This window comes from Ranitomeya variabilis, chromosome 5, assembly GCF_051348905.1.
Source record: "Ranitomeya variabilis isolate aRanVar5 chromosome 5, aRanVar5.hap1, whole genome shotgun sequence".
Classification (NCBI taxonomy): Eukaryota; Metazoa; Chordata; class Amphibia; order Anura; family Dendrobatidae; genus Ranitomeya; species Ranitomeya variabilis.
Genome location: NC_135236.1, coordinates 43181369 through 43253457, shown reverse-complemented (window position 1 = coordinate 43253457; position 72089 = coordinate 43181369). Strand labels below are relative to the sequence as shown.

At 47.6% G+C, this 72089-nt stretch overlaps 2 protein-coding genes across 2 annotated transcripts; both read left to right on the top strand.

The window, feature by feature from the left end:
• The first annotated feature begins 18743 nt into the window (after positions 1-18743).
• On the top strand, positions 18744-23992 carry SERPINE1 (serpin family E member 1). Its single transcript, XM_077260761.1, has 9 exons — positions 18744-18858; positions 19577-19821; positions 20207-20443; positions 20557-20751; positions 20842-21040; positions 21605-21705; positions 21795-21881; positions 22205-22288; positions 23674-23992. Exons 1-9 carry the CDS (start codon positions 18842-18844, stop codon positions 23709-23711), a joined length of 1203 nt encoding a protein of 400 aa, XP_077116876.1. The 5' UTR covers positions 18744-18841; the 3' UTR covers positions 23712-23992.
• Positions 23993-34163: 10171 nt separating this feature from the next.
• AP1S1 (adaptor related protein complex 1 subunit sigma 1) lies at positions 34164-65711 on the top strand. The gene is made up of 5 exons (XM_077261752.1): positions 34164-34402; positions 52568-52746; positions 55744-55852; positions 58298-58435; positions 65093-65711. Exons 1-5 carry the CDS (start codon positions 34400-34402, stop codon positions 65138-65140), a joined length of 477 nt encoding a protein of 158 aa, XP_077117867.1. The 5' UTR covers positions 34164-34399; the 3' UTR covers positions 65141-65711.
• The last annotated feature ends 6378 nt before the right edge of the window (positions 65712-72089 follow it).

Genomic DNA, 72089 nt, shown 5'->3' with positions numbered 1-72089 from the left:
CATTATCCTGTACCCCAGTGTCAGTGTCATTATCCTGTACCCCGAGTGTCAGGGTCATTAACCGGTACCCCGAGTGTCAGTGTCATTATCCTGTACCCCCAGTGTCAGTGTCATTATCCTGTACCCCCAGTGTCAGTGTCATTATCCTGTACCCCCAGTGTCAGTGTCATTATCCTGTACCCCCAGTGTCAGCGTCATTATCCTGTACCCCGAGTGTCAGTGTCATTATCCTGTACCCTGAGTGTCAGTGTCATTATCCTGTACCCCCAGTGTCAGTGTCATTATCCTGTACCCCCAGTGTCAGGGTCATTATCCTGTACCCCCAGTGTCAGGGTCATTATCCTGTACCCCGAGTGTCAGGGTCATTATCCTGTACCCCGAGCGTCAGTGTCATTATCCTGTACCCCGAGTGTCAGTGTCATTATCCTGTACCCTGAGTGTCAGTGTCATTATCCTGTACCCCCAGTGTCAGCGTCATTATCCTGTACCCCCAGTGTCAGGGTCATTATCCTGTACCCCGAGAGTCAGTGTCATTATCCTGTACCCCCAGTGTCAGGGTCATTATCCTGTACCCCGAGTGTCAGGGTCATTATCCTGTACCCCGAGTGTCAGTGTCATTATCCTGTACCCCGAGTGTCAGTGTCATTATCCTGTACCCCCAGTGTCAGCGTCATTATCCTGTACCCCAGTGTCAGTGTCATTATCCTGTACCCCGAGTGTCAGTGTCATTATCCTGTACCCCGAGTGTCAGTGTCATTATCCTGTACCCCCAGTGTCAGTGTCATTATCCTGTACCCCCAGTGTCAGTGTCATTATCCTGTACCCCCAGTGTCAGGGTCATTATCCTGTACCCCAAGTGTCAGGGTCATTATCCTGTACCCCGAGTGTCAGGGTCATTATCCTGTACCCCGAGTGTCAGTGTCATTATCCTGTACCCCCAGTGTCAGTGTCATTATCCTGTACCCGAGTGTCAGTGTCATTATCCTGTACCCCGAGTGTCAGTGTCATTATCCTGTACCCCCAGTGTCATTATCCTGTACCCCCAGTGTTAGGGTCATTATCCTGTACCCCCAATGTCAGCGTCATTATCCTGTACCCCCAGTGTCAGGGTCATTATCCTGTACCCCGAGTGTCAGTGTCATTATCCTGCACCCCTTTGTGTGGCGTCTGAGTCACCCCCGTCATACAGACATGGCCGCTGGATTCCCGGGAGGTGAGAAGTTCAGGTCGGTTACACAACAGCCATTTGTCAATGTTCCCCTTCTGCGACTACAGTTCTGTGACACTTTCAGTCCTTTTATTCTCGTTGATGACACATTGACAATATTTGTGCGGCTCCGGACTGACACTGAACAGTGATCGGATACTTGCTCCTAACTCCTCAGCTGCAGGCACAATCTGTAATACGATGGTCCATCCATATTATTGTCGTCCACACCTACGCAGAACTGGAACATACACTGTAGCGCAGTACACTTAGGCTACGTTCACATTTGCGTTGTGCGCCGCAGCGTGGGCGCCGCAACGCACAACGCAAACAAAAACGCAGCAAAACGCATGCACAACGCTGCGTTTTGCGCCGCATGCGTCCTTTTTTTCATTGATTTTGGACGCAGCAAAAATGCAACTTGCTGCGTCCTCTGCGCCCGGACGCGGGCGCCGCAGGGACGCATGCGGCGCAAAACGCAAGTGCGACGCATGTCCATGCGCCCCCATGTTAAATATAGGGGCGCATGACGCATGCGGCGACGCTGCGGCGCCCGACGATGCGGCGCAGACCGCAAATGTGAACGTAGCCTTAGTCTCTAATCCTACATTATTATTATTATTATTATTATTATTATTTATTGTTATAGCGCCATATATTCCATGGCGCTTTACAAGTGAGGAGGGGTATACATAATAAAAACAAGTACAATAATCTTGAACAATACAAGTCAAACTGGTACAGTAGGAGAGAGGACCCTGCCCATGAAGGCTCACAATCTACAAGGGATGGGTGAGAATACAGTAGGTGAGGATAGAGCTGGTCATGCAGCGGTTTGGTCGATCGGTGGTTACTGCAGGTTGTAGGCTTGTTGGAAGAGGTGGGTCTTCAGATTCTTTTTGAAGGTTTCGATGGTGGGCGAGAGTCTGATGTGTTGTGGTAGAGGGTTCCAGAGTAGGGGTGATACGCGAGAGAAATCTTGTATACGATTGTGGGAAGAGGAGATAAGAGGGGAGTAGAGAAGGAGATCTTGTGAGGATCGGAGGTTGCGTGTAGGAAAGTACCGGGAGATGAGGTCACAGATGTAAGGAGGAGACAGGTTGTGGATGGCTTTGTACGTCATGGTTAGGGTTTTGTACTGGAGTCTCTGGGCAATGGGGAGCCAGTGAAGGGATTGACAGAGGGGAGAGGCCGGAGAATAGCGGGGGGACAGGTGGATTAGTCGGGCAGCAGAGTTTAGAATAGATTGGAGGGGTGCGAGGGTGTTTGAGGGGAGGCCACAGAGCAGGAGGTTGCAGTAGTCAAGGCGAGAGATGATGAGGGCATGGACTAGGGTTTTTGCAGATTCTTGGTTGAGGAATGAACGGATTCGTGCAATATTTTTGAGTTGAAGTCGGCAGGAAGTGGAAAGGGCTTGGATATGTGGTTTGAAGGAGAGATCAGCGTCAAGGATAACCCCGAGGCAGCGAGCTTGTGGGATTGGGGAGAGTGGGCAGCCATTTACTGTAATGGATAGGTTCGTTGGGGGGGTCGCGTGAGATGGGGGAAAGATGATGAATTCTGTTTTGTCCATGTTAAGTTTGAGAAATCTAGCGGAGAAGAAGGATGAAATAGTGGACAGACATTGAGGGATTCTGGTTAGTAGGGAGGTGATATCTGGTCCAGAGATGTAGATCTGTGTGTCATCAGCATAGAGGTGATACTGAAAGCCATGAGATTCTATGAGCTGTCCCAGGCCAAAGGTGTAAATGGAGAAGAGCAGGGGCCCAAGGACTGAACCTTGTGGGACTCCGACAGATAGGGGGCGAGGTGAGGAGGTGGTGTGTGAGTGGGAGACGCTGAATGTCCGGTCTGTTAGGTATGATGAGATCCAGGATAGGGCCAAGTCTGTGATGCCAAGGGATGAGAGGGTCTGTAATAATAGGGAATGGTCCACTGTGTCAAAGGCAGCCGACAGGTCGAGGAGGAGGAGAACAGAGTAGTGTCGCTTGCTCTTGGCGGTTAAGAGGTCATTGGTGACCTTAGTTAGGGCAGTTTCAGTGGAATGGTGTGACCGGAAGCCAGATTGTAAGCGGTCAAAGAGGGAGCAAGAAGAGAGATGGGAGGACAGTTCAAGGTAGACGTGTTGTTCCAGTAGTTTTGAGGCATAGGGGAGAAGTGATATAGGGCGATAGCTAGATACAGAGGATGGGTCAAGAGAGGGCTTTTTGAGGATAGGTGTGATGGAGGCATGTTTAAAGCTTGAGGGGAAAACACCAGTTGTTAGTGATAGGTTGAAGAGATGGGTTAGGGTTGGGATGAAGATTGTGGTGAGGTTTGGGATGAGGTGGGATGGGAGCGGGTCAAGTGCACAGGTGGTGAGATGCGATCTTGAGAGTAGAGTGGCGAGTTGATCTTCTGTAATGGTGGAGTAGTTGGTTTTGGAGGTGGAGGGTAGGGAAGTTGGGAGGAAGAGCTCTGGGGCTTGTTGACCAAAACTGTCTCTGATGTTATCAATCTTCTGCTTGAAGAATGAGGCAAAGTCTTCAGCAGAGATAAGTGGGGAGGGAGGAGGTGCTGGGGGATGGAGGAGAGAATTGAAGGTGTTGAATAACTGTTTAGGGTTGTGAGACAGGGAGGATATGAGAGATGAGAAGTAGGTTTGTTTAGCTGTGGCGAGTGCGGTCTTGAAAGTAGTGAGGGACTGTTTGAATGTGATTAAGTGTTCGTTGGAGTGGGATCTTTTCCATCTGCGCTCAGCAGCCCTGGAAGCTCGCCTCAGTTCTTTGGTCAGGCTGGAGTGCCAGGGCTGTCTGTTGATTTTGCGAGCTTTGGTATGTGTAAGTGGGGCAGCAGATTCCAAAGCTACAGCTATTGTGGTGTTATATAGAGCGGCAGCGTCATCTGCATTGTGTATGGAACTTATGTCTGTGAGAGGGAGGAGGGATTCAGAGAATGAATGTAGGTCAAGATGTTTAAGATTTCTGCGAGGGTGTGAAAGTTTGTGGGGTGGGGACTCTAGACATGGAGTGGAGAGAGATGAGAATGTGAGAAGGTTGTGGTCAGAGAGAGGAAGAGTTGAGTTAGAGAGGTTAGATAGGGAGCAGAGGCGGGTGAAGATGAGGTCCAGTGTGTGACCATCTTTGTGAGTGGCTGCAGAAGACCATTGAGTGAGGCCGAAGGAGGAAGAGAGAGATAGAAGTTTAGTGGCAGCTGAGAGGGAAGTGTCAATGGGGATGTTGAAGTCGCCCATGATGATAGTGGGGATGTCTGCAGAAAGGAAATGAAGTAGCCAGGTGGTGAAGTGGTCAAAGAAGATGGTGGCTGGCCCTGGGGGGCGGTAAATGACAGCCAGTTGGAGGTTGGAGGGGGAGTAGATGCGCACAGAGTGCACCTCAAAGGAAGGGAGGGTAACAGAGGGTGGCAGTGGGAATGGGGTGAAGGAGCAGTTATCTGACAGGAGAAAACCAACTCCTCCACCATGCTTGCTGCTGGGGCGGGGTGTGTGAGAAAGGTGGAAGCCACCGTAAGAGAGTGCAGCAGGAGAGGCTGTGTCAGAAGGGGTGAGCCAGGTTTCGGTGATGGCGAGGAAGGAAAGTTTGGTAGTAACAAAAAGATCATGGATGTAGGAAAGCTTGTTACAGACAGAGCGAGCGTTCCACAGAGCTCCTGTTAGTGGGACTGGGGAAGCGGGGGCTGGGCGAATGGGTATAAGGTTAGAGAGGTTACGGAAGTTTGTGATGGAGCGTGGATGGGAGGTAGAAATGACTGTGGGAATGTGGTGAGGAGGACCAGGATTTGGAGAGATATCACCAGCAGTGAGAAGGAGCAGAGATAGTGTTAGCAGGTGGGAGCAGGAGAGGGCATGAGGGGGCTGCCTGTGTTTTGAGACAGAGGATTGTATGTTAAGGAACAGTTCTGAGGAGGAGGTGAGATGGATGGGGAGGATTGAAGAGGAGATGAACAGTTCCTTTCTTGGTGTGGGGATTGGGGGAGGTAGCAGAAAGTGAAAGATTATAGGGGTAAAAGTGACAACAAACAGAAACATTGTTTACAGTGACTGGCCAGTTACCTTCAGTTCCCTTCAGGTTCAATTCAGGTTTTAATTCTAATGTAATCCACACTTTTAGAACACACTTCTAGAAATCACACTGCAGACTGAAGTCTTTTCCACGAGAAAAGTATCTGGCAGCTTGGAATGAATTTTCCCAAGCATCAATTTACATGGCTACTTTAGCCAAAATAGAATCACAACTTTGGATGAAGCAAAGGTTACTCGGCGATAGCAGAGCTGGGTTTGTCACAGGGTCCGATGCTGAGCTGGCAGTGGTACGGAAGACTTGATCCAGTGATAGCAGAACTGAATTTATAGTAAGGTCCAATGCAGAGCAGGCAGTGGTAAAGCAGAGGTGAATCAGAGATTGGCAGTGCTGAGTTTGTCATAGAGTCAGTTGCAGAGCTGGCAGTGGTATGGTAGATTTATTCAGATGCAGAGCTGAGTTTGCCACAGAGTCCAATTCAAAACTTCTATTGGAAAAACAGTGTCGACACGGTGATAGCAGAGCTAAGTTTGTCATATAATCCAATGAAGAGCTTGCAGTGTTGCAATGGAGTTTGCTATCACTGTGTTTGTCACAGAGTGCAATACAGGGCTGGCTGCAATGTAGCAGAGTTAACTTGTGATAGCAACAACTGAGTTTTTGACAGGTTTCTAATGTAGAACTGGCAGCTGTACAGCAGAGCAGAGTTGACTGAATGTGACATGACAGAGCTGAGATTGTCACAGAGTCCAATACAAAGCCTGCAGTAGTAAAGCAGATAGCAGAGCTGAGTTTGTCACAGGATCCAATACATACCTGTAAGCAGTGCCCAGTAGTGGCGTGGATGCCAAATACCTGAATACTAAGGTGTCGTCCAGCGACCTTAGGCCAGGGAATGTGATGTGACAGGAGCATGCGGAAGAGCAAATAGATGATAGCAGGAGGAAGACGGCACTATATCCAGGAGAGGAGAGTAATTTGGGGTCACCAGGGGTAGAAATACCATTGGTGCAGCCAAAGGGGGGGCCCAAGAGGGACAGAGGCCACTACTATCTCCAAAGCAGTTAGAATTGAGCATTATGAGGAGCTATTAGACTACAAATATACTGCTCTGACACAGGGGCCTCTTCTGTCTGTGTCCACCACAGGTTGTCAACATGGGAAAATGAGGCCGGACACAGATTTTCCTGCAGTGGACAATATAATGGCTCTCCGTACTGCAATTAGAGAGGGGTCCCCTCTATATCGTTCATGTGCCTCAACTAACAGCTCATTTACCATCTGACGAATAATTCACGCTGAGGCCAAAATTACATTTCCAAAATTTTTCAGAAATATGTAGAAATGATCAATTCTGAAAGAGGCACAGGAGTGATGGAAGGGATGGCAATAATCCCATTCTGATGAGTGGCATTCTTCCCAGCTGGTGACTTAGCACAGATATCAGTATCGAAGGTAGATATCAGCAAGGACGGCAGCAGAAAAACACAGACTTCGGTATATACATCACATAGGAGACAACGAGACTGCTGTGTATACATCACATAGGAGACACTGAGACTGCTGTGTATACATCACATAGGAGACACTGAGACTGCTGTGTATACATCACATGGGAGACACTGAGACTGCTGTGTATACATCACATAGGAGACACCGAGACTTCCGTAAACATCATATAGGAGATACTGAGACTGCTGTCAATACATCACATAAGATACATTAAAACTGAGGTATATACATCGCATAGGAGACACCAAGACTGTGGTATATACATCACATAGGAGACACCAAGACTGTGGTATATACATCACATAGGAGACACAGAGACTGTGGTATATACATCACATAGGAGACACCGAGACTGCTGTAAATACATGACATATGAGACAGTGAGATTTCTGTAATTACATTACATAGGAGACAACACGACTGCAGTATATATGGAGACATTGGGGCTGCAGCATATGAATCACAAGAGACACTGTGGCACGTGCATCATAAGAGACGAAGGGGGCATATACATCATAGGAGACGCTGGGGCACATAAAACACAGGAGATGCCGCATATGCATTACAGGATGGGCTGGAGCACATGCATCACTTCACATGCTGAGGGCAGATACATCACAAGAGACGCTGTGGGGGCACATACATCACAGGAGACGCTATGGGGGCACGTAGATCACATGAGATGACGGGAGCACATACATCCCAGGAGACTCCCAGAGGCAGATACATCACAGGAGACGCTGAAGACATGCATACATTACAGGAAGGGCTGGGGCATATACATGACAGGAGGGACTGGGGGCATATATACACTCACCGGCCACTTTATTAGGTACACCATGCTAGTAACGGGTTGGACCCCTTTTGCCTTCAGAACTGCCTCAATTCTTCGTGGCATAGATTCAACAAGGTGCTGGAAGCATTCCTCAGAGATTTTGGTCCATATTGACATGATGGCATCACACAGTTGCCGCAGATTTGTCGGCTGCACATCCCAAAGATGCTCCATACAAGGCAGGATGGATCCATGCTTTCATGTTGTTTACGCCAAATTCTGACCCTACCATCCGAATGTCGCAGCAGAAATCGAGACTCATCAGACCAAGCAACGTTTTTCCAATCTTCTACTGTCCAATTTCGATGAGCTTGTGCAAATTGTAGCCTCAGTTTCCTGTTCTTAGCTGAAAGGAGTGGTACCCGGTGTGGTCTTCTGCTGCTGTAGCCCATCTGCCTCAAAGTTCGACGCACTGTGCGTTCAGAGATGCTCTTAGGCCTACCTTGGTTGTAACGGGTGGCGATTTGAGTCACTGTTGCCTTTCTATCAGCTCGAACCAGTCTGCCCATTCTCCTCTGACCTCTGGCATCAACAAGGCATTTCCGCCCACAGAACTGCCGCTCACTGGATTTTTTTTCTTTTTCGGGCCATTCTCTGTAAACCCTAGAGATGGTTGTGCGTGAAAATCCCAGTAGATCAGCAGTTTCTGAAATACTCAGACCAGCCCTTCTGGCACCAACAACCATGCCACGTTCAAAGGCACTCAAATCACCTTTCTTCCCCATACTGATGCTCGGTTTGAACTGCAGGAGATTGTCTTGACCATGTCTACATGCCTAAATGCACTGAGTTGCCGCCATGTGATTGGCTGATTAGAAATTAAGTGTTAACAAGAAGTTGGACAGGTGTACCTAATAAAGTGGCCAGTGAGTGTACATCACAGGAGGGGAAGGGGCTGCCATGGATGTTGTCGTCAGTAGAACTGAAGCACAGAGCGCACTGACTCCATCCATCAAGAACATCCTGATGCAGTGCTCAGTAGTGTCAGTGGCAGTTAAAGGGCTGATGGCCGGCATTTCGCCAGCTGATGGTCAGAGCACTGTGGTCCCTGGGAATTTGCCAAGGGGACAGGGAAAAGAATATAGCCACCCTGGTCTACGGGATAATTGAAAACACGACAGTAGGTTGGGGGATCGCGGCAGTTCTGGTGGTGGTGAGGTGTTAGCGGGGTAATTTCAGGGTGTACACTTTCCTGTAGAGATGAGTTTTCAGGTTCCGTCTGAAGGTTTTGAATGTGGCTGATAATCGGATGTGTTGAGTCACAGAATTCCAGAGGATGGGGGATATTCGGGACAAGTCTTGGAGGAGCCTGGGTTAGGAACATACAAGTATGGAGGAAAGAAGGAGGTCTTGTGAAGACTAGAGATTATGTATCGAGAGATTAGCTCAGAGGTATACAGAGGAGACAGATTATGGACGGCTTTGTAGGTCAATATTAGTAGTGTGAACTGGATTAATTGTGGATTGGGAGCCGATAAAGGGATTGGCAGAGGGGAGATGCAGAAGATGTGTTTGGGAAAGCTGTAAAAATGTTGGTAACTAAGAAATAACTTAGTCATTACTGTAGATCTGTACAACACATGACAATCCTTGTGAGACCATGGTGACTGGTGACGCACACATAGAAATATCCAAAACATAAAAGTGAGGGCGGCCTCTTATTCACAGAGTGACTGTGGGAACGAGATGATTCGGAGGATTCCCCTCTATGAACTTTCATCATTGTATGGTGACTCAAAACCTCAGCACTGTCCACACTTTCCAGTGAACCCTCTGAGATGAGACTAAACTTCTGCATTCCCAGAATTCTCCTGTCCTCATCCAAAGCCTGAGTCCCATCAACCACAGAGAACCTGACCATAGAAGTATCCAGCACTAATGGCTGCCGGCTATTTGTAGAGCCGGACTAATTATCACCCAGGACACATTTACTGACTGCACTTCCTGACACATTGCTGAGATATGAAGACTTTCCATTGACAGATCCTTGATGATGAGGTGGAAAATACCGGAACATTGTACAACACAGCCTGCATGTCCCATACGACCACTGGGGTCTATGCACTGAAGAAATAATCATTGCCCGGGGGTCCATAAGCAAAGGCCCCCCTGTGTAGTGCTAGAACAAAGGGGCGGCCACTCTAAGTTGCTAAATATGTATAAGCTGATGGCAGAAGTAAGACCTGTCCATCCATTATCACATTCAAATAAGCTTTATTGGCCAAAGAGTACAATAGGGACTGTGGGAACAATGGATGGGGCACTGTCTATCTATCTATGTATCTATCTATCTATCTATCTATCTATTGTCTATCATCTATCTATTATGTATCTATTATCTATCTCTATTATCTATCATCTATCTATTATCTACTATCTATTTTCTATCATCTATTAGTTATCTATCTATCTATCTATCTATCTATCTATCTATCTATCTATTTCTACAAGGATTGACCAGTAATTCCTAATAGAATTGACCAAATGTGCAGAGGTACAAGCTGCTGTGACTGCAGTAAATACCAAAATGCAGAATCCACTGCAAACATCACATTGATGAAATATACACTCCATTCCTGCCATACAGACTGTACTGATAGAGCTCAGCGCTCCGTACCCTCTACAGACTGTACTGATAGAGCTCAGCGCTCCGTACCCTCTACAGACTGTACTGATAGAGCTCAGCGCTCGGTACCCTCTACAGACTGTACTGATAGAGCTCAGCGCTCGGTACCCTCTACAGAATGTACTGATAGAGCTCAGCGCTCGGTACCCTCTACAGACTGTACTGATAGAGCTCAGCGCTCGGTGCCCTCTACAGACTGTACTGATAGAGCTCAGTGCTTGGTACCCTCTACAGACTGTACTTATATGGCTCAGCGCTCGGTACCCTCTACAGACTGTACTGATAGAGCTCAGCGCCCGGTACCCTCTACAGACTGTACTGATAGAGCTCAGTGCTTGGTACCCTCTACAGACTGTACTTATAGAGCTCAGTGCTCGGTACCCTCTACAGACTGTACTGATAGAGCTCAGTGCTCGGTACCCTCTACAGACTGTACTTATAGAGCTCAGTGCTCGGTACCCTCTACAGACTGTACTGATAGAGCTCAGCGATCGGTACCCTCTACAGACTGTACTGATAGAGCTCAGCGATCGGTACCCTCTACAGACTGTACTGATAGAGCTCAGCGATCGGTACCCTCTACAGACTGTACTGATAGAGCTCAGCACTCGGTACCCTCTACAGACTGTACTGATAGAGCTCAGCACTCAGTATCCTCTACAGACTGTACTGATAGAGCTCAGCGCTCAGTACCCTCTACAGACTGTACTGATAGAGCTCAGCGCTCGGTACCCTCTACAGACTGTACTTATAGAGCTCAGCGCTCTGTACCCTCTACAGACTGTACTAATAGAGCTCAGCGCTCGGTACCCTCTACAGAATGTACTGATAGAGCTCAGCGCTCAGTACCCTCTACAGAATGTACTGATAGAGCTCAGCGCTCTGTACCCTCTACAGAATGTACTGATAGAGCTCAGCGCTCTATACCCTCTACAGACTGCACTTATATGGCTCAGCGCTTGGTACCCTCTACAGACTGTACTTATAGAGCTCAGCGCTCGGTACCCTCTACAGACTGTACTGATAGAGCTCAGCGCTCGGTACCCTCTACAGACTGTACTTATGGAGCTCAGCGCTCGGTACCCTCTACAGACTGCACTTATATGGCTCAGCGCTCGGTACCCTCTACAGACTGCACTTATATGGCTCAGCGCTCGGTACCCTCTACAGACTGTACTTATAGAGCTCAGCGCTCGGTACCCTCTACAGACTGCACTTATATGGCTCAGCGCTCGGTACCCTCTACAGACTGTACTTATAGAGCTCAGCGCTCGGTACCCTCTACAGACTGTACTTATAGAGCTCAGCGCTCGGTACCCTCTACAGTCTGTACTGATAGAGCTCAGCGCTCGGTGCCCTCTACAGACTGTACTGATAGAGCTCAGCACTTGGTACCCTCTACAGACAGTACTTATAGAGCTTAGCGCTCGGTACCCTCTACAGACTGTACTTATAGAGCTCAGCGCTCGGTACCCTCTACAGACTGTACTGATAGAGCTCAGCGCTCGGTACCCTCTACAGACTGTACTGATAGAGCTCAGCGCTCGGTACCCTCTACAGACTGTACTGATAGAGCTCAGCGCTCGGTACCCTCTACAGACTGTACTGATAGAGCTCAGCGCTCGGTACCCTCTACAGACTGTACTGATAGAGCTCAGTGCTCAGTACCCTCTACAGACAGTACTGATAGAGCTCAGCGCTCGGTACCCTCTACAGACAGTACTTATAGAGCTCAGCACTCAGTTGCAGCACTTCAGTCTATATGGCAATAATGCAGATTGCACTTCACATATTCGGTGCTTGTACCCATTGTTTTTGCTATGTACTGGAGCCAGATATATCTCTGTTTCTATCTCTCTTATTTGTTGTTTGCTGTTCAGGAGACGCTGCAGACTATCCGGATATATCTCCGCAGCCAGTGACAATACAATGTCTGTTCCTCTGTATACCAGTGAGTATACATCTCCTGTGTTTACTTGTCGTGCGGTGATGTAATGTCTGCCGTGGACAGTATACACACTGCAGGGGCGTGATGTCACTTGTTTGACATGAGTCATGGAGAAAGCGCTCCATGCTGGAATGTATGGCTGTCAGTAATGTATCGCACATGTGGAGATGAGGAGCGTCTGCTAAGGATTATATTACCAAGGGGTGCACTGCAGCAGGGCTTGTGTATGGGTTGGCAATCTAGGCAACTGCCCAGGGACACCATTACCTCGGGGCCCCAACGGATAAAAACTAAAACCATCCGGTATCATTTACTGGTTTACTGTGGCATTATTAAAAATATTGTTTCAGGATCTTAGTATTATTTGGAGGCTGCATATTATGGTATTATTATATAGGCTTCTTAAAGGGATTTCTCATCTTATTAAATGAATAAGAATGTAAAGCGCTTGTAAAAATAACTATCTTTACAATTTATCTGTTATTAAAAATCTCTTCTGTTCTCAAGAATAGAGGAACTAATGTTCTATAGTTCATTGCCCATTGGTAACGTTACCGGCCACCGCTGCTGTCTCTCAGAGGTGGCCGGTCTCCTAGGCAAAGGAGCGCAGCGCTTACAAGCTCTGTTCTATAGAGCTTGTAAGCATAGCTCATCCAATGCTGTGGAGGCAAAGCTGAGGCTGATAGCAGAATGGGAAAGGGCACTGTTCAGACCAACGGAATGGAAACTATGGAAACTGTGAATATTAATCCGGGCAGCCAAGATGTAGCCTGAAGGAAGGAGAGGTAATATTTTCAAAGAAGAAACATTAGATGTCTAAACTAGCCACAAAAATGTGCATATAATACTAAAATATAAAATAATCTAATATATTCTAATCTAAAAAATAATAAAGAAAAAAAAATTAAAAATACAATAACAGGAGTATTGATAACCAATAATCAAATCTAATATGTTCTAATACAATCAATAGCAAAAAATAACATTAAAAATAACAGGAATAATGTTAATAAATATGCTATAATCTAATATATTCTAATATAAATAATAATATTAATTAATAATACTAATAATCATAAAATAACAGTAGTAATGCTAATAAATGTACCAGAATCTAATATATTCCAATATAATTATTCATGATATTAATAATAATAATAATAATAATAATAATAATAATATTATTATTATTATTATTATTATTATTATTATTATTAACAGGAGTAATACTAATTAATATACGGTACTAGAATCTAATATATTATAATTACTATAATAATAATAATAATAATAATAATAATAATAATAAAACAGGAGTAATGCTAATAAATATACTAAAATGTAATCTAATATATTAGAAAATAATCAACAATAAAAAAGAAAAATAACAGAAGTAATTATAATGCAAATAACAGCGGAATATATTAGAATATACTGTATTAAAACGTTACATTCTATAATAATAATTTACGCTTATATTATATAAAATAAAATGATCAATAATAATAAAAATATAGTAATAAATATAAAAAATGTGAAAATATAATTAACAACACTCAGAATATAGTGTGGTATACTGTACTAAAATATAAGATTGTATACAATTATCAATAATAAAAAAATATAAAAAAAAAAAAAACCTAGTAATAATAATAGAAAAAAAGTGGAATGTACTGTACTAGAATATTAATTTGTATAATTTATTAAAATATATTTCAATATACGCAATAAGAGAGCATAAAATAATCAATAATAATAATAAAAATATAGCAGTAATTATAAAAAATATATAGATAATGTGGTATACTATACTAGGATATACTATGGTGTCAAATTTTCGGTAATGAAAAAAATGTATAAAAAAATAACAATAGTAATGGTAATAACAATATCATACCAAAATATAATGTACTAGAATGTTAAATTGTACAATATTAATAAACTAATACAATATAATAGAAAATAGCATAAAATATTCAATAATAAAAAAATATATAGTAATAATTATGTAAAAGAATAACAGTTGAATATACACTGTACTAGAATGTATAACTGTGTAATCATTTACTAAAATGTACTGGAATATACACAAATATAATAATAAAATATAAAACAACTAATAACAAAAATATAGTAGTAATTATAAAAAAGAAACATATAATGTGGTATAATATACTAGGAAAATAGTTAACGATTTTGTAATAAACACTGATTTTATCTACTCTCGTGTGCTGGATCCACTACTACCCTGTATAAGAAAATATAAAATAATCAATAATAAAAAATAGCAATAATGAAAAATAATAATAATAATAATAATAATAATAATAATAATAATAATAATAAAAATGACACTTCGGAATATACTGTAAGATATTCTTACTAGAAGATCACTTGACATGCAATCAAATAATAATAACAACGGTATATTAAAATGAATCCTAAAAAAGTCAATCGTCACAATATGAAAAAAAAAAGAAAAATTAGTAATAAAAATGATACGTCAGACTATACTGGAATTAACTATTATTAGAAGATAAACTATCATACACACGGTAAGTACAATAATAACCACAATATAGTAAAATGTATTATAATATAAAATAGACAATAATAAAAAAAACAACTTACATTAGTAATTATAATAAAAAAAAGGTTCATGATAATATACTGTATTATTCCAAACTAGAAAATAAAATAGTATAATGGTAACAAAATATTCTCTATTGTACTGGAATATAAAATAGTATAAAATGAGCAATAGAAAAAATAACAATAAGAAAAAAATAATATTAATAAAAATTATACATTGACGTATCCTGTAACGTACTGTACTAGAACATACAATAATATAATAATAATATATCGACATAGATTACTTTTCATTAATGTCTCCTTGGGGACCACGTCTACTTTTCGTTACTTTTCAGAATCGAGGAGAAAAGTTGCAAATGTCATACTTCTTTAAGAAGATTATTACAATTACATGTATTATTATACACATGTTTATTTCCTTTGTGTGTATTGGAACAACACAACAACAATAGAGAAAAAAATTGGAAATAATTTCACACTAAACCCCAAAAATGGGCTGACAAAATTGTTCGCACCCTCATCCTAATATTTGGTTGGAATAAAATAACTGCAATCAACCGCTTCCTATAATCATCGACAAGCTTCTTACTCCTCTCACCTGGAACTTTGGCCACTCTTCATTTGCAAACTGCTCCAGGTCTCTCATATTTGAAGGCGTCTTCTCCAGGTGTTCAATGGGATTTAGATCCGGACTCATTGCTGCCACTTCAGAATTCTTTGGAGTCATTGTTCTGCTTGAAAACCTTATGACTTAGGACACAAATGCAGCTTTATGAAACTGGGCACAACATTGCAACCCAAAATCCTTTGGAAATAAACAGAATTCATCATGCCTTGGACATAGTCAGGCAACCAGGGCCAGAGGCAACATAACAACCCCAAAACATCTTTGAACCTCCACTATATTTGACTGTAGGTACTGTGTCCTTTCTTTGTAGGTATCATTTTGTTTTCAGTAAACAGGAGAATGATGTGCTTTACCAAAAACCTCTACCTTGGTCTCATCTGTCCATTAGACACTTTCCCAGAAGGATTTTGGCTTACTCATGTACATTATGGCAATCTACAGCACAGCTTTTTATATCTCTGTGTCAGCAATGGGGTCAGCGTCGGACTGGAGCACCTTGGGCCCACCAGAGAAAATCATTCTTGGGGCCCACTATGTAGCTACATAGAAATAAATACAAGACCACCAATTGTGTGGTAAAATACAATAATATCAGGGTATAATATAAGGTATTACACATCTTAATTATGTAGCAGGGGTTTGGGTAGCCCCCTCATAGAAAATAAAGTAGCCCCCTCATAGAATATAATGCAACTCCCTCATAAGCTATAATGCAGCCCCCCATAGAATGTAGCCCCCTCATAGGGTATAATTCAGCCCTTATATAATGTAGCCCCCTCAGAGTATAATGCAACTCCCTCATAAGGTATAATGCAGCCCTCCCATAAAATATACTGTAGCCCTCTTATAAGGCATAATGCAGCCCCCTTATATAGTGTAATGTAGCCCCCCAGAATATAATATTGCCCCCTGAGGAAATAATGCAGCCCCCACACAGAATATAATGCAGCCCCCCCCCACAGTATATAATGTAGTTCTCACAGAATATAATGTAGCCCCCTCATAAAGTATAAAGAAGCCCCCTCATATAGTATAATGCAGCCCCTTTCATAGGGTATAATGCAGTCCCCCCTCATAGGGTATAATGCAGCCCCCTCATAGGTGTAATGCAGCCTCCCTCATAGGGTATAATGCAGCCCCCTCATAGGTGTAATGCAGCCTCCCTCATAGGGTATAATGCAGCACCCTTATATAGTATAATGCAACCCCCCTCCACCTCCATCATTGTTCTCCCGCTCCACCCCCATCATTGTCTTCATCACCATCTCCATCATTGCCTCCTCCCCCACCACCACCATCATTGTCCTTTCCACCACTACCATCATTGCCTTCTCCCCACCACCTCCATCATTGCCCATTCCACCACCTCCATCATTGCCTCCTCCCCCACCACCACCATCATTGTCCTTTCCACCACTACCATCATTGCCTTCTCCCCACCACCTCCATCATTGCCCATTCCAACACTTCCATCATTGCCACCCCATCATTGCCCATTCCACCACGTCCATCATTGCCCATTCCACCACCTCCGTTATTGCCTCCTCCCCACCACCCCATCGTCCTTTCCACCACCACCATTGCCTTCTCCCTCACCACCCCATCACTGCTCTCTCCATCACCCACATCATTGCCCTCTCAATACACAAACAGCACCACTCTCAAACACACAGCAGCACACACACAGCACCGCACACATACACAAGAACACACACAGACACACACATCACTCACCTCTCCGCACATTCCTCGCAGCCGCAGTACATCCCGGCAGCATCTTCTTCACCGGCAGCTTTCTCTCTGAAACAGCCACGTGATGAATGAAGACGTCATCCAGCTGCACTGCTGTATCAGACAGAAAATGTCAGGTAGGAAGCAGGACAGCATCTGATCCCTGCAGCTCCGCTCCGCTGCCAAGCTGCAGGAGGCCCCTGGGGGAGCGGGGACCCGGGTCTGCCGGCCTGATAGCGGGCAGTGTTAGATGCAGCTCGTGGCTAACACTGGAGACAGGCTTTAGCCGCAGCAGCAGGCTTCTGCCTCCTGTCCCCCCGCTGCTGCTTCACTGTCACCGGGGCCTCCATAGCAGCTGCTTGATGTGCCGCTATTAGCGACACGCCCCTGGAGCATTGGGGGCCCTAGGCAGCTGCTTGCCTTATATGTCAGCAGGTGTCAGTGCCTGGGCCCACTAGAGAATCCTCCGGTTCTCCAGTGGACCAGTCCGACCCTGAATGGGGTCCTCCTGGATCTCCTGCCATAGCATTTCATGTCATTCAAATATCAACTGATAGTTCACACTGACGCTGATGTACCCTGAGCCTGTAGGACAGCTTGAATTTCTTTGGGAGTTATCCGCTATCCAGACTATCCTGCGTTGGAACCTTTCTTCAATTTTTCTCTGCTGTCCACATCGATAAGCTACAGTGCCATGGATTGTAAACTTCTTGATCATATTGCCAACGCGAACAAAGGAAGATCAAGATCTCTGGAGATGGACTTATAATAACCTTGAGATTGTTGATATTGTTCAATAATATTAGTTCTCACATCTTCAGACAGTTCTCTTCTCTTTCTGTTCTCCATGCTTAGTGTGGCACACACAGTCACACAATGCAAAGAATGAGTCAACTTCTCCCCTTTTTATCTGGTTTTCATATTGCCCACACCTGTTTCTTGCCACAGGTGAGTTTGAACGAGCATCACATGCTTGAAACAAAGTTGTTTACCCACAATTTTGGAATGCTCATTTTGGGGGTTTTGTGTGATATGATGTCCAATTTGCCACACCGATGAAATAAACATGTGTATAACAAAACATGTGTAATTGCATAAATATTCTGTGACGAAGACTTCATTTTTGGAAACAATTTCAAGGTTTGGCCATGACTGTATAAAAGCTTTATGTGGCGTTCTCAGCATCTTTTGCAAGTAGAAGTAGTAGTGCACCGACTTCATGTCATTGCTGTCACAATGGTAAATTTAGATTATTTTGCAAAAAGGAAAAAATGTACTACAAGGTCAAGTGTTAAATTAGCATTATTTGGACCATGCATTTGGCGTTTATCTACCACACCACTCTTTTTCCTGTTGGGTTTTATCATGGTGACCACAATGTACTTTTCTTTAGACTTTCCAGTAATATCTCGGTGGTATGAATAGCTGCCATGGCTATAGATGTCTCCGGGTGACATCACACTTACGGACAGATAGCTAAATATGGGATTAGTAACAGTCACATACCGCAGGCTGTTGCTATTATTCACATCTGGGACTGCTAGACTGAACATGAGGTTTCCTTATGTATTAGGAAACACCCCTCTTCGCGGAGGCGGCAGGACTGGATATAAACTCCAGGCTGGGTCAGACTCATGCACACAGCAGCTTGCTCGGAGCCTCTTCATAATACTGTACAGCTGCGAGTACACTGTCTGGAAACCTCACCTCCTAACATCACCGAACTTACCTTTAGGAAGAATGACTTTTAATGCACGGTAAGAGGACATAATATGGGCTTGATATTGAGTGAATTTGCACTCAGACTTTTACTCACCTTGTACTAATTTTGCATTTTATTCACCATTCACATCCAAATCAAAATTATGCTGAGTTTCCAGTTTCTCAGGTAACAGCCACATGTTTAGAGCAAAGCTCTTAAGTCAAAGTTTTGACAGCTGGGTGTATATGAAACACTTTCTGCTACAAAGCACAGATTTGGGATTGCAACTTTGGATGTGACTGGAGTATAAAGTAAGGTTTTATAAGTATATCAATGGATTTTCTGTTTTTCAAAATTTTATGTTTAAGTTTATAGACAAATTTTTATGCACTATGAGCAATTTTGTAACGTGTCAAAAGACGCATACTATAAGGGAGCAATACAATTTTAGTGTGTTAACTGTGTATTTGGTCAATTATTGTGCATTTTTTCTGGTGCTTCATATAAATAATCGACATTTTAAAGATTCTTATGAAGGGCATGGTAATGGGGTCATGTTTGAGGCCAATTTAAATTTTATGCTATATCTATATACTATGGTAAGGGTTTAATACCGAGTAAAAAAAGTAGCATATTTGAGGTGATGTTTTTGGTTATATTCTATGACTTAGGCAGGGTACTGTATTAGATTTAGAAAAGTGCCCATTGCGGTACCACCTAAAAATATAATTCAGCACAACATGCTCACTGATCTATGTTTCTGTCTTCACCAGGCTGCTCATACTAGTCCTGCTTTCATGGACTGTATTAGCCTTCCGTCCTAAATCCATAACCCAGGTGGCTGAAAAAGATGCCAGTTTCGGGGTGCGTTTGTTTAAGGAGATTCTACAGGAAAACAAGGAGAAAAATTTAGGTTTCTCGCCCTATGGTGTATCCTCGGCTTTGAACATACTACAGTATGGGACATCTGGGAAGACCATGGAACAACTGCGGAAGGTCCTTAATTATGGATATTCAGGTAAGACAGACATGCAGATTTATGTACAGACATACAAAGTTGCACTTGATAGGGATCAAAGTCATTTAGTTTTGGCTCATACAATAGGCAAAACTGGAAAAATACAGATCCTTTAGTTTGGTGGATGAATAGAATGACAGAAGTGAAGTAAAAACTGACATTTACACAGAGTAAAGAAACAAGTATTATAACTTTGTGATTTTGCAGTACATTCATTTCATAGTGAGGGGTAATCTGAGTGATGGCCCCAACGAGCCTTATAATCATTGTCATTAGTAGTGGTCACATGCAAACTATTTTATTAGCTTAGGCATGCCCCATTTCCATTTTCTCCTCGATGGTTTCTATACACATTCCATTAGTAATGGACCATTTCTTTCTCCAGAACGGGCTGTGTCTATGCTACTTCGCAAACTGAGAGAGGCGATATGTGGGTCCAGTGAAGACACTAAATCTGTACACGTGGCAGATGGACTTTTTGTTCAGCGTGATCTTGAGTTGACTCCAGGTTTTCTTCAGAGATTCTACTCAACGTTTCGACGACATGTGACCCAAGTCAATTTTACAGACTCATCACAAGCCAAGGACATCTTGAACCAATGGGTGGAGAACCAAACAGATGGTGAGAATTTGGAATAAGACAATGGATGAATAGACATAGTGATTTCAAGTTGCCTTCTTTGCATTTTCTTTTTGAACCATTAACCATTAGGACTTATGTTTTTTCATGCCCAGGTATGATCCAAGACTTATTGGGAAGTAACTCCATTCCTCCTCTTACCCGTCTGGTCCTGCTCAGTGCTGTTCACTTTGATGGAAAGTGGGTCCTCCCCTTTCCAGAAAAAGACACCCAGGAGAGGCCATTCCACCGACCTGATGGTTCTCAGGTGCAAGTTCAAATGATGGAAAACACGGCCAAATACAACTACAGTAAGGGTCAAAAAGCTGAATTACTTTATGCATCATCTGGAAAATATGAGCAGTAAGCTAACAGGTTTACAATTGATATTGCTTTTGCAGGTGAGCTGGAGACCCCAGATGGAGTATATTATGATGTAATCGAGCTGCCCTACGAAGGAGATGAGATCAGCATGTTGATAGCTGCTCCTTATGAAAAAGGGGTGTCACTGTCCACCATCACAGACATTTTGTCTCCAGAACTTATCACTCAATGGAAAAACAGCATGAGGAGATCAACGCGCCTTTTTGTTTTGCCCAAGTAAGTACAATGCAAATAAAAACATTATGGGCGATTTCGGCAATTCCTGGGCAAATACTTCCTTGTGGCTATAACAACTAATGATCGTAAGATGGTGTCAGGAAAATCCTTGCTTGGAAGGTTCCTGGTTCTTATTTTGATTAGAGAAAGTATGGAAATATTGATGGTTGCTTTTCACAATGTTCATACAAACTCAACTCATGTTCTTAGTTTGGGAGCAATTAAAGCCATTTTTGGGAAAATGAGTCAATTATGGCTGATGAAGCAAGTCAAGAATATCATTGTTTAGACCAGTGTTCCCCAACTCCAGTCCTCAAAAGCCACCAACAGGTCATGTTTTCAGGAATTCCTTAGTATTGAAGAGGTGATAAATGCATCACCTGGACTATACTAAGGAAATCTTGAAAACATGAGCTGTTGGTGGCTCTTGAGGACCGGAGTTGGGGAACACTGGTTTAGATCATCTATGGTTCTCAGTTTGATTGGAAAAAGTATGGTAAAATTGATAATTACCTTTCCGGATGGTCAGATAACCTCATGTTCTGTTGTTTCTTATGTTCCCAGGTTCTCTCTAGTTAGTGAAGTCAACCTAAAGAGTCCTCTTCAACGTCTTGGAGTCACAGACATGTTTTCTGCAGATAAAGCTGATTTCAGACGATTATCTAGTAAGTAATGGCCATGGGGTTCCCATACAACTAGATATTTTCTCTGTTAATTTTCCGTCATTCTCACTGCAATCATTTTCTGGTTGTAGCTGAAAGACCCCTCCATGTATCCGAAGCCTTCCAGAAAGTCAAGGTCGAAGTGACAGAGAGTGGAACGAAAGCATCTGCTGCCACAGGTATGAAAGTGACTCTACTTGGACATGGGGATTTATATGGGATTACAAAAAAAAAAGAGAGTGAGGACGGACAGAAAACTCAAGAGTGAGCAGTGATGAGGATGCCAGGGTACATGAAGAGGACATGTTCAGATAGTGCTCCCCTCGGTGCAGTAGCAAAACTTCCTACATCTCACCCCTACATTTTCACAGTTGCCCAATATAAAGCCCATCAATTTATAAGGGAGTATTAGCATATTAAGCCACTTAAGATAACGACGGCTGATTTACTATATGGGACTGATGGACAACATAGATATTAGAATATCATTTTCCTTTCTCAGCTGCAATTCTCCTGGCCAGAATGGCTCCTCTAGAGGTCATCATGGACCGTCCATTTTTGTTCATCATCAGGCACAATCCAACCGGTAAGGGCTCTCATATAGAAAATGATGTCTTGATGTCTAACCTCTAATGCTGGCTGAATGTATTTGTTGGTGAATTCTCATAATACAAAGGAAGACCCATTTCAGATATACCAAAAGAAATACACAGTGATAATTATTGGATCTTAAATGATAATTTACAGACATTAGATAATATTACATTTCTATCAATCAGATTGCTTTCTATGTTTGCAACAAAGCACGTCTTGTGCAAACATCAAGTTCTAACACTTGTTGCTTAACTTGCTGTATAAGGCATTTTAGATATGATATACAGATGAAATGTATAGTATGAGAAGTGAACAAACACTCATGGTAAAATGGCTGTTGATAGGTGATGCATTTAAACTTATTAGGAACAGCAATGGGTACAGAAAAAGGTCCTTGAAGCAAATAATACCTCCATTACTGTAAAGCAGTGTTTCCCACACTCCAGTCCTCACGACCACCCACGTCATGTTTTCAGGATCTCCTTAGTATTGCACAGGTGATGGAATTATAATTAAAGCATCAGAAACTGCCACAGGTTCACTCACCTGTGCAATACTAAGGAAATCCTGAACACATGATGTATTGGAGGGCCGTGATGATGTGGTTTGGGAAACAATGCTGGAAAAGTTTATAAAACTTGATATATTCAATGGTAAAGCATCCCTCTGTAGTATAAAATCTTTACTATTTGCCATATTTCTGTCACAAACATATTAGGAGTAATGGGTCATAAAACGGCCTTTTGGATTATTATGACACCCATTACTGTCCCAAGACATCAACCATACAGTACTTAAGAAGTCAAACATTATGCTAAATGACCCCATGATACATGATTTGTATTAGCTTGTGGAAATTAAAAATGTATCGTGTAACTCTTTTTAAGAGTGATTCCCTTGCAGAGAGTACCAATGGAAGTCATCTGCACAAACCTTTTAGGAACAAAGATTGGTCTGGAAAATGGCTTTCAAAAAAGCAATACTCCCTCTGCACTACATTGTTAGAAAAACATATATATTCCCACTTAAAGTAAACCCTTGTGATTAAGTCCTTCATATAATTTAAACGTCTGGTACAAACTCATTAGACACAGTGAGTGATTCATAAGAAAAGGTTTTGAGGGTGATCGTCAACCCCATCGCTGTCCCAAGTATTTTAGCATACAGTACTTAAAAAATCTTCCATTAATCTAAACAACCCCCAAGTGATCAAGCCCCATTAAGCCTACTCAGTCATGGCTCAGTCATGTTACCAAATCACAAAAAAGTGCTATAATGTTAAATGTACCACATAAACTCATCCATTGTATCATTGCATAAAGAAACAACATTGCTATACTTTACCCATCACTTACAATCCTTAATTCTCCCTTTCAGGTTCTCTGTTATTTATAGGACAAGTTATGGAGCCCTGAAATTCAAGCACCATCTAGTGGCTGTATCCAGTACCTCACCTCCAAGAGGAAGAGTCATTCAACTGAAACCCCAGCAAAGGGGAGCAGCTCACCAGACTACTAGGGAGAGGGTGGATTAGGGAAACACGGGTAGTATGAATGAGCACATGGGAGATGCAAGCAGGAGTGTATGGAATGTATGAGACGATTGCAAGCTACAGATTATACTATTGAGTATTACAGAGCAGTACATGTCATTTTATATGGAACTTCTATTTAATAAATCTATTTATATATTTTTATATTTTAATTGGTCATATCTGTTCCTGGGAAAGCTGGGTGAAAGTGTTAGCACTGCTAATGATATCATCAGAAATTTTCTGGTGCAGAGGAGTGGACAAGCCCATGAGTAATGGAGATATTGACTCTTTTGACATTCTGTATGTGACCCTAGGCAATGTTATCAATGAATCAAGCCTAAGAGACATTGTCTAATTTAATATGAATAAGTCTGAATCCAGAAAAAAAAGAGACTTGTGGGGCAATCGTCACCCCCATTGCTGTCCTGTATAATTTAGCATACAGTATTGAAAGCTAAATTACTCCATAAGAATAACCTTACTCAGTCATGTTATCAGATCCTAAAAAGTTACTAAAATATCACATGAATTAGTCTGAAATCTGTCGGATGCAAATTTGGAGACTGCTTTGCCCCACCAACATGCTTTGTACTGCAGCTCTGCTCCATTGGGTGACCATTTTGATCAGCAAGCCTAGTTAGGCTAGATTGTCTATTGGTGACTGAGGTAGTCTGAACTCCATCTCCTGTTTTTTTTTTTTTATACTGCTGCTCTGTACCATCATTATGCTTTACACCACAGCTCTGCTCAATTAGGACACAACTATGATCAGAAAGTTCAGCTAAGAATCATTATCGATTGGAAGCCGAGTTAGTCCAAAATCTAATCTTTGCCTTATCGGAGGCTTTGGCTACTGATCTGTCCTGTATTAGAGCCTAGTGACTCCAACTTAACTGCATAGTCTATTGGAGTCTGAGATAGTCTAAAATCTTCTCTTTGATCAAAGACGTAAATAACTTTCCGGTAACTGATGAAAGCACTGTTTTATTTCTACCAATTGGCCCAGGTTCAGCACCTTGGCTCTTGCTAAACTATATCCCATGTATTTGGATACAGCACCCAGGTGAGGGATCTGAGTCTGAGCAGTAGAGCCGTGAATATTGGTGAACAATGAAAATGAGGTTGTCAGGACTGAAGTCCTGTAAGTGGCTAAAGTAGAGGTACAGCGAGGGTGGGGTTATAGATTTAGGATGAGGATGACACCCGAGACTGTAAAGAAAACGGCAAAAATGTCATAGACAAGGTAACACTGACATGAGGCGGACAATATACATCATATAGGAGGGTACCTACCCCAAAGGACGGCTCCAGGTTTATGAGTTCTACTGGATCCCTTGACGCTTTCCTTTTTTCCACCTCATCTACCAAGAGTTAGAACTAATTTTGTACTTTTCGGACAATAGAGTTGTAGCAGGACTTGTTTTATGTGGAACAAGTTGTACTTTTTTATCATTAACATTCTCGGGTCCAGAAACAATTTGACCTCTATTATGGTTACTATAAGAGGCCCCAGCCTTTTTTGAGATTTTGACAGTCGGAGTATTCCAGAAAATTTGGGACTATTGGTAAGTATCTCAGTACTGGTTCTAATGGATAATATCTCCGCAGAGCCTGTCAGAGGCTATACGGCACAGCAAGGAGTATGTACACCTCAGTGCTAAAATGGAGCTGCACTGGAATTTTAACAACCAAATTGTCCATTTTGGGGGGAGGCAAAGTGACAATAAAACAAGAAACCTGCCATGTCAACTTTTTTACCCATTTCTACATACACGGTATGTGACAAATATTTAGACATTTTAATACTATGCAACAACACCAAATATGTTATTTTTAGTTTTAATTGTATAGATTATATTTAGGATGTGGGAAGATATATATATATATATATATATATATATATATATATATATATATATATATATATATACAGGGGCGTAACAACAGTCCTGCGGGCCCCGGTGCGAACTTTTGAATGGGGCCCCCCCCCCCCCCAAAAAAAAAAAAATGATATACAGACACACGCATACAATGTTAAACTAAGAAGTAAATATCTATTGCAAAAAAAACATTTCCGAAAGATAAGAAAAAAGTGTTGTAAACAACAGCTTACCCTCAAAAGATGAACTTTCATGTTGCATCCCCTAAAAAGAAAAGATTGTAAGGAAAATTAGCTGACAGTATGATCTCCCCATCCTGCCCCATCGTATCCATCCTGCCCCATGTCTTTCATTCTGCCCCGTGTCTCCAATCATGCCCTGTATCTACATTCTGCCCATGCCTCCAGTCCTGCCCCCAGTGTGTCCAGCAATCTGCCCCAGTGTGTCCAGCATTGCCTCCAGACAGTGTATCCAGCAATCTGCCCCAGTATGTCTGGCAATCTGCCCCAGTGTGTCCAGCATATTACCCCCGTGTGTCCAACAATCTGCCCCCAGTCTGTCTAGCGTTCTGCCCCCAGTCTGTCCAGCGTTCTGCCCCCAGTCTGTCCAGCGTTCTGCCCCAGTGTGTGTCTCCAGCATTCTGCCCCAGTGTGTGTCTCCAGCATTCTGCCCCAGTGTGTGTCTCCAGCATTCTGCCCCAGTGTGTGTCTCCAGCATTCTGCCCCAGTGTGTGTCTCCAGCATTCTGCCCCAGTGTGTGTCTCCAGCATTCTGCCCCAGTGTGTGTCTCCAGCATTCTGCCCCAGTGTGTGTCTCCAGCATTCTGCCCCAGTGTGTGTCTCCAGCATTCTGCCCCCCCCCCCCCAGTGTCCCCCACTGCTCCAGGGGCACCCGCCGCTCCGGGGGCCCCCCGGCCGCCACCCTCCTTGAAGACGATACTCACCCTGCTGCCTGCTCCAGCGATGGTCTCGGCATCTGCTCTGCACTGCATCTTCTTCCTGCTTGTGCTGGTGCGGTCATGTGATACTGATTAAAGTCATGAATATGCGCATATTCATGGCCTTAATGAAGCGGTACCACGTGACCGCACAAGCAGGAAGAAGATGCAGTGCAGAGCAGACGCCGAGACCATCGCTGGAGCAGGCAGCAGGGTGAGTATCGTCTTCAAGGAGGGTGGGTGGGGGGCGGCCAGGGGGGCCCCCGGAGCAGTGGGGGCCCTCCCCGGTGGGCCAGTCCGAGCCTGCCGGGGCCCCTGACCTGCGGGGCCCGGTCGCAATGGCGACCGCTGCGACCGCGGTAGTTACGCCCCTGTATATATACTCACAAACGGAAAACAAATGGTATTCTCCGGATCGCAGCCGGGAATCAAGACAGTCCGTATCAGAGACTGGTTGCCGTGGGCGACTGCACCACCGTGTCATGCTGAGGGGTGCCAGGCCTTTTGGCTTCGCTTGGCTGCGTGATACTTCACACTGGATGAACCTTGCAGAGCCACCCGCTCTGCAGTTTTCAAACCAAGACTGACACACCCAAGCCTTTGCAGCAGGGTTTTTTTAAATGGAATTTGTGGCCATGAGCCACTTATAAGACCCGGCCTGGAGGGAGCGAACCGCCCCACTACCATCCTGTAGTTCGCTCCAAAAATAAAAGCCCATGCTGGGTTTCCTTATATCTCCCTTGGACAAATAGCTTGCCCAAGACCAAACTTACCTTTATTTTGCACTGCAATCTCAGCTATGCCTGTGACTGCAATGCACTCCAGTGGCCTCAATATACTTCTATGCGCATCCTGGAGGATTCATATTGCCCCTCACATATAATACCTGTTACTGCCTCACAATACATACATACACACACACAGCGGATGAGATATGTATTGAGCCCATCACCAATTTTCTAAGTAAATCTACTTCTAAAGGTGCTATTCACATGAAATTCTCACCAGATGTCGGCAACAACTCATCCAATCCATGGAGGCAGAAAAAAAAAATCAAACATAGATGTCCGTAAATAAAGTTATGAGCATTAAAGAGAAATGGCACAGGGAAAGTATTGATCACATGAAGAAAGAGAAGTGCAAAAAGTCATAGAACGTCCTGACACCAGCTGAAATATATCAGTAATTAGAAAACAATCCTGCCATTAAATGACAAATAATATAAGCTGGTTCATCTGATGGCTTATAAAGAGGTGTCTCATTACCAAGGTGCCACACAAGAAACATCTCATGATAAGTAAAACCAGTGAGCTGTCTCAAGACCTTCACAACCTAATTGTTGCAAAACATACTGATGTCATTGACAGAAGAATTTCTAAACTACTGAAGGTTCCAGTGAGCTTTGATGGGGCCATAATCCGGAAGTGAAAAGAACATAATTTCACCACAAACCAGCAACGACCAGGTGCTCCTCGCAAAATTTCAGACAGGAGTAAAAAGAATTATCAGAAGACATGTCCAAGAGCCAAGGACCACCTGTGGAGAGGTACAGAAAGAGCTGGAATCAACAGGTACAATTGTTTCAACGTAGACAGTAAGTAATACACTCAACCTCCATGGCCTGTATGCACGGTCACTACACCACCTCTATGGCCTGTATACAGGCTCACCACACAACCTCCATGGCCTGTATGCACCCACAACACGCAACCTCCATTGCCTGTATGCAGGCTCACCACACAACCTCTATGGCCTGTATGTAGGCTCACCACACCACCTCCATGGCCTGTATACAGGCTCACCACACCACCTCCATGGCCTGTATGCAGGCTCACCACACCACCTTCATGGCCTGTATGCAGGCTCACCACACAACCTCTAAGGCCTGTATGTAGGCTGACCAAACAACCTCCATGGCCTGTATGTAGGCTCACCAAACAACCTCCATGGCCTGTATGTAGGCTCACCAAACAACCTCCATGGCCTGTATGTAGGCTCACCACACCACCTCCATGGCCTGTATGCAGGATCACCACACAATCTCGATGGCCTGTATGTAGGCTCACCACACCACCTCCATGGCCTGTATACAGGCTCACCACACAATCTCCATGGCCTGTATACAGGCTCACCACACAACCTCCATGGCCTGTATGCAGGATCACCACACAACCTCCATGGCCTGTATGCACCCACAACACGCAACCTCCATTGCCTGTATGTAGGCTCACCACACAACCTCCATGGCCTGTATGTAGGCTCACCACACCACCTCCACGGCCTGTATACAGGATCACCACACCACCTCCATGGCCTGTATACAGGATCACCACACAACCTCCATGGCCTGTATACAGGCTCACCACACCACCTCCATGGCCTGTATACAGGCTCACCACATCACCTTCATGGCCTGTATGCACCCACAACACGCAACCTCCATTGCCTGTATGTAGGCTCACCACACAACCTCCATGGCCTGTATGTAGGCTCACCACACCACCTTCATGGCCTGTATGCAGGCTGACCAAACAACCTCCATGGCCTGTATACAGGCTCACCACACCACCTCCATGGCCTGTATGTAGGCTCACCACACCACCTTCATGGCCTGTATGCAGGCTCACCACACCACCTTCATGGCCTGTATACAGGCTCACCACACAACCTCCATGGCCTGTATGCAGGCTCACCACACCACCTTCATGGCCTGTATGCAGGCTCACCACACCACCTTCATGGCCTGTATACAGGCTCACCACACAATCTCCATGGCCTGTATACAGGCTCACCACACAACCTCCATGGCCTGTATACAGGATCACCACACAACCTCCATGGCCTGTATGCAGGATCACCACACAACCTCCATGGCCTGTATGCACCCACAACATGCAACCTCCATTGCCTGTATGTAGGCTCACCACACAACCTCCATGGCCTGTATGTAGGCTCACCACACCACCTCCACGGCCTGTATACAGGATCACCACACCACCTCCATGGCCTGTATACAGGATCACCACACAACCTCCATGGCCTGTATGCACCCACAACACGCAACCTCCATTGCCTGTATGTAGGCTCACCACACAACCTCCATGGCCTGTATGTAGGCTCACCACATCACCTCCACGGCCTGTATACAGGATCACCACACCACCTCCATGGCCTGTATACAGGATCACCACACAACCTCCATGGCCTGTATACAGGCTCACCACACCACCTCCATGGCCTGTATGTAGGCTCACCACACCACCTCCATGGCCTGTATACAGGCTCACCACACAACCTCCATGGCCTGTATGCAGGCTCACCACACCACCTTCATGGCCTGTATGCAGGCTCACCACACCACCTTCATGGCCTGTATACAGGCTCACCACACCACCTCCATGGCCTGTATACAGGCTCACCACACCACCTCCATGGCCTGTATGCAGGCTCACCACACCACCTTCATTGCCTGTATGCAGGCTCACCACACTACCTTCATGGCCTGTATACAGGCTCACCACACAACCTCCATGGCCTGTATACAGGCTCACCACACAACCTCCATGGCCTGTATGCAGGCTCACCACACCACCTTCATGGCCTGTATGCAGGCTGACCAAACAACCTCCATGGCCTGTATACAGGCTCACCACACCACCTCCATGGCCTGTATGTAGGCTCACCACACCATCTCCATGGCCTGTATACAGGCTCACCACACCACCTCCATGGCCTGTATGCAGGCTCACCACACCACCTTCATGGCCTGTATGCAGGCTCACCACACAACCTCTAAGGCCTGTATGTAGGCTGACCAAACAACCTCCATGGCCTGTATGTAGGCTGACCAAACAACCTCCATGGCCTGTATGTAGGCTCACCAAACAACCTCCATGGCCTGTATGTAGGCTCACCACACCACCTCCATGGCCTGTATGCACGCTCACCACACAATCTCCATGGCCTGTATACAGGCTCACCACACAACCTCCATGGCCTGTATACAGGCTCACCACACCACCTCCATGGCCTGTATGCACCCACAACACGCAACCTCCATTGCCTGTATGCAGGCTCACCACACAATCTCCATGGCCTGTATGCAGGCTCACCACACAACCTCCATGGCCTGTATGCAGGCTCAGCACTCAATCTCCATGGCCTGTATGCAGGCTCACCACACCACCTTCATGGCCTGTATGCAGGCTCACCACACAACCTCCATGGCCTGTATGCAGGCTCACCACAACACCTCCATGGCCTGTATGTAGGCTCACCACACCACCTCCATGGCCTGTATGCACGCTCACCACACCACCTCCATGGCCTGTATGCAGGCTCACCACACAACCTCCATGGCCTGTATGCAGGCTCAGCACTCAATCTCCATGGCCTGTATGTAGGCTCACCACACCACCTTCATGGCCTGTATGCACGCTCACCACACAACCTCCATGGCCTGTATGCAGGCTCACCACAACACCTCCATGGCCTGTATGTAGGCTCACCACACCACCTCCATGGCCTGTATGCACGCTCACCACACCACCTCCATGGCCTGTATGCAGGCTCACCACACAACCTCCATGGCCTGTATGTAGGCTCACCACACCACCTCCATGGCCTGTATGCAGGCTCACCACACAACCTCCATGGCCTGTATGCAGGCTCACCACAACACCTCCATGGCCTGTATGTAGGCTCACCACACCACCTCCATGGCCTGTATGCACGCTCACCACACCACCTCCATGGCCTGTATGCAGGCTCACCACACAACCTCCATGGCCTGTATGTAGGCTCACCACACCACCTCCATGGCCTGTATGCACGCTCACCACACAATCTCCATGGCCTGTATACAGGCTCACCACACAACCTCCATGGCCTGTATACAGGCTCACCACACCACCTCCATGGCCTGTATGCACCCACAACACGCAACCTCCATTGCCTGTATGCAGGCTCACCACACAACCTCCATGGCCTGTATGTAGGCTCACCACACCACCTCCATGGCCTGTATGCACCCACAACACGCAACCTCCATTGCCTGTATGCAGGCTCACCACACAACCTCCATGGCCTGTATGTAGGCTCACCACACCACCTCCATGGCCTGTATGCATCCACAACACGCAACCTCCATTGCCTGTATACAGGCTCACCACACAATCTCCATGGCCTGTATGCAGGCTCACCACACCACCTCCATAGCCTGTATGCAGGATCACCACAAAACCTCTAAGGCCATAAGGCCAGTATACAGGCTCACCACATAATCTCCACGGCCTGTATTCACGCTCACCACGCCACCTCCATGGCCTGTGTGCATGCTCACCACACAACCTCCATAGCCTGTATGCACGCTCACCACACAATCTCCATGGTCTGTATGCACCCACAACACGCAAGACTCCATTGTCGAACAAAAAGTGTGTTCATGCACGTTAACAGTTTGTTCAACAACATTTAGACAAATCTGTGGAACACTGGGAGAATATAGTCAGGTCAGATAAAACCAAAATTGAACTCTTTGGATGTCATAATACACAGGTCCTGGTGCCCCTGTATGAATGGTCTGTGGAGATTGGAGACCGGTTGCTGGCTGGAGTCTGATACACGTGCTATGTGCACAATATCTATCACCTGAATGTGAGGAACCATCTTAAGGACTGTTGTTGCCAGCTGGAGTGAGAGACATGTGCTGCAGTCGTGGTATCCGTCGTCTGGAGGAGAGTGGACTGTGACTACTGACTATACAGGCAGGAGGTACGAAATCTGTGGACCAACCAAAGGTTGGGAGACAGAGAGTATTGCCTGGTAGGAGGGCAGTGGGACTACTGGCTACAGGGAGGGGATCTAGTGGACTGGAGGCCATGTATGTTGGCCATTTACCTGTAGCTGCCGTAAAACAATGGATCTAAGGAAAACAAAATAGTTGCATCGTAAACCTGCCCAGGTGATTATTACAACCCACGACCTCAGATCCTCACAAGTGGTTGTAGCGGTGGGATCACCTATCTCTGGACAGCCTACCAGGGAAAGTTACTGAGCGGTGACTTGGCAGAAGAGATGGCATTTCTGTGAAGGGACCACAGCTCAAGGTCTTCATCCAGATTACAGAGGATTGACTGAATGAGCTGAGGCGGATGCTGTCTGCACTAGGAGAGCAGGCCACGGAGATAGAGCGGGCCACGGAGATAGAGCGGGCCACGGAGATAGAGCGGGCCACGGAGATAGAGCGGGCCGCGGAGACAGATCGAGCGAAGGAGATAGAGAGGGCCACAGAGATAGAGTGAGCCGCGGAGATAGAGCGAGCCAAGGAGATAGAGCAGGCCACGGAGATAGAGCGAGCCAAGGAGATAGAGCGGGCCACGGAGATAGAGCGGGCCACGGAGATAGAGCGGGCCACGGAGATAGAGCGGGCCAAGGAGATAGAGCGGGCCGCGGAGACAGATCGAGCCAAGGAGATAGAGAGGGCCACAGAGATAGAGTGAGCCGCGGAGATAGAGCAGGCCACAGAGATAGATCGAGCCAAGGAGATAGAGAGGGCCACAGAGATAGAGTGAGCCGCGGAGATAGAGCAGGCCACAGAGATAGATCGAGCCAAGGAGATAGAGAGGGCCACAGAGATAGAGTGAGCCGCGGAGATAGAGCGAGCCAAGGAGATAGAGCAGGCCACGGAGATAGAGTGAGCCGCGGAGATAGAGTGGGACACGGAGACAGATCGAGCCAAGGAGATAGAGAGGGCCGCGGAGATAGAGCGAGCCAAGGAGATAGAGCGGGACATGGAGATAGATCGAGCCAAGGAGATAGAGCGGGACATGGAGATAGAAAGCAGGCCACGGAGATAGAGAGGGCCATGGAGATAGAGGGCAGGCCACAGACATAGAGCAGGACACGGAGACAGAGCAGGACACGGAGATAGAGAGGGTCATGGAGATAGAGAGGGCCACGGAGAGCGGGACACGGAGATAGAGGGTGGACCACAGAGATAGAGAGAGTCACGCTGATGGAGGAGGCCACTGAGTCAGAGCGGGCCACGGAGATAGGTCCCCCTCATACAGTCATACACACTGCCAGGACGTTGGTGGACAATGATTTACCACCCAAACTGTGCTCTGTCCGCCATATCGTGGCCTATATCTGTGAACAGACGAGCATATAACATACAGCATATAACACTACAAAACATGAAAAAAGCTTAAGCACAGACCAGAGCTTTGCCGTACAGCCTGTGACAGTTCCAAGGTTTCCAGACGATCACCTGCACTCCTCCTTCTTATCATTTCCTGACAGTTATGGCTCAGGAATGTTATCTAGGTGCCATCACACATTATTTGTGACAGAAAAAGCAGAACTAATGAAAAATACAACTTTTCCCACCAACAAAATGGCGCCCCCAGGAGATGACACATTTTCACATTGTAGCTCCGCCTACAATATGTCAGATCCCAACTGTTTCTATGGAAACTAAAGTAGCAGGTAAAACTCCGCCCCCCAGTACGGTCGACGCTGCTCAGGCAGGATGAATTGAATCTCACGGGCTTCCGTAACTCGAATGCGCAGGCGCACTGGACAATTCTGTGGCCGCGCGTGCGTATTGGCATTTCCAGTCCTCCCCTCCCTCCGGGGTGAGGCCGGGGGGAGGAGGCACCGGGTCCGGACACTGAACCACGACAGGCCGGGGACCGAGGCCTGAGAAGAGGCCTTAGCACGGGGAGAGGCGGTCCACAGAACAGGCAGCAAGATGGTGAGAGTGCGGGGAAGGGGTCGGGCCGGTGCCGTGCCGCCATTACTCAGGTGTGTGACAGGAGAGGGCGCAGGTGACAGGTGTGAGCGGCAGCGCTGAGGTGGCGGCCTCCTGTGATGTAACAGTCACCTGTGCTGCCGTGTACAGCGACATCATGGGTCACATGACCTCTGCACCGCCACATGTGCCCCGTACGCCGGACTACTGAGGTGTGCGGACCCCATAATACAGTGTACACCGGACTACTGAGGTGTGCGGACCCCATAATACAGTGTACACCGGACTACTGAGGTGTGCGGACCCCATAATACAGCGCGGACCCCATAATACAGTGTATACCGGACTACTGAGGTGTGCGGACCCCATAATACAGCGCAGACCCCATAATACAGTGTATACCGGACTACTGAGGTGTGCGGACCCCATAATACAGCGCGGACCCCCATAATACAGTGTACACCGGCATCATACAGCACAGACCCCCATAATACAGTGTATACCGGACTACTGAGGTGTGCGGACCCCATAATACAGTGTATACCGGACTACTGAGGTGTGCGGACCCCATAATACAGCGCGGACCCCATAATACAGTGTACACCGGACTACTGAGGTGTGCGGACCCCATAATACAGCGCGGACCCCATAATACAGTGTATACCGGACTACTGAGGTGTGCGGACCCCATAATACAGCGCGGACCCCATAATACAGTGTATACCGGACTACTGAGGTGTGCGGACCCCATAATACAGCGCAGACCCCATAATACAGTGTATACCGGACTACTGAGGTGTGCGGACCCCATAATACAGCGCGGACCCCATAATACAGTGTACACCGGACTACTGAGGTGTGCGGACCCCATAATACAGCGCGGACCCCATAATACAGTGTATACCGGACTACTGAGGTGTGCGGACCCCATAATACAGCGCGGACCCCATAATACAGTGTATACCGGACTACTGAGGTGTGCGGACCCCATAATACAGCGCAGACCCCATAATACAGTGTATACCGGACTACTGAGGTGTGCGGACCCCATAATACAGCGCGGACCCCATAATACAGTGTACACCGGACTACTGAGGTGTGCGGACCCCATAATACAGCGCGGACCCCATAATACAGTGTATACCGGACTACTGAGGTGTGCGGACCCCATAATACAGCGCGGACCCCATAATACAGTGTATACCGGACTACTGAGGTGTGCGGACCCCATAATACAGCGCAGACCCCCATAATACAGTGTATACCGGACTACTGAGGTGTGCGGACCCCATAATACAGCGCGGACCCCATAATACAGTGTACACCGGACTACTGAGGTGTGCGGACCCCATAATACAGCGCAGACCCCCATAATACAGTGTATACCGGACTACTGAGGTGTGCGGACCCCATAATACAGTGTATACCAGCATTATACAGCGCGGACCCCCATAATACAGTGTACACCAGCATTATACAGCGCGGACCCCCATAATACAGTGTATACCGGACTACTGAGGTGTGCGGACCCCATAATACAGCGCGGACCCCATAATACAGTGTACACCGGTATCATACAGCGCGGACCCCCATAATACAGTGTATACCGGACTACTGAGGTGTGCGGACCCCATAATACAGTGTATACCAGCATTATACAGAGCGGACCCCATAATACAGTGTATACCGGACTACTGAGGTGTGCGGACCCCATAATACAGTGTATACCGGACTACTGAGGTGTGCGGACCCCATAATACAGTGTATACCGGACTACTGACGTGTGCAGACCCCATAATACAGTGTATACCGGACTACTGACGTGTGCGGACCCCATAATACAGTGTATACTGGACTACTGACGTGTGCGGACCCCATAATACAGTGTATACCGGACTACTGACGTGTGCGGACCCCATAATACAGTGTATACCGGACTACTGACGTGTGCGGACCCCATAATACAGTGTATACCGGACTACTGACGTGTGCGGACCCCATAATACAGTGTATACCGGACTACTGACGTGTGCGGACCCCATAATACAGTGTATACCGGACTACTGAGGTGTGCGGACCCCATAATACAGTGTATACCGGACTACTGAGGTGTGCGGACCCCATAATACAGTGTATACCGGACTACTGAGGTATGCGGACCCCATATACAGCGCGGACGCCCATAATACAGTGTATACCGGACTACTGAGGTGTGCGGACCCCATAATACAGCGCGTACCCCCATAATACAGTGTATACCGGACTACTGAGGTGTGCGGACCCCATAATACAGTGTATACCGGACTACTGAGGTGTGCGGACCCCATAATACAGTGTATACCGGACTACTGACGTGTGCGGACCCCATAATACAGTGTATACCGGACTACTGACGTGTGCGGACCCCATAATACAGTGTATACCGGACTACTGAGGTGTGCGGACCCCATATACAGCGCGGACTCCATAATACAGTGTATACCGGACTACTGACGTGTGCGGACCCCATAATACAGTGTATACCGGACTACTGACGTGTGCGGACCCCATAATACAGTGTATACCGGACTACTGAGGTGTGCGGACCCCATATACAGCGCGGACTCCATAATACAGTGTATACCGGCATCATACAGCGCGGACCCCATAATACAGTGTACACCGGACTACTGAGGTGTGCGGACCCCATAATACAGTGTATACCGGACTACTGAGGTGTGCGGACCCCATAATACAGCGCGGACCCCCATAATAGTGTACACTGGCATTATACAGCGCGGACCCCCATAATACAGTGTATACCGGACTACTGAGGTGTGCGGACCCCATAATACAGTGTATACCGGACTACTGAGGTGTGCGGACCCCATAATACAGTGTATACCGGACTACTGACGTGTGCGGACCCCATAATACAGTGTATACCGGACTACTGACGTGTGCGGACCCCATAATACAGTGTATACCGGACTACTGACGTGTGCGGACCCCATAATACAGTGTATACCGGACTACTGACGTGTGCGGACCCCATAATACAGTGTATACCGGACTACTGACGTGTGCGGACCCCATAATACAGTGTATACCGGACTACTGACGTGTGCGGACCCCATAATACAGTGTATACCGGACTACTGACGTGTGCGGACCCCATAATATAGTGTATACCGGACTACTGACGTGTGCGGACCCCATAATACAGTGTATACCGGACTACTGAGGTGTGCGGACCCCATAATACAGCGCGTACCCCCATAATACAGTGTATACCGGACTACTGAGGTGTGCGGACCCCCATAATACAGTGTATACCGGACTACTGAGGTGTGCGGACCCCATAATACAGTGTATACCAGACTACTGAGGTGTGCGGACCCCATAATACAGTGTATACCGGACTACTGAAGTGTGCGGACCCCATAATACAGTGTATACCGGACTACTGACGTGTGCGGACCCCATAATACAGTGTATACCGGACTACTGACGTGTGCGGACCCCATAATACAGTGTATACCGGACTACTGAGGTGTGCGGACCCCATATACAGCGCGGACCCCCATAATACAGTGTATACCGGACTACTGAGGTGTGCGGACCCCCATAATACAGTGTATACCGGACTACTGAGGTGTGCGGACCCCATTATACAGCGCGGACCCCCATAATACAGTGTATACCGGACTACTGAGGTGTGCGGACCCCCATAATACAGTGTATACCGGACTACTGAAGTGTGCGGACCCCATTATACAGCGCGGACCCCCATAATACAGTGTATACCGGACTACTGAGGTGTGCGGACCCCATAATACAGTGTACACCAGCATTATACAGCGCGGACCCCATAATACAGTGTATACCGGCATCATACAGCGCAGACCCCCATAATACAGTGTATACCGGACTACTGACGTGTGCGGACCCCCATAATACAGTGTATACCGGACTACTGACGTGTGCGGACCCCATAATACAGCGCGGACCCCATAATACAGTGTATACCGGACTACTGAAGTGTGCGGACCCCATAATACAGTGTATACCGGACTACTGAAGTATGCGGACCCCATAATACAGTGTATACCGGACTACTGACGTGTGCGGACCCCATAATACAGTGTATACCGGACTACTGACGTGTGCGGACCCCATAATACAGTGTATACCGGACTACTGAGGTGTGCGGACCCCATATACAGCGCGGACCCCCATAATACAGTGTATACCGGACTACTGAGGTGTGCGGACCCCCATAATACAGTGTATACCGGACTACTGAGGTGTGCGGACCCCATTATACAGCGCGGACCCCCATAATACAGTGTATACCGGACTACTGAGGTGTGCGGACCCCCATAATACAGTGTATACCGGACTACTGAAGTGTGCGGACCCCATTATACAGCGCGGACCCCCATAATACAGTGTATACCGGACTACTGAGGTGTGCGGACCCCATAATACAGTGTACACCAGCATTATACAGCGCGGACCCCATAATACAGTGTATACCGGCATCATACAGCGCAGACCCCCATAATACAGTGTATACCGGACTACTGACGTGTGCGGACCCCCATAATACAGTGTATACCGGACTACTGACGTGTGCGGACCCCATAATACAGCGCGGACCCCATAATACAGTGTATACCGGCATCATACAGCGCAGACCCCCATAATACAGTGTATACCGGACTACTGAGGTGTGCGGACCCCATAATACAGTGTATACCGGACTACTGACGTGTGCGGACCCCCATAATACAGTGTATACCGGACTACTGATGTGTGCGGACCCCATAATACAGCGCAGACCCCCATAATAGTGTATGCCGGACTACTGACGTGTGCGGACCCCCATAATACAGCGTGGACCCCATAATACAGTGTACACCGGCATCATACAGCGCGGACCCCCATAGTACAGTGTATACCGGACTACTGAGGTGTGCGGACCCCATAATACAGTGTACACCGGACTACTGACGTGTGCGGACCCCATAATACAGTGTACACCGGACTACTGACGTGTGCGGACCCCATAATACAGTGTACACCGGCATCATGCAGCGCAGACCCCATAGTACAGTGTACACCGGACTACTGACGTGTGCGGACCCCCATAATAGTGTATACCGGACTACTGACGTGTGCGGACCCCCATAATACAGTGTACACCGGACTACTGATGTGTGCGGACCCCATAATACAGCGCGGACCCCCATAACAGTGTATACCGGACTACTGACGTGTGCGGACCCCCATAATACAGTGTATACCGGACTACTGACGTGTGCGGACCCCCATAATACAGTGTACACCGGACTACTGATGTGTGCGGACCCCCATAATACAGTGTACACCGGACTACTGACGTGCGCGGACCCCCATAGTACAGTGTATACCTGACTACTGACGTGTGCGGACCCCCATAATACAGTGTATACCGGCATCATACAGCGCAGACCCCCATAGTACAGTGTACACCGGCATTATACAGCGCGGACCCCATAATACTGTGTATATCGGACTACTGACGTGTGCGTACCCCTATAATACAGCGCGGACCCCCATAATACAGTGTATACCGGACTACTGACGTGTGCTGACCCCCATAATACAGTGTATACCGGACTACTGACGTGTGCGGACCCCATAATACAGTGTATACCGGCATCATACAGCGCAGACCCCCATAGTACAGTGTACACCGGCATTATACAGCGCGAACCCCATAATACTGTGTATATCGGACTACTGACATGTGCGGACCCCCATAATACAGTGTATACCGGACTACTGACGTGTGCGTACCCCCATAATACAGTGTATACCGGACTACTGACGTGTGCTGACCCCCATAATACAGTGTATACCGGACTACTGACGTGTGCGGACCCCATAATACAGTGTATACCGGCATCATACAGCGCAGACCCCCATAGTACAGTGTACACCGGCATTATACAGCGCGGACCCCATAATACTGTGTATATCGGACTACTGACATGTGCGGACCCCCATAATACAGTGTATACCGGACTACTGACGTGTGCGTACCCCATAATACAGCGCGGACCCCCATAATACAGTGTATACCGGACTACTGACGTGTGCTGACCCCCATAATACAGTGTATACCGGACTACTGACGTGTGCGTACCCCATAATACAGCGCGGACCCCCATAATACAGTGTATACCGGACTACTGACGTGTGCTGACCCCCATAATACAGTGTATACCGGACTACTGACGTGTGCGGACCCCATAATACAGTGTAGACCCTGTGTCACTGGGTCATACTCCAGTATCACACAATCAACAGAGTGAGAGATGAGTGAACAGTCTGAAGAACCTTTATTCCATGCAAACCGAGAGGTCCATAAACAATCCACCACACGCAGGATAAAATAGTCCAGGAGCACGGATTCAGGCCAGTAATGGGATAATAGCCCGGGAGATGAGTCACAATCCTCCACTTAGGCTACTTTCACACATCAGGTTTTTGCCGTCAGGCACAATCCGGCGAGTTTTTACAAAAATGTATCCGTTAATTTTTTCCGCCGGATCCATTTTTTCTCAGAGTTGTCTTAGTGCCGGATTGTGCCTGATGGCCTCGTGTCATCCGTTTTTTGCCGGATCCGTCTAAAATTAGTTTTCCGGCGGCCGGAGAAAACGTTCATTGGAACATTCATTGGAACGTTTTTTCTGTCGAGCGAAAAAACGCCCTGCGACGGTTCCATCGATAAACGGATGAAACTGACATGTGAAATGATGAATCCGGCCTCCAAATACGGATTTACATGCATTCTCCATATAACCATGCACAATTTCCCTCTCCTCGCTGTATTTCCAGGGCAATCCAGGTTTCTCCAAGTCTCTGGGGTGCTGGCTTGAGCATCAACATCCTCACACAAGGACCTATTTTGTTTCTCTTTTCAGGAGGGTAGAAAATCCATCTTTAACCCCTTCCCGACATGCACCGTACTAGTACTGCTCTGCGGGAACTGAGTTACAGCAAACCGCAGTACTAGTACGGCGGCACGATCGCGCGGTCTCACAGTGAGCACCGCGGTGATCGCGTGCGGGTGTCAGCTGCATTTAATCCCTCTGATGCCGCTGTCAGTAGTGACAGCGAGATAGAGGGTCATCGCACAGGGACGGGGGCTCCCTGCGCTCTCCCACCCGAAAAACGTGATGCGATCGTGTTGTTCCGGTGTTCCGGAAGGAGTCCCCGGATCCAAAATGGCCACGGGGCTCCTTCCGGGTCCTGAATTGAGGTGGCTTCCCGGCGCCTGCTAAGAGCAGGTGCCGGAAATCCTCCTGCACTGCCTGTCAGATCACTGATCTGACACAGTGCTATGCAAAGTGTCAGATCAGTGATCTGATGTAATATAGTGATGTTATAAAGTAAAAATAAAAATAGAATGTATAAAAAAAAAAATCCCCAAATAAAGAAAAAAATAAATATTTTCCAATAAATCCATTTATTTATGTAAATATATAAAAAACAATAAAAGTACACATATTTGGGATCACCGCGTCCGTAACAACCCGCTCTATAAAACTACCCACTAGTTAACCCCTTCAGTGAACACCGCAAAAAAAAAAAAGAGGCAAAAAACAAGGCTTTATCATACTGCCGAACAAAAAGTGCAATAAAATGTGATCAAAAAGACGGATATAAATAACCATGGAAAACGTCATTTTGTCCCGCAAAAAAAAAAGCCGCCATACAGCATCATCAGCAGAAAAATAAAAGTTATAGTCCTCAGAATAAAGCGATGCAAAAAGAATTATTTTTTATAGAAAATATTTTTTATTGTGTAAAAGCGCCAAAACATAAAAAAATTATATAAATGAGGTATCGCTGTAATCGTACTGACCCGAAGAATAAAACTGCTTTATCAATTTTACCACACATGGAACGGTATAAACGCCCCCCCCCAAAAGAAATTCAGGAATTGCTGGTTTTTGTTCATTCTGCTTCCCAAAAATAGATAAAAAAATGTCATATGCCTGAAAATGGTACCAATAAAAACGTCAACCCGTCCCGCAAAAAACAAGACCTCACAAGACTCTGTGGGACAAAATATGGATAAATTACCGTATAGCTGTCAAAATGTGGAGATGCAAAAACTATTTTTTGCAATAAAAAGCGTCTCTTAGCGTGTGACAGCTGCCAAACCAAAACCCGCTATAAAAACCCGCTATAAATAGTAAATCAAACCCCCCATTATCACCACCTTAGTAAGGGAAAAATAGTAAAATTTAAAAAATGTATTTATTTCCATTTTCCCGTTAGGGTTGGGGCTAAAGTTAGGGTTTGGATTATGTTTACTGTTGGGGTTAAGGTTGGGATTAGGGTTAGGGTGTGGTTAGGGTTATGGTTAGGGTTGAGATTAGGGCTGGTATTAGGGTTAGGTGTGTGTTGGGGTTAGGGGTGTGGTCAGGGTTATGGTTAGGGTTGTTATTAGGGTTAGGGGTGTGGTTAGAGTTAGGGGTGTGGTTAGGTTTATGGTTGGGATTAGGCTTAGGGGTGTGTTTGGGTTAGGGTTAGGGTCAGTTATAATTGGGGGTTTCCACTGTTTAGGCACATCAGGGGCTCTCCAAACGCGACATGGCGTCCCATCTCAATTTCAGCCAATTCTGTGTTGAAAAAGTAAAACAGTGCTCCTTCTCTTCCGAGCTCTGCCATGCGCCCAAACAGGGGTTTACCCCAACATATGGGGTATCAGCGTACTGAGGACAAATTGGACAACAACTTTTGGGGTCCAATTTCTCCTGTTACCATTGGGAAAATACAAAACCGGGGGCTAAAAAATAATTTTTGTGGAAAAAAAATGATTTTTTTATTTTCACTGCTCTGTGTTATAAACTGTAGTGAAACACTTGGGGGTTTAAAGTTCTCACAACACATCTAGATAAGTTCTTTGGGGGGGGGGTCTACTTTCCAATATGGGGTCACTTGTGTTTGGGTACATCAGGGGCTCTGCAAATGCAATGTGACGCCAGCTCACCAATCCATCTAATATTGCATTCCAAACGGGGCTCCTTCCCTTCCGAGCTCTCCCGTACGCCCAAACAGTGGTTTCCCCCCCCCCACATATGGGGTATCCGCGTACTCAGGACAAATTGGACAACAACTTTTGGGGTCCAATTTGCTCTGTTACCCTTGGGAAAATAAAAAAAATTGGGGCCAAAAGATCATTTTTTGTGAAAAAAATAGGATTTTTTTTTTTTACGGCTCTACATTATAAACTTCTGTAAAGCACTTGGAGGTTCAGAGTGCTCACCACCCATATGGATTAGTTCATTAGGGGGTCTACTTTCCAAAATGGTGTCACTTGTGGGGGTTTCCACTGTTTAGGCACATCAGGGGCTCTCCAAACGCGACATGGTGTCCGATCTCAATTCCAGCAAATTTTGCATTGAAAAGTCAAATGGCGCTCCTTCCCTTCCGAGCTCTGCCATGTGCCCAAACAGTGGTTTACCCCCACATATGGGGTATCAGCGTACTCAGGACAAATTGTACAACAACTTTTGGGGTCCAATTTCTCCTGTTACCCTTGGTAAAATAAAACAAATTGGATCTGAAGTAACAATTTTGTGAAAAAAAGTTAAATGTTCAATTTTTTTAAAACATTCCAAAAATTCCTGTGAAGCACCTGAAGGGTTAATAAACTTTTTGAATGTGGTTTTGAGTACCTTGAGGGGTGCAGTTTTTAGAATGGTGTCACTTTTGGGCATTTTCTGGCATATAGGCCCCTCAAAGTCACTTCAAGTGTGAGGTGGTCCCTAAAAAAAAATGGTTTTGCAAATTTTTATGTAAAAATGAGAAATCGCTGGTCAACTTTTAACCCTTATAACTTCCTAACAAAAAAAATTGTTTCCAAAATTGTGCTAATGTAAAGCAGACATGTGGGTAATGTTATTTATTAACTATTTTGTATGATATGATTATAATTTAAGGGCATAAAAACTAAAAGTTTAAAAAGTTTCAATTTTCGCCAAATTTATGTTTTTTTCTCAAATAAACGCAAGTCAAATCGAAGAAATTTTACCACTATCATAAAGTACAATATGTCACGAGAAAACAGTGTCAGAATCACCAGGATCCGTTGAAGCGTTTGAGTTATGACCTCATAAATTGACAGTGGTCAGAATTGAAAATAAATGGCCTGGTCAGGAAGTTGAAAACAGGCTTCGTGGTGAAGGGGTTAAACCAAACTTTGTGTTTCAGGTCTTCATCCACAGGTTGGAGGTTGGGGGTGGTGGGATGAGTTTAACTCTCATTGTTTGAGTACTTAATCAATAGGCATCAGTCAACAAACTAGCTGACCTGGTGCAGTGTGTAGTCAACATATTAACATACATCTATTGTTCAATTACCCTATGTTCCTGTCTTACAAAGATGGTAGTACAATGAATTACCGTTAATAGCAAGTCAAATGGCTCATACAAACAATAGTCTGTTTCTTGACCTACTGAAAATAGACCTCTGGATAATGAAGATTAAATGCTGTCGTCACATTAGAGAGGATACGCAGAATGATACAGAGCAACAAGAGAACACTCCTAAAATCAGTAAAAATATGAACTTAGAAAGATACCCCACACACCATCACAACCTCTCCTCCCTTTTAATTGAGCTCGCCATGAGGTCTACACAAACCTCTGGCCACCTCACTTTAGTCCACATTGCTCAACTGTTGATTGTTCCTTGCACAGGACAGCCTGAGGGAGTCTATGGTTGTTCTTGTTGGGACAGTTCATCAGTTTTCTGGTTTGGCTTTCCAGTTTGTATTTTATGGAGAAGCTGTAGGGTTGTAAGGACAACCTCGACCGCAGCAATTGTCCTTTGTCCCCTGATATTCTTTTCTGCCATGTGAGGGTGTTGTGGTCTATCACAATTGTTAAGTCTCTGCCCCACAGATATGACCGCAATTTTATTTAGTGCCCATACAATGGCAAGGCACTCCTTTTCAAGGCAACTTTCTGATCCAGTAGTTTCTGACTGGTCAAAAGCAACAAGGATGTTCACCAAGCTAAGAACTGCCCCAATCGAGAAGGTGGTTGCAGCTGTCTGCATGAGGATCCTGCTCTTATATTTGGGGGCGACCAAGACAGGAGCAGTGATGAGGGCGGTCTTTATTGCTGAAAAGGCATCCTCTCATGCAGGTGTCCACGTCATATTTGTAGGCATGTTCTTGTGGGTCAGGTCAGTTAGGGGCTTGGCCAAGGTGCTGAAATTAGAAACAAATTTTCGATAGGAGCCAGCAGTTCCCAAAAAAGCAAGTACCTGCTTTTTAGTCTGGGGTCTACATCAGTTGCTAATAAAATTCCACCTTGGCAGACTCATGCCTTGGTATCACCCCTTACTCTATGCTGGAGGTACTGTACCTCAGCCATCCCCAGCTGGCATTTATCAGTGCAAATGGTCAGTACTGCGGTCAGTATATGGTCTTTGACTGTGCCCAGATGTGTAACATGTTCCTCCCACGATGTGCTGAAAATGGCAAAGTCATCCAAGTAAGCACAGGCAAAGTCATGACACTGTTCTAACAGTCGATCTACCAGTTTCTGGAAAGTAGCGGGGGCATTTTTCATTCCGAAGGGCATTCCCGGGAATTTAAAAAGCTCAAATGGAGTAATGAAGGTCAAACGCTCCTGTGCGTCCTCCATTAAGGGTATCTGCCAGTACCCCTTCCTCAAGTCTAACGTGGCTGCAAATTGGGCACTGGCTAGCCGATCCAATAGATCATCAATCCTGGACGTGGGGTAAGCGACACTATTGGTGGCATTGTTTAATTTTCGTTAATCAACGCAGAACCGCGTTCTACCATCCTTCTTGAGGTCCAGGACAACAGGAGGGGAGCAGAAGCTGTGAGAAATGGCTGAATAACCCCTAGTTGTTTTGTCTCCAGTTTGTTCATTTATCATGCCTTGATTAGCTTCTGGAATCTGATGGGCAGCCTGCTGCATGGGGCGTTGTCCAGAGGTTTCCACATGGTGGTTGATGAGAGTAGTCCACCCCAGCTTTGAGAAAAAAGTAGAAGCCCTCAGTCTCGGTACAGAGAAAATATCGTCCTTTTGTATATCCGATAAATGGGAGCCCAGGCGCACTTGTTCCCAGGGATCCTCCCGCTTGAGCAACCTGGAGAAGATCAGGGAGATACTTGTTCTCGGAGGTATCACTAGGGCAGTGACAGCCGGCTAGAACATGCAGAGATCTGTTGTGATATGTTTTCAGCATGTTGGTTTGGACGGCCTTCTGTCGGCACCCACTAGGGTCCAGGACAATGATTTAGTGTAATTCTTCTGACAACCTGATAAGGGCCTTCCCACGTCGATTGAAGCTTGTTAGCAGGGGAACCAATAATCATGAGTACCTGTTGTCCTTCCATAAATTCCCATGTGGTGGTGTTATGGTCATACTAGGTCTTTTGTCTGAACTGTTCCATTCGCTGGTGTTCTTTAGCCAAGGTAGCTAACTGGGCGAGATAGTCTCGGAATTCTAGGACATAGGGAATGATGGGCGTTCCAGTATCTGAGATATCTCCCTCCCAGTGTTCCTTCAGAAGAGCGAGAGGCCGAAGCACCTGCCGGCCAAACAGAAGTTGGAAGGGAGAGAACCCTGTGGACTCTTGGGGAAGAGGAACTGTGGCCGGTATTTTTCCCAATCCTTATCAAAGTCCGCAAAAGCCCTTGGCATATTTTTTTAGGGTTCTATTAGAGCGTTCACATAGTCCATTGGTCCGCAGGTGGTATGGGGTGGTGCGAATGGCTCGAATACCACAGTTATGCCAGAGGGACTGGACCAGGTCTGACATGAATGGAGTCCCTTGATCCGATAATATTTCACTGGGGAGCCCTACCAGGGTAAACATAACAAGAGCCTTGGCTGGGTTTACTGCTGTAATAGTGGACATGGCCTCGGCTTCAGGACACCGAGTAGGGACACCACTGTCGGGATGTATTTTTTTCCCCGACCGGCTGGGGTGATTCAGAGGTCCTATGATGTCCACAGCTACACGTTGAAATGATTTTTCAATTATGGGCAGGGGTACCTTATGTTGAGCTCCTGGATGTCGCATTTACTGGCACACATCGCAGGTGCGGCAGTAGTGGGCTACCGACTGCTAGAAGCCAGGCCAGTAAAATCTTTCGGTGAGTTTCTTTTCAATCCTTTTCCTTTCTTGATGCCCAACCAAGGGAATATCATGGGCCAGTTGGAGTAGCCTTACCCTGTACTTCTGAGGGACAATTAGTTGCCGCATCAGGGATGCTTTTGTCACTGACCTTTGTTACACAATAATACAATCCCTCTTCTCGTGTGAAGCTATCTCCATTATCTCCCACATACCCAGTTTCTGCCCTTAGCCTCAGGGCTGCCAAGTTAGTGCCACCCTCTGTTTCTCTTCTAAACTCCTCCCTCTCTAAAGACTCTTCTAGTGTAGTAGTAGGGCATGGATTACGTACCAACTCTGATGGGGGTCGTGGTGGTTGCCCCCCCAGTGAAGTCCAGGTGTTGTGGTACTTGAAGGGCCTGTAGTCGGGTAACTGCGCCCACAAGATGACACTGTAACTTTCTTAGATGGGATGGAGTGCACTAAGGTCACCAGTCGAGGTGGGGGTGCATGAGCTCCCTCCGAGTCCCTGAGGGACAGCTGGATTGCAGATGCCTAGGTTGCCCGCACCCATAACATCTCCTCTCTGTGATTCCCCACAGGTCATGGTTGGAACTGTTGGGGTCCAGATTTGTGAGGCGTGGTCGTAATCGGCCTCCGGCTGAGTGGAGGGGCACATATAACCGGAGGGAGCCAGAGCGCAGGAGCAGGCTGTGTTTTATTGTCCACAAGTCTCCTCCATTGCGGTCAGATATTAAGGACCTCATCGGCTGCAGCTCTATCCACGGTGCACGGTGCGCGCTCTGGACCCATTCCCGTAATTCTGCGGGGCACTTGGTAAGAAATTCTTTTACAAGGAACGCCTGTATAACGTCTTCCACAGTCAAGGCGTTTTCCACTTCCAGCCAACTCTGACATGCCTGGGAGATCTTATGGGCATACATCCTAAACGATCCCCCCCCCACGGTGCATGGAAGGTCTCGAAACTATGCCCTGTATGAGTCTGGGTTGATAGCATGGTAATCCAGGATAGTCCGTTTTACAATCTTATAATCACGGTTCTGCTGTGAGTCAATGGTTCGGAAAGACTCCGCCACTCTTCAGGTCAAGAGTCCTACTAACAAACGCATCCAGCCAGAGTGGGGCTCCTCCATCACCGCACACTAATGCTCAGAGTCCTTGAAGAACCCCTCCACATCTCCAGAAGCATCAAGTGGCTTGAAGTCTGTCCAGGTGATCCATACAGGCTCCCAGATCATTGCGTTTACACTCCAAATCACATTACTCCCTTTTTCAGCCTACATTACTTCTGGTCTCCTCTGTGCTCGGAGAGCAACCTCCTCCTTATACTTATGAGAGATGCCTGGGCCCAGAGTCGCCATCTCTTCTTTGTACCTTACCAACCACTGTTTTTTTGGGGTGGGGATCCCTGTTTCCAGTGCTTGTCCGTTAGACATCTTGCAGGAGGTGGTCTAGTTAGCACCCACCAGTAGATGAATTAAGTCAGTCTTTAGTCAGTCCCTGGTAGTTCAGGCCCAGATCTTTGTCTCTCTCCTGTAGACTGGATACGGTCCAGTTTCTGTATTCACTCTGTGTGTGGTTCTCCATTTGGTTGCGTTCTGTTGATCCCACTTCTGCCACCAGTCGTCACTGGGTCATAGTCCGGTATCATACAATCAACAGAGCGAGAGATGAGTGAAAAGATCCAAGAACCTTTATTCCATGCAAAACGAAAGGTCCATAAAACAATCCACCACACAGAGGATAAAATAGTCCAGGAACACAGATACAGTCCAGTAGCGGGATAAATGCCCGGGAGATGTCACAATCCTAAGCTTAGAGATCAATATGGCAGTGCGGCTCCAAATACTTTTCTGTATAGGCTCCTCCAGCAGTACTTCCAGAACAATCCGGGTTTCTCCAAGTCTCTCTGGGGTGCTGACCTTAGCATCAGCCTCCCACCAAGAATCTTTCTTGCTTGTCTCTCTCATCAGAAGGATAGAAAATCTCTTTTATACCCACATTTGTGTTTCATGTCATCATCCACAGGTCGCGGGGGAGGTGGAATGAGTTTAACTCTCAATGTTTGAGTATTTAATCGGTCGGCCTAGTTTGTCCTTTTCTGTTTTGCAGGTCAACAAACTAGTCGATCTGGTACAATGTGTAATCAACATATTAAAAAAACATCTATTGTTCAATTACTTTATGTTCCTGTCTCACAAAGAAGGTAGTACAATGAGTTACCCCTAATATCAAATCAAAAGTCAATATCCAGGCTCACACGAACAATAGTCTGTTTATTAACCTACTAAAAATACACAAGATTAAATGCTGTGTCGTCACATTGGACGATTAGATGCTAATGATACAGATCAACAAGACAACATTCCTAAAATCAGTAAAAAGGTAAACTTAGAATGTTACCCCACATTATACTGTATAGAGCACCATGTGGGGCCATTATACGGTATGGAGCGCCATGTGGGGCCTATTATATGGTATGGATGCCATGGGGGGCCCATTAGACGGTATGGAGCGCCATGGGGGGCCCATTATACGGTATGGAGCGCCATGGGGGGCCCATTGTACGGTATGGAGCGCCATGGGGGGCCCGCTGTACTGTAAGGAGCGTCATGTGGTTCCCGCTGTACTGTATGGAGAGCCATGTGGTGCCGCTGTACTGTATGGAGCGCCATGTGGGGCCCGCTGTACTGTATGGAGCGCCATGGGGGGCCGCTATACTGTATGGAGCACCATGTGGTGCCGCTGTGCTGTATGGAGCGCCATGGGAGGCCCGCTGTACTGTATGGAGTGCCATGGGAGGCCCGCTGTACTGTATGGAGCGCCATGGGAGGCCCGCTGTACTGTATGGAGCGCCATGTGGGGCCGCTGTACTGTATGGAGCACCATGTGGAGCCCGCTGTACTGTATGGAGCGCCATGTGGGGCCGCTGTACTGTATGGAGCGCCATGTGGGGCCGCTGTACTGTATGGTGCACCATGTGGAGCCCGCTGTACTGTATGGAGCGCCATGTGGGGCCGCTGTACTGTATGGAGTGCCAAGTGGGCCCGCTGTACTGTATGGAGCGCCATGTGGGGCCCCTGTACTGTATGGAGCGCCATGTGGGGCTGCTGTACTGTATGGAGCGGCATGTGGGGCCACTGTACTGTATGGAGCGGCATGTGGGGCCGCTGTACTGTATGGAGCGGCATTTGGGGCCACTGTACTGTATGGAGCGCCATGTGGGGCCACTGTACTGTATGGAGCGGCATGTGGGGCCCCTGTACTGTATGGAGCGGCATGTGGGGCCGCTGTACAGTATGGAGCGCCATGTGGGGCCGCTGTACTGTACGGAGCGCCATGGGGGGCTGCTGTACTGTATGGAGCGCCATGGGGGCTGCTGTACTGTATGGAGCGCCATGGGGGGCTGCTGTACTGTATGGAGCGCCATGGGGGGAGTACAGGGGGAGAATCATACTGTAATGGGATGGGGTCACCTTTGTTTATCGGGGGACTGAGGGGGTACAGTAGGATCAGTACTGTGGGGGTATCATACTGTGTTTGGGGGCACTTTGTTTGCATTATACTTATCGGTATTATTCAGTTTTCCATCCTCTGTTATTACAGTATATATTTAGGCATTTGGGTCATGGGCTTTTTACTGCTCTTACATAACAGATTCCAATATTTTGTTCTAATATCTATTAATTAAAATGTGCTTTGTTCATGGGACAACCACTGAAGTTTGTTTCCATATGAGAATTTTGAGAATTACATTTGATAAGGAAAAATTTCTTCAATTGTAGACATTTTTTTTATTATAAACATCGAGGTTTAGCCCCCTGTGTATTTCAGTCTGACATCCCTGGTGTAGTCATATTACAGTGCTGACCTCCATATTACAGTGCAGACCTGGCAACTTAGTGTTGACCCCATAATACAGTGTAGATTCTGTAACTCAGCATGGACCCTGTAACTCAGCGTGGACCCCCATAATACAATGTAGACCCTGTAACTCAGCGTGGACTCTCATAATGCAGTGTAGATCCTGTAACTCAGCGTGGACCCCCAAATAACAGTGTAGACCCGGTAACTCAGTGTGGACCCCCATATTAGTGTAGACCCGGTAACTCAGCGTGGACCCCTATATTACAGTGTATACCCTGTAACTCAGCGTGGACTCTCATAATGCAGTGTAGACCCTGTAACTCAGCGTGGACCCCCATATTACAGTGTAGACCCTGTAACTCAGCGTGGACCCCATATTACAGTGTAGACCCTGTAACTCAGTGTGGACCCCATATTACAGTGTATACCCTGTAACTCAGCGTGGACTCTCATAATGCAGTGTAGACCCTGTAACTCAGCGTGGACCCCCATATTACAGTGTAGACCCTGTAACTCAGCGTGGACCCCATATTACAGTGTAGACCCTGTAACTCAGTGTGGACCCCATATTACAGTGTAGACCCTATAACTCAGCGTGGACCCCCATATTACAGTGTGGACCCCCATAACTCGGCATAGATTAGTCAGGCAGCTTACTTTCTCTGACAGCCGGCGTGGACGTGCTGGGATACAGAGCAGTGATAACGTGGCTGATAACAGAGAGCAGCATATCTGACTTGGACAGGGGATGGGAGAATAGGAAATTGCATAAAGCAAAACAGCCAGCACCACCACTTACCAATTATATCAGCAGTCTCTGCATGCTGGGAGTTGTTGTCCAGGACCTCACATGAATGCCAAGTAATGAGGACCACTGGCTGCTCACACCCTGTATAACACTATACAGAAGGAGTCCTTTAATCCAGGAGACTTGTCGATTGTCGGATTTTGTGTATTAAAGTAATGAGCATTGTCGTTATCCTGATCATACAATCAGATTGCACCAATCTGTTATTTCTAATGAGACGTGCTGCATTACTACTGATCGTCCAGCAGAGGGCAATGAATGAATGGTCTGCAGTACTGCTTACGGTCCAGCAGAGGGCACAGCTCTCACACTCTTCGCCTCCCCCCCACAGATGCGGTTTATGCTGCTGTTCAGCCGGCAGGGGAAGCTGCGCTTACAGAAGTGGTACGTGGCCACCTCCGAGAGGGAGAAGAAGAAGCTGGTGCGGGACCTGATGCAGACCGTCCTCAGCCGCAAACCCAAGATGTGCAGCTTCCTGGAGTGGAAGGACCTCAAGGTGGTCTATAAGCGGTGAGTGCGCCCAAAAGTCCAGAGAAAGTGTCGCAGCTGCAGGGGCTTCTCATCCATGGAGGGGGCTCACTGACCATTCTGCCTCTGCTCCATTCATTGTCTGTGGGTCTGCTGGATTAGCTGAGCCCTGCATGGGGCTATTCCCATAGATACTGAATGGAGCGGAGGCCGAGGATGTGCAGCACCGCTCAGCGCAGAGCCCAGTTATCTATATCGGGGTCACTGGAGGCTCTGACCAGCCGGACCACCAGCCATCATTGAGTTATCCCCTCCGCTGGATGTGGTAAAGTCCAATCTATCAATATAAAATATAACCACGGCTAACCACACAGATCAGTCAACGCCAAAAGTAAAAAAAAAAAAAAAAAGGAAAAAAAGTTGTCAGTCTAAAACGATGACACAAACCACTTTTTTTAAAGAATGAATGGAGCGGAGCGCAGCGCAGCCCTCTGCTTTTTCTGGCAGTGCTATAAAGAGGGAATGGAGCGGAGCGCAGCCCTTGGCTTTTTCCAGCAGAGCTATAAAGAGTGAATGGAGCGTAGTGCAGCCCTCGGCTTTTTCCAGCAGTGCTATAATGAGTGAATGGAGCGGAGCGCAGCCCTCGGCTTTTTCTGGCAGTGCTATAAAGAGGGAATGGAGCGGAGCGCAGCCCTCGGCTTTTTCCAGCAGTGCTATAAAGAGTGAATGGAGCGGAGCGCAGCCCTCGGCTTTTTCCAGCAGTGCTATAATGAGTGAATGGAGCGGAGCGCAGCCCTCGGCTTTTTCTGGCAGTGCTATAATGAGTGAATGGAGCGGAGCGCAGCCCTCGGCTTTTTCCAGCAGTGCTATAATGAGTGAATGGAGCGGAGCGCAGCCCTCGGCTTTTCCAGCAGTGCTATAAAAAATGAATGGAGCGGAGCGCAGCCCTCTTCTTTTCCGGCAGTGCTATAAAGAATGAATGGAGCGGAGCGCAGCCCTCTTCTTTTCCGGCAGTGCTATAAAGAATGAATGGAGCGCAGCCCTCGTCTTTTTCCGACAGTGCTATAAAGAGTGAATGGAGCGGAGCGCAGCCCTCGGCTTTTTCCAGCAGTGCTATAAAAAATGAATGTAGCGGAGCGCAGCCCTCTACTTTTCCGGCAGTGCTATAAAGTATGAATGGAGCGGAGCGCAGCCCTAGGCTTTTTCCGGCAGTGCTATAAAGGATGAATGGAGCGGAGCGCAGCCCTCGGCTTTTTCCAGCAGTGCTATAGAGTGAATGGAGCGGAGCGCAGCCCTCGGCTTTTTCTGGCAGTGCTATAAAGGATGAATGGAGCGGAGCGCAGCCCTCGGCTCTTTCCAGCAGTGCTATAGAGTGAATGGAGCGGAGCGCAGCCCTAGGCTTTTTCCGGCAGTGCTATAAAGGATGAATGGAGCGTAGCGCAGCTCTCAGCTTTTTTCCGGCAGTGCTATAGAGTGAATGGAGCGGAGCGCAGCCCTCGGCTTTTCCTGGCAGTGCTATAAAGAGGGAATGGAGCGGAGCGCAGCCCTCGGCTTTTTCCAGCAGTGCTATAAAGAGTGAATGGAGCGGAGCGCAGCCCTCGGCTTTTTCCAGCAGTGCTATAATGAGTGAATGGAGCGGAGCGCAGCCCTCGGCTTTTCCAGCAGTGCTATAAAAAATGAATGGAGCGGAGCGCAGCCCTTAGCTTTTTCTGGCAGTGCTGTAAAGAGTGAATGGAGTGGAGCGCAGCCCTCTTCTTTTCCAGCAGTGCTATAAAGGATGAATGGAGCGTAGCGCAGCTCTCAGCTTTTTTCCGGCAGTGCTATAAAGAGTAAATGGAGCGTAGTGCAGCCCTCGGCTTTTTCCAGCAGTGCTATAATGAGTGAATGGAGCGGAGCGCAGCCCTCGGCTTTTTCCAGCAGTGGTATAATGAGTGAATGGAGCGGAGCGGAGCGCAGCCCTCGGCTTTTTCCAGCAGTGCTATAATGAGTGAATGGAGCGGAGCGCAGCCCTCGGCTTTTCCAGCAGTGCTATAAAAAATGAATGGAGCGGAGCGCAGCCCTCTTCTTTTCCGGCAGTGCTATAAAGAATGAATGGAGCGCAGCCCTCGTCTTTTTCCGACAGTGCTATAAAGAGTGAATGGAGCGGAGCGCAGCCCTCGGCTTTTTCCAGCAGTTCTATAAAAAATGAATGTAGCGGAGCGCAGCCCTCTACTTTTCCGGCAGTGCTATAAAGTATGAATGGAGCGGAGCGCAGCACTTGGCTTTTTCTGGCAGTGCTATAAAGAGTGAATGGTGCGGAGCGCAGCCCTCGGCTTTTTCCAGCAGTGCTATAAAGAATGAATGTAGCGGAGCGCAGCCCTCTTCTTTTCCGGCAGTGCTATAAAGAATGAATGGAGCGGAGCGCAGCCCTCGGCTTTTTCTGGCAGTGCTACAAAGAATGAATGGAGCAGAGCGCAGCCCTCGGCTTTTTCCGGCAGTGCTATAAAGAGTGAATGGAGCGGAGCGCAGCCCTCGGCTTTTTCCGGCAGTGCTATAAAGAGTGAATGGAGCGGAGCGCAGCCCTCGGCTTTTTCCAGCAGTGCTATAAAGAGTGAATGGAGCGGAGCGCAGCCGTCGGCTTTTTCCGGCAGTGCTATAAAGAGTGAATGGAGCGGAGCGCAGCCCTCGGCGGCGGCGCTCATGCTCCTCATTTCGGCATCGGCGGTAAGTCTCCGGAGCCCGAGCTGTCACGGATTCGCACATATGTGGAAGGGGTAATGGGATCTGTGGATCGGGGAATACATGGCTGCTGAATACCCCTCACAGATGAAGCGCAGCCCCATAAGTTTAGTGATAAAGGTCCGGACATGTAGCGGCCATCTCTGGCGCCCTGCACCTGGCTCCTCTCCCTCTCTGTGGGCAGGTACGGGCTCATGCCTGTGGCCATGCTGGAAGAGACGATGGTGCTGCGAATATTTAACACCACCCCCTGATGTAGGGTGACAGCCCCCAGCATGTCGGCACGACTCTCCTGCCACTTCTCGCCCTTCTCTCTTCTAGATACGCCAGCCTGTATTTCTGTTGTGCCGTGGAGGATCAGGACAACGAGCTGCTGACCCTGGAGCTGATTCACCGATACGTGGAGCTGCTGGACAAGTATTTCGGCAGCGTAAGTTTCTCTGCCAGGCACGCTCAGCCGGAGGGGGCTTAGTAATACACTGGAGGTGGACAGTGCACCCATCCCCCATATTTCTTAAAAACAACCTCTCCTGCTCAGAAGAATTAGCCCACACTCCCCTGGTAAACCGCATCCACAATCACAGGCTACATATGTAATCCTGGCAGTCAGTGGTTTACAGCACAGTATGCTGCCCCAATGTACAACACCGCCCATCATCCGGACTTCTAGCTGTGTGGACTGAAAAAAGCAGTGTCCAGACCTAAGATATATCCTCTACATATGTATTATTCGAGGTATAACCACTATGATGCTACCTCCCTATGTACAAGAATATAACTGCTATAATACTGCCCCTATGTACAAGAATATAACTACTATAATACTGCTCCCTATGTACAAGAATGTAACTGCTATAATACTGCCCCATGTACAAAAATATAACTACTGTATACTGCTCCTATGTACAAGAATATAACTACTATAATACTGCTATGTACAAGAATATAACTACTATAATACTGCTCCTATGTACAAGAATATAACTACTATAATACTGCCCCTATGTACAAGAATATAACTACTATAATACTGCTATGTACAAGAATATAACTACTATAATACTGCTCCCTATGTACAAGAATATAACTACTATAATACTGCCCCCTATGTACAAGAATATAACTGCTATAATACTGCCCCTATGTACAAGAATATAACTACTACAATACTGCTCCCTATGTACAAGAATGTAACTGCTATAATACTGCCCCATGTACAAAAATATAACTACTGTATACTGCTCCTATGTACAAGAATATAACTACTATAATACTGCTCCTATGTACAAAAATATAACTACTATAATACTGCTATGTACAAGAATATAACTACTATAATACTGCTCCTATGTACAAGAATATAACTACTATAATACTGCCCCTATGTACAAGAATATAACTACTATAATACTGCTCCTATGTACAAGAATATAACTACTATAATACTGCTCCTATGTACAAGAATATAACTACTATAATACTGCCCCCTATGTACAAGAATATAACTACTATAATACTGCTATGTGCAAGAATATAACTACTATAATACTGCCCCTATGTACAAGAATATAACTACTATAATACTGCTCCTATGTACAAGAATATAACTGCTATAATACTGCTCCTATGTACAAGAATATAACTACTATAATACTGCTATGTACAAGAATATAACTACTATAATACTGCTCCTATGTACAAGAATATAACTACTATAATACTGCTATGTACAAGAATATAACTACTATAATACTGCTCCTATGTACAAGAATATAACTACTATAATACTGCCCCTATGTACAAGAATATAACTACTATAATACTGCTATGTACAAGAATATAACTACTATAATACTGCCCCTATGTACAAGAATATAACTACTATAATACTGCTATGTGCAAGAATATAACTACTATAATACTGCCCCTATGTACAAGAATATAACTACTATAATACTGCTCCTATGTACAAGAATATAACTGCTATAATACTGCTCCTATGTACAAGAATATAACTACTATAATACTGCCCCTATGTACAAGAATATAACTACTATAATACTGCCCCTATGTACAAGAATATAACTACTATAATACTGCTCCTATGTACAAGAATATAACTACTATAATACTGCCCCTATGTACAAGAATATAACTACTATAATACTGCTCCTATGTACAAGAATATAACTGCTATAATACTGCTCCTATGTACAAGAATATAACTGCTATAATACTGCTATGTGCAAGAATATAACTACTATAATACTGCCCCTATGTACAAGAATATAACTACTATAATACTGCTCCTATGTACAAGAATATAACTACTATAATACTGCTGCTATGTACAAGAATATAACTACTATAATACTGCTCCTATGTACAAGAATATAACTACTATAATACTGCCCCTATGTACAAGAATATAACTACTATAATACTGCCCCTATGTACAAGAATATAACTACTATAATACTGCTCCTATGTACAAGAATATAACTACTATAATACTGCCCCCTATGTACAAGAATATAACTACTATAATACTGCTATGTGCAAGAATATAACTACTATAATACTGCCCCCTATGTACAAGAATATAACTACTATAATACTGCCCCCTATGTACAAGAATATAACTACTATAATACTGACCTTATGCACAAGAATATATTTGCAGCAATTTCTTAGATTTTTATTGCTTTTTCAAAAAAATTGAAATTTAAGCAACATTGTCAAAGTAAAGTTTCTGGACCACTCACTGTTCTGTATGTACAGTTCCTACTGTCTTATGAGTCTCCACAGTGACCCTCGGGTCACACTATAATGATGCACCTACACTGACCACCCCGCCCTGTGTGTCTCCTTACAGGTTTGTGAGCTGGACATCATATTTAACTTTGAGAAGGCGTATTTTATCCTTGATGAATTCTTGATGGGAGGCGAAATCCAGGACACATCCAAGAAGAGCGTCCTGAAGGCAATAGAGCAGTCAGACATGCTACAAGAGGTGAGACCTCCTTACTTTACCTCTTATGAATGTGGAACTTTTATGAATCCCAACCTCTTTCACCCTATTTTCTTGTTCATCCCTTGCCTGGTACACCTCTTCATCTCTCTCTTTCTGAACCCCCCACCCCCTTCCTTGTTTCCACCATTCCCCCTCCCTCCCGCGCTTCCTCCGTCTCGCCCCCTCCCACACACACACACGCACACTTCCTCCGTCTCGCCCCCTCCCGCGCTTCCTCCGTCTCGCCCCCTCCCGCGCTTCCTCCGTCTCGCCCCCTCCCGCGCTTCCTCCGTCTCGCCCCCTCCCGCGCTTCCTCCGTCTCGCCCCCTCCCGCGCTTCCTCCGTCTCGCCCCCTCCCGCGCTTCCTCCGTCTCGCCCCCTCCCGCGCTTCCTCCGTCTCGCCCCCTCCCGCGCTTCCTCCGTCTCGCCCCCTCCCGCGCTTCCTCCGTCTCGCCCCCTCCCGCGCTTCCTCCGTCTCGCCCCCTCCCGCGCTTCCTCCGTCTCGCCCCCTCCCGCGCTTCCTCCGTCTCGCCCCCTCCCGCGCTTCCTCCGTCTCGCCCCCTCCCGCGCTTCCTCCGTCTCGCCCCCTCCCGCGCTTCCTCCGTCTCGCCCCCTCCCGCGCTTCCTCCGTCTCGCCCCCTCCCGCGCTTCCTCCGTCTCGCCCCCTCCCGCGCTTCCTCCGTCTCGCCCCCTCCCGCGCTTCCTCCGTCTCGCCCCCTCCCGCGCTTCCTCCGTCTCGCCCCCTCCCGCGCTTCCTCCGTCTCGCCCCCTCCCGCGCTTCCTCCGTCTCGCCCCCTCCCGCGCTTCCTCCGTCTCGCCCCCTCCCGCGCTTCCTCCGTCTCGCCCCCTCCCGCGCTTCCTCCGTCTCGCCCCCTCCCGCGCTTCCTCCGTCTCGCCCCCTCCCGCGCTTCCTCCGTCTCGCCCCCTCCCGCGCTTCCTCCGTCTCGCCCCCTCCCGCGCTTCCTCCGTCTCGCCCCCTCCCGCGCTTCCTCCGTCTCGCCCCCTCCCGCGCTTCCTCCGTCTCGCCCCTCCCGCGCTTCCTCCGTCTCGCCCCCTCCCGCGCTTCCTCCGTCTCGCCCCTCCCGCGCTTCCTCCGTCTCGCCCCCTCCCGCGCTTCCTCCGTCTCGCCCCCTCCCGCGCTTCCTCCGTCTCGCCCCCTCCCGCGCTTCCTCCGTCTCGCCCCCTCCCGCGCTTCCTCCGTCTCGCCCCCTCCCGCGCTTCCTCCGTCTCGCCCCCTCCCGCGCTTCCTCCGTCTCGCCCCCTCCCGCGCTTCCTCCGTCTCGCCCCCTCCCGCGCTTCCTCCGTCTCGCCCCCTCCCGCGCTTCCTCCGTCTCGCCCCCTCCCGCGCTTCCTCCGTCTCGCCCCCTCCCGCGCTTCCTCCGTCTCGCCCCCTCCCGCGCTTCCTCCGTCTCGCCCCCTCCCGCGCTTCCTCCGTCTCGCCCCCTCCCGCGCTTCCTCCGTCTCGCCCCCTCCCGCGCTTCCTCCGTCTCGCCCCCTCCCGCGCTTCCTCCGTCTCGCCCCCTCCCGCGCTTCCTCCGTCTCGCCCCCTCCCGCGCTTCCTCCGTCTCGCCCCCTCCCGCGCTTCCTCCGTCTCGCCCCCTCCCGCGCTTCCTCCGTCTCGCCCCCTCCCGCGCTTCCTCCGTCTCGCCCCCTCCCGCGCTTCCTCCGTCTCGCCCCCTCCCGCGCTTCCTCCGTCTCGCCCCCTCCCGCGCTTCCTCCGTCTCGCCCCCTCCCGCGCTTCCTCCGTCTCGCCCCCTCCCGCGCTTCCTCCGTCTCGCCCCCTCCCGCGCTTCCTCCGTCTCGCCCCCTCCCGCGCTTCCTCCGTCTCGCCCCCTCCCGCGCTTCCTCCGTCTCGCCCCCTCCCGCGCTTCCTCCGTCTCGCCCCCTCCCGCGCTTCCTCCGTCTCGCCCCCTCCCGCGCTTCCTCCGTCTCGCCCCCTCCCGCGCTTCCTCCGTCTCGCCCCCTCCCGCGCTTCCTCCGTCTCGCCCCCTCCCGCGCTTCCTCCGTCTCGCCCCCTCCCGCGCTTCCTCCGTCTCGCCCCCTCCCGCGCTTCCTCCGTCTCTCCCCCTCCCGCGCTTCCTCCGTCTCGCCCCCTCCCGCGCTTCCTCCGTCTCGCCCCCTCCCGCGCTTCCTCCGTCTCGCCCCCTCCCGCGCTTCCTCCGTCTCGCCCCCTCCCGCGCTTCCTCCGTCTCGCCCCCTCCCGCGCTTCCTCCGTCTCGCCCCCTCCCGCGCTTCCTCCGTCTCGCCCCCTCCCGCGCTTCCTCCGTCTCGCCCCCTCCCGCGCTTCCTCCGTCTCGCCCCCTCCCGCGCTTCCTCCGTCTCGCCCCCTCCCGCGCTTCCTCCGTCTCGCCCCCTCCCGCGCTTCCTCCGTCTCGCCCCCTCCCGCGCTTCCTCCGTCTCGCCCCCTCCCGCGCTTCCTCCGTCTCGCCCCCCTCCCGCGCTTCCTCCGTCTCGCCCCCTCCCGCGCTTCCTCCGTCTCGCCCCCTCCCGCGCTTCCTCCGTCTCGCCCCCTCCCGCGCTTCCTCCGTCTCGCCCCCTCCCGCGCTTCCTCCGTCTCGCCCCCTCCCGCGCTTCCTCCGTCTCGCCCCCTCCCGCGCTTCCTCCGTCTCGCCCCCTCCCGCGCTTCCTCCGTCTCGCCCCCTCCCGCGCTTCCTCCGTCTCGCCCCCTCCCGCGCTTCCTCCGTCTCGCCCCCTCCCGCGCTTCCTCCGTCTCGCCCCCTCCCGCGCTTCCTCCGTCTCGCCCCCTCCCGCGCTTCCTCCGTCTCGCCCCCTCCCGCGCTTCCTCCGTCTCGCCCCCTCCCGCGCTTCCTCCGTCTCGCCCCCTCCCGCGCTTCCTCCGTCTCGCCCCCTCCCGCGCTTCCTCCGTCTCGCCCCCTCCCGCGCTTCCTCCGTCTCGCCCCCTCCCGCGCTTCCTCCGTCTCGCCCCCTCCCGCGCTTCCTCCGTCTCGCCCCCTCCCGCGCTTCCTCCGTCTCGCCCCCTCCCGCGCTTCCTCCGTCTCGCCCCCTCCCGCGCTTCCTCCGTCTCGCCCCCTCCCGCGCTTCCTCCGTCTCGCCCCCTCCCGCGCTTCCTCCGTCTCGCCCCCTCCCGCGCTTCCTCTCTGGCCAGTCTCTCTCTCTCTCTCTGCTCTCTGGCCAGTCTCTCTCTCTCTCTCTGCTCTCTGGCCAGTCTCTCTCTCTCTCTCTGCTCTCTGGCCAGTCTCTCTCTCTCTCTCTGCTCTCTGGCCAGTCTCTCTCTCTGCTCTCTGGCCAGTCTCTCTCTCTGCTCTCTCTCTCTCTGTGCTCTCTGGCCAGTCTCTCGCACGCTCTCTCTCTCTCTGTGCTCTCTGGCCAGTCTCTCGCACGCTCTCTCTCTCTCTGCTCTCTGGCCAGTCTCTCTCTCTGCTCTCTGGCCAGTCTTGCTCTCTCTCTGCTCTCTGGCCAGTCTTGCTCTCTCTCTGCTCTCTGGCCAGTCTCGCTCTCTGCTCTCTGTCCCCTCTGGAGCCAGTCTCGGAGTGTCTCGCTCACTTGTTACACTGGTGTCTTTAGTTTCCTTTGTGTCTCCCTCGCTCGCTCGCTCGCTCCCCCACCCCTTTCTCTGCAGTGGATGAATCACCCATCTCTTGTCCTGTCACAGCTCACTGACTCCCACCCACTCACTTTCATAGCAAGAAATTTCCACACTGGAGATAGAGTGGGAGGGAGGGAGATAAAGAGTGTGTGTGGTGGGGAGATTAGGAGTGAAAGCAGGTGGGGGGATTATATAGAGTGGGGGACCGAGCCTCAGTAGTGGGGACAGGCGGCGGCGGATCAGGTGTGTGCGCCATTCACAGCTTGTATGAGATGATGAATGGGAAGCAGAAGCATTAATGATCCGCGGTAGGGTGGGGGCGCCACCGACTCGTAGGACAGGGGGAAATGAAGGCAGCAGTGATGATGATGATCTATGGGCCGAGGAGAGGGGCCGTCAGTGATAAATGGTGAAACCGGGGGTTATTAATGATTATGGGGACGTCAGGAGCCAGGCACTGATAGGCAGCCACAGGGCGATGATGGGAAAACACAGAGGGACAAGGAGACGTCATGGACCCTCATTCTGGGTGTTACCGATCCCCCAACAATCAGACAGGATGTGCAGACCCCCACAGTCATAGGAGCCCCCACCCCAAGGATGCCTATTAATCAATATTATGCTGCAGAGCTTCATAATACCTCAGCTGCTGCAGAACCTCAGTACATACAGCACCTCACATCATCTCTGTTATCCTGTACTGGTCCTGAGCTGTACTGACTATTCTGCTGGTGCAGTCACTGTGTACATACATTACATTACTGATCCTGAGTTACATCCTGTATTATCCTCCAGAGCTGCACTCACTATTCTGCTGGTGCAGTCACTATGTACATACATTACATTACTGATCCTGAGTTATATCCTGTATTATACTCCAGAGCTGCACTCACTATTCTGCTGGTGCAGTCATTGTGTACATACATTATATTACTGATCCTGAGTTACATCCTGTATTATACTCCAGAGCTGCACTCACTATTCTGCTGGTGCAGTCACTGTGTAGATACATTACATTACTGATCCTGAGTTACATCCTGTACTATGCTCCAGAGCTGCACTCACTATTCTGCTGGTGCAGTCACTGTGTACATACATTACATTACTGATCCTGAGTTACATCCTGTATTATACCCCAGAGCTGCACTCACTATTCTGCTGGTGCAGTCACTGTGTACATACATTACATTACTGATCCTGAGTTACCTCCTGTATTATACCCCAGAGCTGCACTCACTATTCTGCTGGTGCAGTCACTGTGTACATACATTACATTACTGATCCTGAGTTACATCCTGTATTATACCCCAGAGCTGCACTCACTATTCTGCTGGTACAGTCACTGTGTACATGCATTACTGATCCTGAGTTACATCCTGTATTATACCCCAGAGCTGCACTCACTATTTTGCTGGTGCAGTCATTGTGTGCATACATAACTGATCCTGAGTTACATCCTGTATTATACCCCAGAGCTGCACTCACTATTCTGCTGGCGGAGTCACTGTGTACATTACATTACTGATCCTGAGTTACCTCCTGTATTATACCCCAGAGCTGCACTCACTATTCTGCTGGTGCAGTCACTGTGTACATACATTACATTACTGATCCTGAGTTACCTCCTGTATTATACCCCAGAGCTGCACTCACTATTCTGCTGGTGTAGTCACTGTGTACATACATTACATTACTGATCCTGAGTTACATCCTGTATTATACCCCAGAGCTGCACTCACTATTCTGCTGGAGCAGTCACTGTGTACATACATTACATTACTGATCCTGAGTTACATCCTGTATTATACCCCAGAGCTGCACTCACTATTCTGCTGGTGCAGTCACTGTGTACATACATTACATTACTGATCCTGAGTTACATCCTGTATTATACTCCAGAGCTGCACTCACTATTCTTCTGGTGCACTCACTGTGTACATACATTACATTACTGATCCTGAGTTACATCCTGTATTATACTCCAGAGCTGCACTCACTATTCTGCTGGTGCAGTCACTGTGTGCATACATTACATTACTGATCCTGAGTTACCTCCTGTATTATACCCCAGAGCTGCACTCACTATTCTGCTGGTGCAGTCACTGTGTACATACATTACATTACTGATCCTGAGTTACATCATGTATTATACTCCAGAGCTGCACTCACTATTCTTCTGGTGCAGTCACTGTGTACATACATTACATTACTGATCCTGAGTTACATCCTGTATTATACTCCAGAGCTGCACTCACTATTCTTCTGGTGCAGTCACTGTGTACATACATTACTGATCCTGAGTTACATCCTGTATTATACTCCAGAGCTGCACTCACTATTCTGCTGGTGCAGTCACTGTGTGCATACATTACATTACTGATCCTGAGTTACCTCCTGTATTATACCCCAGAGCTGCACTCACTATTCTGCTGGTGCAGTCACTGTGTACATACATTACATTACTGATCCTGAGTTACATCCTGTATTATACCCCAGAGCTGCACTCACTATTCTGCTGGTGCAGTCACTGTGTACATACATTACATTACTGATCCTGAGTTACATCCTGTATTATACCACAGAGCTGCACTCACTATTCTGCTGGTGCAGTCACTGTGTACATACATTACATTACTGATCCTGAGTTACATCCTGTATTATACCCCAGAGCTGCACTCACTATTCTGCTGGTGCAGTCACTGTGTACATACATTACATTACTGATCCTGAGTTACATCCTGTATTATACCCCAGAGCTGCACTCACTATTCTGCTGGTGCAGTCACTGTGTACATACATTACATTACTGATCCTGAGTTACATCCTGTATTATACCCCAGAGCTGCACTCACTATTCTGCTGGTGCAGTCACTGTGTACATACATTACATTACTGATCCTGAGTTACATCCTGTATTATCCTCCAGAGCTGCACTCACTATTCTGCTGATGCAGTCAGTGTACATACATTACATTACTGATCCTGAGTTACATCCTGTATTATACTCCAGAGCTGCACTCACTATTCTGCTGGAGCAGTCGCTATATGATGGGAGCTGTGGGCAGGGGGCTGGTGCTTGTATCTGACCCCCGTGTTCTGTTTCTCTGCAGGAGGATGAGTCGCCGCGCAGCGTTCTAGAAGAGATGGGACTTGCTTGATACAGGAGAAACCCCTGCATCTTTCTTTTTTTTTTTTTTACCCAAACATTTTACATCTCCTTCTCGCAGAGTTCGCTGACATTCCCCCCACCTCTGTACAATCACTGCAGAGTCTCCTCTGTGTCCTGGAGCGGCACACGCACACACACTCCGCCATAGTCCTGTGTTTGTATGTGCGTAGCTGCTTGTATTTAATTTTTTGTTTTTACAGTCTCCATGCAGAGATGAAAGGGACCAAATGCACTTTTCAATCAGCTCCTCCCTTCCCCCCACCCTCCAAAACGCGTAGGGACACATAATGTAACACTTTTTTTACACAGTCGGTTGCGGCATGTGATGCTGATTTTTTTTTTTTTATGTATCTATATATTTTTGGTGATGGGCTCTTCTGTTTCTGCTCGGAATCTCTCACTCGCTGAATTATCTGACAAGAATTCTGGACGGCAAGATGGGTGGCCTAAGCGGATCACTTCTCCCTATCCGCGCCGTTTCAACAAGACGTTCACAACACCCCCACTCATCCCCATCACCACACGAACTTCTGGAATAAAACATGAGTGCTGCTAACTGACCCCCGCTTCATGCTAGTTCCTCCAGACTGGTGCAGGTTTGCTGGGTGTTACTGGTGGGGGAGAGGTCTGCTAAGATACCCGTGGGGTTGGGGGGAAGGTCTGCTAAGATACCCGTGGGATTGGGGGGGGGGGGAGGCCTGCTAAGATACCCGTGGGGTTGGGGGGGAAGGGTCTGCTAAGATACCCGTGGGGTTGGGGGGGAAGGGTCTGCTAAGATACCCGTGGGATTGGGGGGAAGGCCTGCTAAGATACCCGTGGAATTGGAGGGAAAGGTCTGCTGAGATACCCGTGGGGTTGGGGGGGAAGGTCTGCTAAGATACCCGTGGAATTGAAGGGGAAGGTCTGCTGAGATACCCGTGGGATTGGAGGGGAAGGTCTGCTAAGATACCCGTGGAATTGGAGGGGAAGGTCTGCTAAGATACCCGTGGGATTGGAGGGGAAGGTCTGCTAAGATACCCGTGGAATTGGAGGGGAAGGTCTGCTAAGATACCCGTGGAATTGGAGGGGAAGGTCTGCAGAGATACCCGTGGGATTGGGGGGGAAGGTCTGCTAAGATACCCATGGGATTGGGGGGGGGGGGGGGAAGGTCTGCTAAGATATGTTTGCATAATAAGACAGAGTCAGTAAGCTGGGTTTTCAGTCTACAGAAAAATTGTGACCGCTATACAATGTCTACAACACACAGCTTTCCCAACTCTACGAATGTATATGTTGTGGAATTATAGATCTGTGAACAGCAACCTGATGACCGTTTCCAGATATAATTTTATATTCTTTTGTCTCTAACCGCACAAAGTTTTAAGCAAGATAAAATAACAGCGCATTATCATGCTAAAATTTTCTTCTCAAAGACTCCTTCTATGAAAGGCAAAATCAACACCAACTGCTTGTTGATGGTTTCCAGGTAGAAATTTATATTTTTTAGTTTTGTATCACAAAACTGCACGATATGAGCTTTAATCAGGATAAAATGGCAATTTTATAAAGTTGTGAAATGTGTCACTTTATAAACTCCTATTTAGAATAGTAAGATGAACAGCAAAGTCTTACTGATGGTTTTGAGATAGAAATGTATGGGGGGAGGTTAACACTAAATTGCACAAAAATAACTTAAAACAAAATCTAATGATATGTGATAGAGATGTGGAAAGATTCCCTTTATAGCTTCCATACAAGAATTTCTAAGCTGTACAGTAGGGGTGGGGAACCTTTTTTTCTGAGGGGAGCTTTTTCCTCTTTGGTGAGATGTGATGTTAGGTGGTATTGATGATATTGTTACTAATTATTGATTTTTTTCCTTGGTTGCTTCGGTCTTGAGTACAGTCTATTCTTTGTGATCAGTTTTAAAAAGAACTCGCAGCAGGAAGTTATTCCGAACATAGTTGTATATTACACACAGTGCATTTACATTTCATATTGGAGACATTGGAACATCTTCATTATATATGGGAGACACCGGAGTGTCTACATTATATATAGGGGATGCCAGAACGTCGACATTATGCATAGGAGACGCCGGAGCATCTACATTATACATAGGAGATTCCGGAGCATCTACATTATACATAGACGCCGGAACGTCGACATTATGCATAGGAGACGCCGGAGCATCTACATTACACATAGGAGATTCCGGAGTGTCTACGTTATACATAGGAGACGCCGGAGCGTCTACATTATACATAGGAGATGCCGGAGCGTCTACATTTTATATATAGGGGATGCTGGAGCGTCTACATTATACATAGGAGACGCCGGAGCGTCTACATTATACATAGGAGACGCCGGAGCGTCTACATTATACATAGGAGATGCCGGAGCGTCTACATTTTATATATAGGGGATGCTGGAACGTCTACATTATACATAGGAGACGCCGGAGCATCTACATTATACATAGGAGACGCCGGAGCGTCTACATTATACATAGGAGACGCCGGAGCGTCTACATTATACATAGGAGACGCCGGAGCGTCTACATTATACATAGGAGACGATGGAGCGTCTACATTATACATAGGAGACGATGGAGCGTCTACATTATACATAGGAGACGATGGAGCGTCTACATTATACATAGGAGACGATGGAGCGTCTACGTTATACATAGGAGACGCCGGAGCGTCTACGTTATACATAGGAGACGCCGGAGCGTCTACGTTATACATAGGAGACGCCGGAGCGTCTACGTTATACATAGGAGACGCCGGAGCGTCTACATTATACATAGGAGATGCCGGAGCGTCTACATTTTATATATAGGGGATGCTGGAACGTCTACATTATACATAGGAGACGCCGGAGCGTCTACATTATACATAGGAGATGCCGGAGCGTCTACATTTTATATATAGGGGATGCTGGAACGTCTACATTATACATAGGAGACGCCGGAGCATCTACATTATACATAGGAGACGCCGGAGCGTCTACATTATACATAGGAGACGCCGGAGCGTCTACATTATACATAGGAGACGCCGGAGCGTCTACATTATACATAGGAGACGATGGAGCGTCTACATTATACATAGGAGACGATGGAGCGTCTACATTATACATTGTAGTTGCCGGAGCGTCTACATCGCACATAGACGATGCTGGAGCATCTACATGACACATAAGAGACGCTCAAGTGTCTACATTATACATAGGAGACGCCGGAGCGTCTACATTATACATAGGAGACGCCGGAACGTCTACATTATACATAGGAGACGATGGAGCGTCTACATTATACATAGGAGACGATGGAGCGTCTACATTATACATGGTAGTTGCCGGAGCGTCTACATCGCACATAGACGATGCTGGAGCATCTACATGACACATAAGAGACGCTCAAGTGTCTACTTCACACATAGGAGACCCTGGGGCTGAAGCGTCCGCATTGCACATAAGAGACCCTGGGGCTGGAGCATCTATATCACATAGGAGACCCTGGGGCTGGAGCATCTATATCACATAGGAGACCCTGGGGCTGGAGCATCTATATCACATAGGAGACCCTGGGGCTGGAGCATTTGTAACACACAGGAGAACCTGGGGCTGGAGCATTTGTAACACATAGGAGAACCTGGGGCTGAAGCATTCACATTACACACTGGAGACCTTGGAGGCTGGAGCATCTACAATACTTCACATAGGAGACAATTGGCCTGGAGCGCAGTAACTCCTCCCTCAAAGAACAGCCTGATGCTATCTCTACTGCTCAGCTAAAGGACATAATCCTTCATTAAATTCGCTGAAGCGTTCAGGAGTGAATGTTGTGTGCGCACACTCACATTGTAAGGATAAATTAAAGGGCCAACAGCTGTCAAAACATGGCTTCTGGCCCCTAATACTGAGTCCCATGGGATCTACCTGGAGGCCGGACTAAATGATGTTTATGGCCCGCGGTCCAGAGGTTCTCCGATACTGAGGTGCAAGATTAGCTACATTGATAATGTTCTAAAGATGGGAAATGTTTCACATTATAGACTCCTAATTAGAATAGAAAAAGCAAATATCGGAGATTCTAAACAAAGTGCAGGATGTGCTGTTGGCTCGGCAGCCATCTGCGCTGTAGCAGTGCGCAGCACCGAATTTTCTATAAGTATAGCATAGGACCTGCACTTCCCAAGTGGAAAGGAATTAAAAATATTTGATTGGTTTCCGAGAACAGGACTGGTTTCTGCCTGGTCATAGTTAAAGGAGAGGCCACCATTCACAAAAGATTCTGTTAACGGATCCACTCGTCTTGGACTTATCACATCTACAGAAAAAAAGGTTTACCTGCTCTAGTTGGCTTTTATGGGAGTGGGAAAAGTTTTCATGACATCACCAATCCATAGGAGAAGCCGCTGTGATGTCACTGCCGGTTCATGTGATATCAGTCTAAGAGCGGCCATTAATGATGGAATGAATATCTTAGTTATGTTAGTGCAGACGGGACCTGGGTCTTGTGCCCGGAACATAAATCTTATATATTCCTAAGAGTTTGCGGAGTTCAGGTCAGGACCCTTGCGGCCGGTCCGTACATAGCGGTCCATACTCTGATCTTGATTTTCGGATGTGGGAGGCTGGCCTAAGGCATCATGAAAGACCTGGATGGCAGGTGTGTACTGTGGTTTCTCATAGAAACATATCTTTGGTTGTTTGTGCTGCCTTTCACGTTTTTGGCCCATATGTTGCTTCTGATTCAAGTCGAAATATCAGGACGAGGACTGATCACTTGGAGCAACGCTACAATTTTTCAAAACTGTCTCTAACCCATAGGAGCTGCTAAAAAAATTGGGTTCTGTTAGTCTCTGGCTGCCTCATCAATGTGGTAATCTCCGAGACCTATATTTCTTGCAATTGGTGAGGGACTAGGCACCTGAATATAGCTTAAAACCACATAGATCTGATGGATGCTCTAGAACACACACAACATCCTCTTAATTCTTGCCCTAGCTCTGTAGGACCTCCCAGTCTGATGCTTGTTGACCAGGGCCATTCTCCCAGCCTAGAACACGCATAACCTCTTCTTCATTCTTGCCCTAGCTCTGTAGGACCTCCCAATCTGATGCTTACTGACCAGTGCCATTCTCACAGCCTAGAACACACACAACCTCTTAATTCTTGCCCTAGCTCTGTAGGACCTTCCAGTCTGATGGTTATGAACCAGTGATAGTCTCCCAGCCTAGAACACACACAACCTCTTCTTAATTCTTGCCCTAGCTCTGTAGGACCTACCAGTCTGATGGTTATGAACCAGTGCCATTCTCCCAGCCTAGAACACGCATAACCTCTTAATTCTTGCCCTAGCTCTGTAGGACCTACCAGTCTGATGGTTATGAACCAGTGCCATTCTCCCAGCCTAGAACACGCATATCCTCTTCTTAATTCTTGTCCTAGCTCTCTAGGACCTCCCAGTCTGACGCTTACTGACCAGTGCCATTCTCCCAGCTTAGAACACACACAACCCTCTTCTTAATTCTTGCCCTATCTCTGTAGGACCTCCCAGTCTAATGTTTATTGACCAGTGTCATTCCAGCCTAGAACACACAACCTCTTAATTCTTGCCCTAACTGTTGGACCTCCCAGTCTGACGCTTACTGACCAGTGCATTTCTCTCAGCCTTGAACACATACAACCTATTAATTTTGCCCTACTGCTGTGGTACCTCCCAGTCTGACGCTTACTGACCAGTGCCATTCTCCCAGCTTGAGTGAGATTTACACAGTTACTAGAGAAGCTGATCGTCTTCTCAGACAAGCGGACGAGCGAAGATGACGATGATCCTCTTATTGCTAATCAGTCATATGGTTCTCTATTCCATCTGATAGAGGATATGTTACTGAACTACATCCCCTTAGCTGTAAAAGCCCCTGAGGGGGGGTGTCCAAAGGACAGCACTTCAGTTAGAGGTTGTCTCCTCTAAATGGGTAAAGTTGCAATTTCACTTTACTTGTCTATTTTCAAGAACGGCGGGACTTTTAATTCTAGCTTACAGCTAATTGCCAAAGTTAATGGCTGCCTCCCAGAGAGCGTTAGCTTACAAGTGCTGGTCAGAAGGCTAGCTTTCATGGTGCTGGTCAGAGCGCTAGCTTGCGAGTGGCTGGTCGGAGCTCTAGCTTGCGAGTTGCTGGTCGGAGCTCTAGCTTGCGAGTTGCTGGTCGGAGCTCTAGCTTGCGAGTTGCTGGTCGGAGCTCTAGCTTGCGAGTTGCTGGTCGGAGCTCTAGCTTGCGAGTTGCTGGTCAAAGCTCTAGCATGCGAGGTGCCGGTCGGAGCTCTAGCTTGCAAATTGCTGGTCGGAGCTCTAGCTTGCGAGTTGCTGGTCGGAGCTCTAGCTTGCGAGTTGCTGGTCGGAGCTCTAGCTTGCGAGTTGCTGGTCGGAGCTCTAGCTTGCGAGTTGCTGGTCGGAGCTCTAGCTTGCGAGTGGCCGGTCGGAGCTCTAGCTTGCGAGTTGCTGGTCGGAGCTCTAGCTTGCGAGTTGCTGGTCGGAGCTCTAGCTTGCGAGTGGCTGGTCGGAGCTCTAGCTTGCGAGTTGCTGGTCGGAGCTCTAGCCTGGGAGCTGCCGGTAGGAGCTCTAGCGTGGGAGCTCTAGCCTGGGAGCTGCCGGTCGGAGCTCTAGCTGGCGAGGGTTCTTGCTATGTAATCTAAGAGCAACCTGAGGTAGAGACAGAGACCCTGATTCCAGCAATGTATCACTTAGTGGGCTGCTTGCTGTAGTTTTCATACAACCATGGTTTTCCCTGTAGCAGATCTTGGAATACTGATCTCTTTATAACCCCGCACACAGCATTGATTGGCAGCTTTCTGTCTATACAGTGTGCACAGAAAGCAGCGAATCTGTGCTGGGGGCGGGATTACACAGCGCAGGAGGACTAGGAGGCCCGAGACAACTTGTCCTG

Bases quoted from the DNA above. Each gene is read 5' to 3' on its own strand.
- SERPINE1 (XM_077260761.1), top strand. The intron at 19,822-20,206 runs GTAAGACAGACA...TTCTTTCTCCAG, and splicing joins CCTTAATTATGGATATTCAG to AACGGGCTGTGTCTATGCTA. The intron at 20,752-20,841 runs GTAAGGGTCAAA...TTGCTTTTGCAG, and splicing joins CACGGCCAAATACAACTACA to GTGAGCTGGAGACCCCAGAT.
- AP1S1 (XM_077261752.1), top strand. The intron at 52,747-55,743 runs GTGAGTGCGCCC...TCTCTCTTCTAG, and splicing joins CTCAAGGTGGTCTATAAGCG to ATACGCCAGCCTGTATTTCT. The intron at 58,436-65,092 runs GTGAGACCTCCT...GTTTCTCTGCAG, and splicing joins AGTCAGACATGCTACAAGAG to GAGGATGAGTCGCCGCGCAG.